The sequence below is a fragment of the Suillus subaureus genome (assembly GCF_016647635.1).
Source record: "Suillus subaureus strain MN1 chromosome Unknown BJ212scaffold_107, whole genome shotgun sequence".
NCBI lineage: Eukaryota > Fungi > Basidiomycota > Agaricomycetes > Boletales > Suillaceae > Suillus > Suillus subaureus.
The window spans coordinates 1-55,194 of NW_024538663.1; the positions used below are offsets into that span (position 1 = coordinate 1).

The window sequence follows — 55,194 nt, forward strand, 5'->3', positions numbered from 1 at the left end:
TGATCCAGGCGACAATCTGAGCAAGCCGCGTCTAAATGGAAGTCTCGGCCGGCGGGAACGGCGGACTGGTTGGGGTACTATCCCTTCCACTGCAATCGGCACCCCACAGAAGTCGGCAGTCACGCAAATGTCGCTATAAGTCACGACATGTCACATAGGCCGATTTCAAAGACCGGCAGTCAAGCAAGAATTCGGCGTGAATATTCGAATATTTGAACGAGTATTAACTAGTAGATATATCTAAGTATGAGGGCAACTGTAGTTATAAAATTGAGTGGATGTGTAGGAAGACCATGTACATTAATATTGTATGGATGCTGCACCAGTCAGCAACAGTTTCCTCCTATGCAGCAGATAATAATTGCTGACTCTCGTGGGCATGCCGACGAGGCTCCTGCACTCCCAAACGTCGATTACTCAGTGTCTGGCATGATACTAGTGTCTGACAAAGCTCGCAGCTTTCCTCTGTCTACCGCTGCTAGATCTGCGAATGCACTGCACCCAACACCAGTCGGCACTTCCAAAGTTGGTGTATGCAGTTTGAAACTCCGTCACGGCACATATCAGCAGGTGACATTTCTGCGTGACTTCGGCACATTCAACTATCTCATTCAATTCTTCTTCAATCATGGTCGTTCGACCTCGTAATTAGTTGTATTAGCAAGAGAATAATAAATGTTGAGAATTTTGTGTTGAAGTAGCTAGAAATACGAGTTTTGTGAAAGTGCCGACTTCTGTGGGGTGCGATTGCAGTGGAAGGGATAGTATGCCTCACAACAGGGCATTCGCGAACTCTGAGGTGCAGCGGGGCATGGGGCCTTTAACTAGATAGTTATACTACATAGAGCAACATACCCTCAATGGACAAGAATGGAACCAAAAAACAAACAAAACGGAAGTCTACGAGGGGTAACGACCCATCCACAGATTTCAAGGTTTCCAGCCAGCGAAGGTGCAGCTCAGTGAAGTCATAACGCACGAAGATTCACAGAAATACATCTGTAGAACTTTGTTGGAAGTTACCTATCCTGTTGGTCATGGCGCGCGCGACACCTGAGGCCTGAGGCCCGAGATCTGTGCCAGAAGTTCAAATCAGCGGATTGGATTGTGCTACAGAGGGCTACAGATGGCTCTGCAATGAATTACGTTTTTTCTGATGCTTTAGAGCATTTGTCGACGCGATCAGACCAGTCAGGACGCCAATTGCCATCAAGCTATTATCCGTCGAAATTCCAAAGAAGTCACATAATAATAGGCGCGAATGGGGTGTAGTAAGTATGGTAAATGATATGCAGTACATGTTTCCAATTAATACGATACACATAACATATCAATGTATAACACGGTAGATTAAAATGGATGCGAACGTGAATAGATACTAGAGTCCGCATCCTACAAGCACTGTATACACGTAACCTAGAGCGGAACAAGTGGCTTGGCGTCGATAGAAGTTTGGATATAATTTCTAGCAGAAGAATTCCTCTAGTGTGCGGCCAAATATCGTAAGGCCATCACGAATCGTTACATCTGTACCAACAAATGTTGCTCTGAAGAAGTTCACTCGCTGCATGTTTTCATGAGTGTGCGTTCGACGCGCATAACGCAAGAACTTACATCATTAATATGGCTTCCCGTTGTCCCCGTGCGATCAACAATGGCAAATGTCGATGCTGGCATCATGACTAAACCGCTATTTAGCAGCTTCCGGAACAGCTCGTCCATGAGGTCCGCGGTGTTCGTCGTCGGACCGCCTGGCACCGTGGGGGTCTGAGATGTTGAGAACCGTACGTGATGCTCAAGGTTGATTTTGATCCAGACAAACATGCCAGATTGTGGTACCTCTGCAGTAGCGAAGCCAGAAATGGCAACCTTCTGCCGGAAGACATCCATGAAGAGATCCCTCCGACGTTGGTACTCGTTGCACAGCGATAAAATCCACTTCATGAAGCCATCGACGCCCCAGCCACCACTGCCAAGCAACTCGGCAACGAAAGCTTGGCCCATGCCATGTGGATGTTGCGAAGACGAGTCCGTCAGCATGTCAAGCTTCTCTGCGAAGAAGCTGTTGCTCGTGACCCAGCCGAGTCGCATTCCAGGGGCAACGATTTTGCTGAAACTGTACTCAAATTAGAGCCGTGGCTCTTGTAAAAAGGAAATAGTCTTACCTATCTAGGCGCATTACGCGTCCGTCGTAATCCATAGATAGAAAAGACCGAGGAAGAACTCCCGCCAAGGCACGCGTGTACCCGTACTGTTGTATCGTACTCTGGTTCACGCCAAGATCGTACTGGAGGAAAAAGTACGGATCATCCTCAAGGATGATGATATCCCAATCGTGTGCGATTTGATAAATATGCTGCCTTCTTTCCAACGAAAGAGTGCTTCCTGTTGGGTTCTGCGAGCACCTGGATAAGAATCGTGAGCTGTATGGGACTGATTGAGAGACGGGGGTAACATACGGGATTGTATAAAGCACATGGGGTCGTTTACCTTGCGTTGCTTCGTCCCAGTTGGATAAAATTCGTTCCAAATCTGAAGGAACAAGTCCATTGTTATCCATCCGGATTGGGACCCATTCAATGCCTAGGGGCAGAGCAGCGTTGGTCATAGCAGAAAAGGTAAATTCTTCGCAAAGGAACGAGTCGCCCGGATCGCCGAGAAGACGGAAACATTTTGTCAGGGCATCTGCATTGCCAAGGCTGAGCGACACGGTGTGATTTGGGGGAGAGTGGACCCTGTCATTGAGGTCTGCGAGAGCATCGCGAACCTCCTTGAGACCAGCACCAGCACCATACGCGAATGCAGTACGGAGGCTCAGAGCGCAAGGGTCGTCCTTATATGAAGCAATAATATTTTGCTCGCCAGTGCCAGACCTCCATGATTGCACAGGGTCATGCTCGTCAATGGAAGGAACGATAAAATTCATCTCGCATATGGGATACAACGTATGGTGCGGGTCACCTGCATCGAATTAGCCAGTGTATTCAATCTCAATGATACACACAAACCATTTCCCATATTGATGGTACCAGGTTTGACCTGAGCAGCTTTCCAGATGGACTTAATTGGGTTAGGGAGCCTGGCACGGGCTTCCGACGATAGGTGGCGATAATAGTCGACATGGCCACGCTTGAGACCGACGTCGACTGCTGAGGTGGTAGAGGTAGTTGGAGATAAGAAGACCATTATGTGCACAAGGCGAGAGATTGAAATTCGAGGGCGGATATACTGCTTTTCCACCTCGTCTCTCATCTGCTTTTGAAGGATCCACGCGTGACGCGCTGGCACCACTGCTTCTCGATCAGGACGAATTCAAGATTACAATGACGGTCGTCAAGTCAAGGCAATTGCAGCGCCCCTGACTTTGGCTAGTCCTCAGCCTCCCTGAGTCAAGTCACATCGTTGGGAATCTAAATGAACGCAGAGCGGGTGGAGATCGGCCTTTATCGAGGAGTATAGCATTTGTAGAAACTATGCGACCGGCGGAAACACTACATAGTTCAGGTTAGCCAATAATTAGCCTCATCAATTTACACTTGGTCTGTAATTGGTGGCTCACTGTCAGTAGTGTTAGGGAACGCAGTGCGCACTATAGTAGCTATGGAGTGCAAACCGAGGCGAGTTTGTGCTTACATGCATATGAACCAGTCCATATTTCAATTTAAACTCCGCAAACATGGCGACGAGATTGGAGTCCGATATGTACTGCCATCATGCCATCGATCGATAAAACAACTAGCTAAATACATCATGGATGATCCACTTACGCCATGGAATCGATGATGGATCGATGGATTACCACGTCAACGCTATGCTTCATCGATCCCATCCCGTGCTCTCGATTCCTCCAAATGTACTAACGGCCTGGGGGGGGTTCCTACAACTCCATAGTCCTCCCGAGAGTAGACGGTCTACGCAGGAAGCGGAACTGCGCTCGTCCGGATGCTTCCGGTAGTCCTAGTAATACGTCGAGACTGACAACCCCGCGGACCTGCGACTAGTTTCGGGGAAGTTGTAACGACAGTCGGGAAGGCTAGGAAACATATCTAAAAGATAGGAAGGAGCAGTGCAATATAGCTAAGGAATGGATAAGATGCTGTCACTAGGGGTATAATGACGGAATGTAATGTCAACACTGGCAGGAGGTCGATGATTCAAAGGAATGTGTTAGAATGATCAGAGTGCGTAACCGTTTCAAAATTTTACATTACTTGTGTCCAAAATTTTCCCTTGTAAAGATTTGCATGCCAAGAGTACCGCAACAAGCACTGATCAGGTCGTTGTTTGGTGTCCGACGTCGTACCTCACGCGCACGTATCGTAATTCACATTTACTAGTACTCCGGCCCATCATCCAAACCAACTGGGCGTCAGAGCATGCAAGGGCAACATCAGCCGGCGGACTTAATCTGAATGTAACTGACACTTAGAAGGTCGACGGCACTTTGGGACCACCGGTTAACGTTTGTCTACACCGAAGACAATTTCCGAAAATCAAATATTTGCAAATTCGTTGCCAACTTGCACATAGGCGGACACCCTCATTTTGGCCCCCGGTGTAGACTCGGCCCTTTCATGTGTGCTCTTGAGTTGTTCGCTGGCTTGGCGTTAAAACTATTTCGCGACATTCATTTGACCATCTCCCGCTATCACATGCATCCCAACTCGTGTACCTTTGCCCATTAATTCAACCGGAACATCGGAAATAAATAACACCTCACCGTTTAGCAATGGCTTGCGGCGCAAGTCATTTATCTATAGCAACATGGTCTTTCAACGGTACAGCTGGCGTGCAAGGTACGCATAGTTCGCTTCGCAATATTGACGAGTACACATCAGCTAGCTAACTCTGCATATCTGATAATCATCTGTCGCATATTCAGCAAATGGGTTCTGTAACTGTCGACGCATGTTTTGGGACCATGCTTCGTGTACAGCAATATATAAATGCCATATCGCCTGCTGGAGCCTTGGATGATGTAGGAATGATTTGTGTTCTTCCACAGGCTGTCCTGTCCCTGTGTGGTTATATCTTTGCATCAAGCTCGATTGAGTATGAGTCACAGACATGCCATGAGAAGGATATCCAGTGACATCAGGAAAACTACTGGTTGCTTATCTCACTTTTTGTCCCTTAATTTTTTGTAAATGAAAATTGGAACATTGCTTTTTGACTTAATAGACTTTCTTACAAGTCCAGACCACTTTAGTCACCCTTCTCAAGGTACCTCTTTTTTTTTTTTTGTATCCAATTTTTTGTCCATTGAGAGTGAGACTCTATGTAGGACAGTACTATCTAGTCTTGGGACCCTGCATCCCAACCCAACTCCAAATTCCCAAATGCAATGATGTAGGGCATGCCCCCATCATTCCACCATTCCCACCGGCCATTTTAGGTGGGCAATTTGTCGAAGAAGGGGTGACTATAAGTAAACTAGCGTGTAAGGAAATAGCTGAAGTGTTGAATAACATGTGCTTGGCCGCTTGCATGGACCTAACAGAAATCAAGTAGGGGGTGCAATAGGTGAAGGTAAGAGTATCCAATTGAGACATGAAGTGGTGTGGATAACACAACTTGGCTAGATAGTTGTTAGAATACCTAGCCAATATACATATATCTACTAATCCTGCCTAGCTGCTACACTTGCAAGCAAGAATGTTTGACCTGAGGGATCTGCTGTCTAGTCAAGTTCGATAGTCAGTACTACGCAAGGGTCAAAAGTCCGAAGGTATGGGATGAAGTCCAATGCACAGGAAATTGGGTCCGCAGGTGTGGAGATGTGGAGATGGCAGGAGAGTAAGGGAAGGGAAGGAAAAGTGTCAGGACTAGCTTGGGGATGTTAGGGAGGGTCAAGTGAATGAGTGACACTTGTGTTGGGTCAAGGAGAGCAGGTAAACAGGTATATTGGCAAGGGTAACTCTAAAGACAGGTATGGGGTGACCAGTATCAGGGATTTCTCCCTCCTACTAAGTAGTGCTTGTAATTCTGGTCACCCAACCATATATAACTAGCTATGTGAAAATCTGGAGTCCATAGGTGAAAGCAGTAGCAAAAATGCAGGTCCAATGATATGTTGGTAAAAGGCCATGAGGTACTGTGGCCAGTGGGAATCCATGTAATAACGCTGTCTACTCAATCAGTAATGGAAAATAACTGACTACATACCAGTGGGGTTAAGCAGGACTGGACTGGACATGGTAGGACAAGTGTGCAGGATCTCTGAGTGGGTCCAATGTGTCGGAGATGTGGAGATGGTGGGAAAGCATTGGAGATGGGCAGGAGATGTGCAGACTGGATGGGGATTGCAGAATGGGGTCCTAGCAGGCCAGCCTGAACATGATCGTCACAGCAGGTCTCCAGCTTTCCACATAAAGTTGTCATATGTGGGTGCTGCTGATGGGGTCACTTTCTCTGGTTGGCTGAGGCCCTAGGGTTGAACCAGTGATTTCATGTTGACAAGCAAGAATAGGTTTGATTTTTATAGAGAGTATAAGAGGTTTGCGGGAGTAATAGGTGGTGTATTATGTTGTGCATAGGGTAGGTGGTGAGGGGGGGGAGTGAGGAGGTTGGTTCATGGAGGCACAGCGTTCTCTGCATGATTGGGTCTACAGGGGGGTCAGGCAGGGTTTGGTTTTGGCATGAGTACTTCATCTAACATGGATTTCAGGCACTGAGTGGCATTCACATAGTGAGTGAGATGAGGGATGGCATCCTCTTCAGCTAACAGATATGGGAGGGGGGTGGATTTTCGGCCTAGAGCACATGCCAGTATGTGGCATTCTCTTTGGTATTGCTGGCATTTGAAGAGGAAATGATGTATGGATTCACTGACTCTTGGACAATGTGGACAGTGCAGGGATTCCACCTTAGCTAGACAAAAGAGATGTTGGTTGAGGGGGGTGTGGTTGGTGTGGAAGCCCAGAATGAGTCCTGTCAGGTGTTTGGAGTAGGAGGAGGTGAGCTTGATGAATGAGCACTGGAGGATATGGGGGTCAATGTGGTGGAGGCATTGAAATCTTGGGGAGGTGAGCCACATTTGGGACCATCTTGTGTGTGTCTGTTTGCTGTGTGCTTGCTTGAGAGTGGAAATACTTAGCAGGAGCATGCCTTTATGAAGATAGTGTGGGAGGGATGCATTAGAGCTATTATTGTGTCTGCCTTCTGCTGCCACCTTAGCAGCATTGTCTGCTTCCTCATTCATTCCCATGGACACCTTCATGTCCTGGGACCCAGCGCAAGGTGGTATCATGGTCAGGGTTGTCACATTGAAGTTTCTGCATCATCCTCTGGAATTTGATTGCAATGTATGATCCTGGGTTCGACTGAAAGCTCCCATCAGATAATATGGCTGCCTGGTTGTCAATAGATATGGAGAGCAGAAAAGGTACCTCTTAGGTACATATATTCTGTCTTAAAATCCCACTTAAGGGGTATGATCTTAGATGGTATTCCCATGCAATACAGGTTGTAACCTGGGCCATTCTAATACTTTCCCTGAGAAACTTGGGTCAACTGGGCCAATGTATTTAGTCTGTCCTGTTATGAACTAGGATAGTTCTAACAATGGATGACTTAATAAGAGTTGGGACCTCTGCTGAGAATCTACATAAGGCAATAAGCCAAATGTTCAGTGTAAGCTAAAACAGAGGGAGTGCCTCTGACTTAAAGTACAGTTCAGATGACTTAGGATTGGGAGTCCTAAGCAAAGGATGTTTCAGGTAAAACCTAGTAAGATTAAAGTAAAGAATTACACAGTTGGGAGTCACATATTTATAGCAAAAAGCTAGGAGAGGTTTAGGGCAGGTGCAAGTGAGTAGAAATATGAGCATATGCCTAATACGGATGTAGTGATGAAGTCAGAGAGACCAGAAAGAAAATGTATACATAAGCAGGACATGTAGATGGCATCTAATGGCAGCAGTAGTAGCACATGATGTAATACAGTAAATGTAAGATGAGTCAGATGGAGACAATATATGACAATGACAAGAGAAAGAGAGAAAAAGTACAGCAGGGCAGGGTGTATCATAACATGTCCCATGACCCATCTGGGGTATCCCAAGCAGCAATTTTTAAGGGTTATCCAAGTATTAGCCAGGGTGTCAGGGATCCATCTCTACAAAAGCACATCTCTACTACTAGGCAATAGCATGGGTAACCTGTGGGTATTCCAGGATGTACCTGTACCCATGCCACACCATACCCATGTGGTGGGTATGGGTCCACAGGTACAAGTGAGTGTCAAGAGTAACAACTGAGTAAGAGTTGAGAGAAATGAGCAAGTGTTGAGAGCAATGAGTGAGGGAGCATTAAGAACATCAGTACCCATACCTGTGACATTGGGCTAGCCTGACTACCCTTCATACACTATCTGGGTGTCATATCCCACAATCCAGACCCACGTTCCATCATATTCCCACGCCTTCCAAGCCTACATCTGGACCCCACATCATATCCAGCTCATTCCAAGATCCCCTTCTGCTGTGCTCCACACCTCAGCAGGATCGACTATGCTCCGGATTTACCCCTGAGCTCCGGACCATCAGATCCTCACTGCTAGCCTGATCCATACAACCCTATCCTGTCTACCCTATGCACACTTCATCCAGCAAGACATCCAGACTTCACCTCATCTCAGATTCCAGAACTATATCCACCTTGTCTTCCGGATCCCCAGATCTCCGGACCTCCGGATATTAGCTCCGGACCTATTCCCACCCTCTGTCCGATATCCTGCGCCTATCCCCATTTAGGCATTCTCTGCCTTCCGGCTTTCAGTTACCTCTTTTTCCATCTTGCTTATTGATCCTTGTATGAGTCCTCATCTCTGAGTTCATTTACTTATGTTCCGACTTACTTACTAATGTGTTTCCACATGCTCGTACATAGCCTTGCTCCTTTGCTTACTGATCCCCTCAGATATTGTTCAGTATATAACCCCTGTAGATACTCCTGTAGTTCCTCAGTTTGAATATCAACTTAGACTTGCCCAATCCTCTCTCAGACTTTGGTCCACCTAAGTCTGTCCTACCCATCAGGCCTAGGGATTGATTCCCTAGGCCAGAGCTCTGCCTTTCCAGCACTTACCCTCTTTCTGGACTTAGGTCCAATCCCTGTCCCTCTGACTCTACCTTAGGGTAGTCTACCCCTGCTTGTTTCTACATTGGACTTCATCCGATGTAGCCCCTATTCCTTCTGGACCTCCGGATGTCCTGTCCTTCGGACATTCCACCCTCCATACCTTTGGACGTTCCATCCTCCTAACCCTCGGACATCCTATCCTCCTGTCCTTCAGACATCCTGCCCTCTGTACCTTCGGACATCCTGTCCTTCGTACCTCCAGACATCCTGTCCTTCTGTCCTCTGTCCTCCTATCCTCCTGCCCTCCTGTCCTCCTGTCCTCCTGTCCTCCTGTCCTCCGGACCTCTGGACCTTCGGACCTCCTATCCTTCCATCCTGTTTCCTGTAGAAGTATCACCTTGCAGTGGGAACTCTCCTGCGCTCCTCCAGACATTTCCCGTGCTCCTCCGGAAGTCCTCTAGTGCTCTCCAGCAGAGTAGCCAGCCTCTGGAAGTCCTCCAGACTTCATCAGACCATCATCGGACCTCATATGAAATGAAGGACACATACTCGGGTAAGGGGCACAGCATACAAGCTGAGGCCAAGCCCCTCTGAGTCAGTCTCTCTCCTTTGAGCAACATGGTTCTTAACACTGGGTTAGCCTCATATATCCTCTGGGATAGTGCATCACATTCAAATATTTATTGGGGCAACCCAACACTATATATCTTGTGATATGGAATATCCCAAATCTCCTATACACATCACCTGGGATGCCACAACAATTTAGTGGGGCAGCCTAGCACTATATTGTGTTGTGAGATAGCCCAGCTCCCCTATATACATTACCTAATTAATTTAGTAGGGCAGCCCAGCACTGTATATATTGCAATGTGGGATAGCCCTATATACTCCCTGGGATAGCACATCACATTCAAATAGTTGTTGGGCCAGCCCAGCACTCTATATATTATGACACAGGATAGCCCAACCACTACAGTGGCTCAAAAAAGTGTCTCAATGTTTGTGACTTTTTGTATAATTGCTGTATTATGAGCTAGGGTGTGAGAATATGACTAAGCCATAGGGAGGTGTGGGAAAGCTTTGCTTCTAAGCTTTATGTTTGATTCCTCTAGCATAAGAAAATTATGTCATCAAGTGAAGATATGTTTAATTTAATTTGGTGACTCATTGAGACACTTTTTGACTTTCAGTTTGACCAATACAATCTCTATAATTCTGGTACTTGGTGTTTCCTCCTGTTGCTCTAATTACTTCTGCCACTCTTCTATGCATACTATCTATCAATTTGAGGCATTCCTCATCAACAATCTTGCCCCACTCTGCTGCAACTCTCTCCACAGTTGAAATAGCCCCTATTGTTATTATCATCAGCTTTTCTAATCTGTATACCAGGCAGATTGCTACTAAAACTGGTCTGAGCAGAGTTGCTATCATTAGGATCATAAAAAAGTCATTCCAGATAAGAAAAATATCAAATCAAATTGTCCTTTCAAGCTTATATCATATAACAAAAAATCTCTTGTTCATAATATTCCAACTAGGCAGGCTGCCAATGCTACTCAAGCCACCAAATTCATTAATTACATCATCTACACTGCTCTCTCCACTCAAATAGTCAGGGGTACTCTTAAGGCAGAAAACCTTTCCTGTCTTTAGCCTATATAGGAAGGAGATTAGCCTTTGCTTTAAAGCCTCAATATTGGACTGTTGAGGACTGGAATAGGGCTACCTGGTCAGATGAGACAAAAATCAATAGGATGGGGCCAGATGGCTAGGAATATATATAATGAAATGCAGAAAAATTACTAGAAGAAAGAAAGGTCAAGAAAACACTAAAGTATGGAGTAGGAAACTTGATGGTATAGTGTTGTATGAAGTGGAATGGAGTAGGAATTCTCTGTGAGGTGGGGGGGAGGATGAATGCAAAGCAGCACATTTCAGTTTTGGAAAAGGATCTGCTCAGAAGCATGCAAGAATCAAGAATTAATGAAGAAAACATTACCTTCTAACAAGATAATGACCCTAAGCATACTTCAAGTTGACCATCAAATGGTTTGAAAACTATGGTATCAGTGTTCTATCATGGCAAGTCTAGTCCTCAGACCTCAACCCTATTAAATAGCCCTGGTAATTACTCAAGATATCACTTGCAGTCTATCAAGATCCTCAATTGGGGTTATTTCAGCTGTGGAGAGAGTTGCAGCAGAGTGGGGCAAGATTGTTGATGAGGAATGCCTCAAATTGATAGATAGTATGCATAGAAGAGTGGCAGAAGTAATTAGAGCAACAGGAGGAAACACCAAGTACCAGAATTATAGAGATTGTATTGGTCAAACTGAAAGTCAAAAAAGTGTCTCAATGAGTCACCAAATTAAATTAAACATATCTTCACTTGATGACATAATTTTCTTATGCTAGAGGGATCAAACATAAAGCTTTCCCACACCTCCCTATGGCTTAGTCATATTCTCACACCCTAGCTCATAATACAGCAATTACACAAAAAGTCACAAACATCGAGACACTTTTTTGAGCCACTGTACCTACCATTGACCACAGAAACCTGAAACCTGAAAGCCTGAATACACCATGTCTGCCATTTACTGAGTACCAAAACCCAACACCTGAAACCTGAAACTTGAACATCAAAACAGACTTTGAAACTCAAAACTCAAAACTTGTACATTTTTATGAGTTTTGAGTCTCAAATCACCAAGTACCAAAACCTGACATCTGAAACTAGAACATCAATCATCAAAACTTGAAACTCATACATTTTTAGAGTTTTGAGTTTCAAGTCTCAAATCACTGAGTACCAAAACCTGAGTACCAACACCTATCATATCCACATATCCAGATCTCAGATCCAATCCTTATCTCATCTCAGATCCTATCCACATCTTATCTCCCTCCAACATCTTGTCATCCAATCTGTCCACTCATCCGGTCTGGTCCACAATTCATCCGAATCCACAACCAGCACTCGTCTCTTTTCAGTAATCCCCTAACTCCAGTATTTTGGTTATCTGTATGTCTGTCCTGCCCCCTGATCTGTTACCTATGCTTCATTTCCATTTCATTATTTGTGATCTGTTTCTACTTACCAATAGACCATCCATATGCTTTGTACATAGCCTTGGACTCTGCTGATTGATCATTCCATTAGATACCTATAGTATATAACCTCCTGTAACTCTCTGTAGTACCTCAGTTCGAATATCATCTTAGTTCTACTCATTCCTGTCCTCTGGACTTGAGTATCTCTACTCTCGTCACCCTCCAAGACTTAGAATTGATTCCTATAGTCTATCTGTATCTGCCTCTGTCTCCGACAGTCCATTACTGTTAGTTTCTAGTCTGGATTAGCCCTACGATACTTATCCCTCATCTGGAAGTCATCTGGATCCGCTACACTACTCATCCGACCTTCTGGACACATTAGTCTTGCCTTCCTGAAATAAGGGGCAATACTTGGGTAAGGGGCACAGTGCATGAGCTGAGGCCAAAGCCCTTCGGATTCAGTTATCCCTTGAGTATGACCTTAACAACACCCAACACTCAAACATTGAAACTCAAAACTCTTCACCAAGTTATTAAGGTCATGTGCTCAAGGGGGTCAGATCACAAGGGCTTGGCCTCAGCTCTTATGCTGTGCCCCTTTCCTGAGTATGTGCTCTTAATTTCCAGGGGTTAGAACAGTCATCCAAAGTTTCTGGGATTTGACTAGGGCAGACAACAGACATCCAGATCTGAAACATGAGATAAATCCAATGGATGTCCAGATGTTACTTGGACAGGTGGATAAGACTAATCTGGACAAAGTCTGGACTAGAAACTAACAGAGGATAGACTACCCTAAGGTAGAGCTGGGAATGTAGTCTAGGATACAATCCTAAGACTTGGAATATGACAAGAGACTTGGCTTGAGGCTGGAGGAACAGGAATGAGCAGGAACTAAGATGATATTTGAACTGAAGTATTTCCAAGAGTTACAGGAGGTTTATATACTGTAGGTATCATATAGGAATCAGTCAGCAAATACAAAGGCTATGTACAAAGCATATGCAAAGTCTATTAGTAAGTAGGACAGATCACAAATAATGAACACTGGAAATGAAATGTATGTAACGGATCAATAATCAGAAGGGAAACATAGTTCACTGGAGTCCAGAGACAGGGGAAGTCTAAATGGGGTTGGGCACTGATATAGGATTTGGATTCTGGAAGGAAGATAAAGATAGATCAGATTATTGAAGATCTGGATATCCAGAGAAGCAGATTTAGAGTTGAGAGTCCAGAATGGCATATGACAGATGATGTCTAACCTCTGTGTCTCAGTAGTTCTCCCAATTCTTCAGACCTCAATGAGCAATGGAATTTGAGCCTCTTCAAATGCCAACCCCATTGATATTCATGTTACCACAGATCTGCAAGCAGGTGCTGCATTACAGACATTACCCTCCTCTAGCAGTCTAAGCTCAATCTCCTTTTTGCTCAGTGCTGAGTACAAAAATTAATTCTGACTTTGATGGAGCCAAAGTCAACTTACCCTTCTTGATATTAATCTCATATATATCCATTGCTGCAGGATCATTTATTCTGTTGGACTGAGTGATCCTCTCACTGGCTAACCATTCTGTCTTTGAATCTGCAGGTGCTGCTTCATCAAGTCTGTTGAAAGCCTTTTCACTTTTGGTGATGCCATTCTTTGCCTGCTTGTATTTATGACAAAGGGTCCTTTTCATGTGGATCATCTTGCAGAAATTGGAATTGTTTATCTGATAATCAAGACATTCCTTTCAATGCAGGAATGACATTCCCCAAGCAGCAGGGGAAATCAGGTTGAGATGTGACAATAGGGTCTCCATGATCTCTCCATTGATCCAACCAATGCCTTTAATAAAATTTAATACATATTGGACATAGCAGCTGTCCTGATGTCCATAGACATGCCACAACCTAATTCTGGGAATGATGGTCAGTTCCAGAACCATTTCAAGAAATCAGCTTTAATCCACCCAAACCCAAAAGTGCTTGTTGTATTGACAGTTGATATCATAGAAGGTGACAGCCCTGGTGATGCCTTCCATGTTGTGCTAGGCAGCCTCACAAAGGGCATAGTCCATGTTCATTTGTCTGGAGGTGATGTAGATATGTATGATTCCTGCCTTGGCAGCCATTACCTGAGGTAGTCATTCTGACTTTGCATTTTTTATGCTTAGCTATCATTTGAATGACAATCCAACATTTTACATGAACTTGCCATGGTTTTTGGGAGTTGCAAAGGCTCAAATGAGCCTTGGTCATGCTCATAAGTATTGTTAGGAAAGTCTTCCTAAGGAGGTGGTACCTCAACAGGCTGAAGTGTTAGTGATTCTGGGGGAGAGTGAGGCATGGACCTGTAGGCATGTCATTTTGTGCTTACAAGTGGGACCTTAACCCAAGTTTTCCTACCTTTGCTGCCCCTTGCTTCTACCCTGTGGAATTTTTGCAGTGGGGTGTATCTACCTATCCTCATCTTATTTTCTGATGTTGCAAGCAAAGCATTAGCTCAGGAAGGTCAAATGAATTGTTGTTCCAATATGATGTTATGCAGTCTTGATGCATCATTACAAATTCATTTCCATTAATGGCATTGCATCCAATATGGGTCAATTAATCAACTGTTAGGCTTTGCTTAAAGTTCAACTTGGAACCATTATTACTTCCACCTTGCTTATCCTCAGCTCATTCTGCAATCTCATTCACCATGGCAAGATTGGGTCATTCCACCCAGTTGACTTCTGGAAGACATAGGGCACATCAACCACAGACACAGAAGCTCATAGAAAACAAAATTTCAGAGTTGAAGAACTACCTTCCTAAGTGGACTTCAGCAAAAAGGAAAGAGAAGCAGGCAGTTTTCACTGCTATAGCTAGGGCTACCAGGTTATTTGCTCCTAAGGTTAACCAAGCACAATGGAAGAAGAGGAAGCAGGTGATTCATCCTTGCTGTGTTGAAAAACTAAAATTTTAATATCTTATTCTTCCATCAATGCTCAGATGTACAAGACTTGGTTGTTCAACAACAAGAAAAAAAAGAAAAGGAAGGACATGATAAAGTATGGGAGGAAATAGACACCTAGGATGGTGATCTACCAGCAGAACCAGGAAGAGGTGCTAAAGAGGATCAAGGACAAGTCCAGGGCAAAGCCAGGAGGTCCTGGTATGTTCAAACATTATCAGGTGGTTGTGAAGAGAGTCATGGCTGAATTGTCCAACAACAAGTTGGAGAAGGCAAAGGAAACAGCTGAAGGATGGTCCAATAACTTTCCTCCTCCCAAGATACAAGCACAAGTCACTTGTAAGAAGGGACTTGCATATATGAAGCACTTTTTGAAGGAGATGTGGAGGCAATGCAGGATGAGAGTGTTTGTGATGTTGGCTTGGAAGAATGAACAGGGAGAGGTGCTGTTCAGGATGTAAGTGAATTTTGTCAATCATCGCAGATCTTCAATCTCAATATATTTCATGCAGGCACAATGATAATGAGGCATTAGGAGATGGGGACAGCTTCATGAAGACAAAGGACTAGAAGGACATCGAGTCAGTTTGGCAGGAGTACACACAGGAACAGTTCAGTGAATGTTTGAACTCTGGCTACTAGAAGGAATTTGTTGATCATCATGATGATAGGTGCTAGGGTACAGGATGGAGGACAATAGATGAAGGGAGGTCAAAGAAGAATCAGAAAGCCTGCTTTCAAACTGGAAACCAACAGGGATGGGATGCTGTTGCTTCCAGACATCACTGAAACAAAACTTGAGGAGAAGAAGGCTGTAGTGAGGGCATTTCTTACATCACACTATTGTGAGTCTATCAACACAACACCCGAGAATTTGTTGAATGCATGGACACAGGGATCTGTTCCAGGATTAACAGGGCAGTCATGCCATAGAGCACCATCATACAAAGTCAGGATGACTTTGTGGCAAGAAAGTAGGTTCCAGTGGATGTGGACTTGAAGGAGCCTTTGAAGTTGTAAAATTGGGACACTACAGCCTTACTCAATTTCTGGCATGCTCAGCAGAAGAAAGGCAAAGGTCTAACATTCCTGTTCAAAGCATAGAAGAACAAAGATAGAGACATGGTAGTATCAGTTGTATCTGGGAATTTGCCTTCTCATCAGACTTGTAAAGTCAGAAAGAAGATGATCTAAAAGCCTTGGAATTCATCAACCAACACTGAGAGTCATCCTAGGAGTAATCCCAAGAGTGACTTTCATCACATGGAGGATGATGCTGATAATGATGTGGCCGATGGTAGATCCCCACAAAAGAGACCCAGGTCCTTCTACAGCACATGAAGGGACAGTAGTCTCATATGCAATTCCAAAGCCTTGCCTGGTCAAGCCAGCAAAAACTGGTGCACTGCTGACATCATGAATGGGTAATCTCTTGGCTGGGTTGACTGACAGAGTTACTGGCAATGTTGAGGAGGATGTTGCAATGGAAGGAGGGCACATGTCTCTGGCACTGAAGAACATGTGGGGAAAAAAAGTAGCAATTGAGTCATCAGTGAGGACAACCTGGAGTAAGTCAATGCAACAGCCATCAGACAGTACCCCTCAAGTGACTAGAGCAAGGGGAAAGAAGTAATGGACTTATACTACACTGCCTGCCTTTATGTACATGTTAATGTTATTCAATCTCAATGGCTCACTGAGTCCTGAGTGTCAAATACCAAAGTTTAATTCTCGCTTTGGCTCACCAAGTCCTGAGTGTTGAACACTGAATTTCAATTCTTGCTTTACTGAGGATCACTGAGTCCTGAGTATTGATTTGATGATTGATACTTGGGACTTGATGATCCTCAGTAAAGGGAGAATTGAGCTTCAGTGTTTGACACTTGGGACTTGGTGAGCCAAACTGAGAATTAAACTTTAGTGTTCAACACTTGGGACTTAGTAAGCCAAAGCAAGAATTAAACTTCTGTGTTTGACACTCAGGAATTCTTGAGCCTTAGGAACTCAATTGGAAATGGAAGAGGAATGTATTGCAAATTTGGTTGTTTACATGATATGGGTATGTTAATGAAAATTTGGAAGTTTACATGTGATTTGACTACTATCAGAAATTCAGTAATTTACATTTAAATTTGATCTTTAAACCAATTGATCAGGGAATCTACTACCTTGAGCATTTTGATGCTCATCCATTGAGCTCTTTGCAACCTCTGGAGGTCTGCATCAGCTCTTCTGAGTTTGTCAGAAGTTTCTGCCCAAGTCATCCAGAAGTGTCACTCAGCCTCAAGTAGTAGTGGAATGGAAGGATCAGGAAGATCCCTAGTACAGTGTTTGTAATCACCAAGTCAATCTTGAACAGATTGCACTTGCAGAAAAATTAGTACAAAGATAAATGATCTACTGTGTCAGATACTCACACCTGGTGTGTTCATATGACCCAAATAGTTGGAACTCCTGGACCATCAAACATAAATCTTCATTAGCAAGCTCTGGCTGTTGTGAATGAAGTTCAGTAGATGTTTCATCTGCTTGGGAGATACATTAAGTATCTATAATCCTCTGGAATGAATGAACTCACATAACATAGACACTTCTGATGCAGCCGGAGCATCAATCTCAGGATTAGCAGAATCTGGCAACTCATCAACATCAATGATATCATCCTCAGGCCCAAGGTACAAGTCTGGATTGATGGGAATACCTGGATGATCAGCTTAAGCCAGAGGAGATTAATCTGCAAAGGTTTAGTGAGCATGCATGGTAATCCTCAATTCTAATGAATGTATAAACTTACTGGGTATTGCAGCCCAGACATCCAGTGATCCAAATGACACAGAATCTTATTCTATGTTATCATCTGGCCCAAGGTATAGATCATCTAAGTGATATCCAATAAACAGATAAGGCATGATAATAATACAACATACCTAGTGATATCTGGGACACAAAGGACTCATCCACATCCATTGAATTGTAGTTGGTTGCTGGAGGGTCATTAAATCAAACAGCTGGCTGTGGGCTCATGTTGTGTGGGGAACTTATTGACTTGTTGACTGATAATTGAAAAAACTTCAAAGTTCAACACAAAACTGGCAATTGCCAAAAGTTAAACCATGACCAAACAAAGACAAACAATCAACAATTTTATAGATTATCCATCAAATGTCTTGTTTCTTTTGAAACTTTATCCTTGTGATAACAGATTTCAATCCAATTTCAAGATCTTTAAATCTCTCAGCTCAATCATCATATCCACTCCAGTTGACACCTCTTTGACCAGTCTCAAGGCATCCACTGCCCAGATTATGGCCATCATTAGTGGCACTAGCAGATTCCCCCAGGTCCCAGCCACTTTGCTCTGACATCACAGGTTAGTTTACTTGTGGTATATAGCATTTTTTTTTTTTTTTTTTCTCTCTAACATCCAGGCAGGCTCATGTAGTCAAGGACTATGGGTCTGGACCCCTGCTGGCATCATGCTTTCATGCTTCAAGGAGTTATTACACATCTGGGGCATGACTTCCCAGGTCTGGCCTAACTGGCACAGCATTGGGTATGACAATCCCTATCTGTTGAAGCATATCTGGCATCCCAAGCTCCTTGCCTGGGAGGTCTTAGATGACCATACCTTTGATCTCCCAGTTGCTGCTTCTCCCTCCACAGGTCCAATTCAAGTCAACCTTCCCTCCCCACCCATCCTCACTGGCAATGTCGCTGGTCCTTCCACTAACACTACTACCAAGTACTGGGACAAGGGGAAAGGTAAGGCTGTTAATGCTGACCTAGAGCCTGAGGCAGAAGGAAGTCAGAAGAGGAAGTCTCCCATGATTTCAGCACTCTCCTCCCAACTGCCAAAGTCTGTGATGAAGACTTGCAAGCATGCAAAGTCATCTCATGTTGTGAAGTCCAAGTCCCTTGTGGAGTTGGAAGATGATGAAGACACAACTATTCAGGTATGTCATCTGGTTTGTCTTTTACTTGTCTCACATTTTCTTGTAGCCATTTTTGGCTGGAGTGCCAGATGTTGTTCTTCCCCAGCTCTCCAATTCACCTCAATCATCCCATGTTCTAACCAAAAAACCCTTTGGCCCTGCTACAGTAAGTCACATTTATGCATCCAGGACTCAGCTGTATACTTACAATGTAGCAGGTGATTGCCAGCAGTCACCCAGCAGTCATTGAGCCCTCCCAGCCAACTCCTGGAACCCCAGTATAGGCACTCCCAGTCATCGATGCAGGTGGTATTCTCATTCCTGGACTGGTGAGTATTTTGATTTATCTGAAGTGTATCCATACACTAACATAACCCACAGAACAACCCATGCTAGGTTTGCACCAAGCTAAACTGGCCCTGCACAACTCAGTTGGACAAGAGGACCAGGAATCTGTATATGTTATCCATCTGCTGCACAACAAAGAAGATCAAGTGCATCCCCACAACTCTGGGTACCCTGCCAAAATGTGTTCATGCTTCCTCTACCACCTGGAACACAAGGTCCAGGACACCCTCCAAGGCTCCTTCCAAAGCTCCTCCCATCTCCTAATCCAAGGCCCAAACTTGCAGTCAGTCTTGTGGCAAGTCTGGAACTCTGGGTATCACTACTGTGACAACTCCCAAGACCCAGATATGTGGTCACAGCAAGACCATCACTGCTGTCAAGGCACCAGCACCTGCACCAGCTCATAAGTCACCTGAGTTTTTTTTCATCACTGTCTGACCTTAATTTTCCCTTGTAGCACTTCTGTCTTTGAGTTTGGCAGTCCCTGCTGCAGCACTTGACCTACCTATGCTAGATCTCCATGCCATGGCAATTGCAATCCAGGATGGTACAGCTCACATTGCTATTCTCAAGGCTCATGTGGCAGAGCAGGATAGTAAGATTGATACCCTGCAATGCCTCCATGAAGGCCTTAGGTGCAAAATTGTCAACTAACACCCCTCATTCCCAATTCCCAAACCTCCTACCAATGCAACATCCTTGTTTTTTGATCAATCCATCCCCATGTCCATGTCACCATCTGAATCTGCACTCCCTCCTCTCATTGATCTCTCAATGGCAGGGATGATGCCCATACCCCTGAAATTCAAGGATGCCTCTGTCATTGAGGGCCTCCTGTTTGAGTACAACCAGGTTGTTCATCCAGAGGTTCCAGATGCATCTGGTGAAATTGTGAACCTGGGTGATCCAAGCAACCTTATCCCAGAATACAATTCTTCCAATGACATGGATGTTGAGGTAGATGTTGAGGTGAAGGTTGAAGTGTCTTCTGAGGAGGTTGACATGGCTACATAATTGCATAGTGATAGATCTATGCGCATTAGTGACTAAGTGTTACTTGTAGGAATGGTGAGTTTGATTAGGTAGGATAACGCCTGATTACAATCAAACTCAATACTACAGGAGAGTTTGTTCATTTGAATCGAACCAGAGTTCAGGGACTTGTTGGGTATTTGGGCAAAAGGCCCATAGGGCTTTTCTGGCCTGAAATAAGGGTCTGAACCTGTGTGTCAAGGTGAGCTATGTTCCCATATGTTAGGAGTGCAGTTACACATACAGCAAAGCTTGATGCCTGGGTTTTAGGAGGTGTACTCACTCTTACTGTTTAGCACACTGCCAGCATCATGTGGCATGTGAATAGTTTGAGGTAGGGCTTTGATTGGATGTATGGCACTAGGATGAGTGCATGGTCTCTCAGGTACAACATGAACACATCTCCTGACCATCTTCCCATAGACTTAATGACATCGAAAGGGACTTCTCTGAGCAAGTACTCTAAGGTGCCACCAATCTACAAGCCATGACCTTTGAGGTCTGGTAAGCCTGCTGCTTGTGCTGTGCTAGTGATTCTTTTGGTGAATTCCTTCAATAGGGGATGGATGCCTTTCACATGTTTCCACATGAAAAGGTGTGCTTCATTGTCTGCTGAGTTGATGTGGAAATGGTTCTACAGGGCCATCTTTGGATCTGATGGCCCATCTTGTGCTGCCCAGTAGGCATCTTCTCCTTTGATTGGAGAGACCTTGGTACTCAGTAAGTGAAACTTCATGACTGGAAGGCTGTTGCAGTCTTCTGATTCCAATACTCTTCCTCTCATAATGTGCTTTCTTGGGCTGAAATCTTTGATAGCACTGATGGTGAACTCTCCCAGTCTGGCAATGAAGTAGAATGTCATGGTGAGGCATGTAAAAACTGCAGCATTGAGCAGTGAGTTAAGGTCCAAATGTGAATGTATCTCTGCAATAAAAACAGGTATGAAAGGAACTCTCTTTGGTTTCTTTGAGGCTTGGGGGGTGAGGTTTGTTGCTCCATTAAGTATGGCTTTGAGTTCAGCGTGGGAAATCTGCCAGTCCCTGCTGTGTAGCAGGTGCCAAGCTTTCAGCCCTACTGCATAGTTCAATAGCACTAATCCTGAGTATGATCCAGCACAGCTCAAGAAGAACTCAAGAAGCAGTGTCTGGTCTATCAGGCACTGCTTCTCTTCTATTATATTCTGCAAGTCACAGTACACATGGAATACAAGGAGTCCTGCTCCATATAGCTCTTTGGTTGATTGTGCCCATGATGACCCCATTACTTCTAGTATCCAATTGAGTTGTGGGTCTGAAATTTGGCAAGTGGGTGATTCTGCTGACAGCTCTGTCAGTCTGGTGCTATTCCCTGCTGGGACCCATAGTCTTAATCAGTCTCATGCTAGACAGTATGGGCAAAGGGTGCATGGGCAAGGGGTAAGGTTCTGTTGATAGGCATGGGGTGTAGGCACTGCAGTGCTTGGGGCTGGCAGCATTGATCCAAAACAGGAGCAATGTTCAGTGTCATTTGTTCCTAAGTGTGCTATTGATGAAGTAGTCTTCTTCAATTCTTGAGGCAAGTGCTCTTTCTGCAGCTTGCTGTCTAATGAGGGCTCTATTGATGAACTTAGTTACTGGAGTGGAGTAGTTCTCATTGTGCAGATGGCAGATTTCTGCAGGGGAGAGAGGTTCAGTGGCATCAATAACAAATGTGCTAAGTTCCTCTGGAATGGGGATTCTGGGAAGAAGTAAGCTGATTGGTCCATAGATACCTCTGGATAGTTTATCAGCTGGGTTAGATGCACTGGCCACATAGGCTGTAGTGATTTTGAGATGGTTGGGCAAGTCATATAAGAACTGGTTGATTCTTCAAAACACACTGTTGACAGCTGTGTTGCAGTGATGCCATTTCCACCATCCTTCCACAATTCCTATGTTGTCTCCATGGACAAGGATGCTGCTGCTAGCGCCAGGGAGAATGGCAAGAGTATATATAAGGAATTTGAATCTGACTGCTTTGGCCCATTCAATGCCTCATTTCCCATTCTGCATCTTCCAACCTGGTATGAGTCTCCAAGCCCTCCAGAACTCTCCAATGATGATTCCAATCCCAATGCCTGAACTAGCATCTAAAAATGTATGAGGGTCTCTGAGCTGTTATGAACTTGGATAGAGCGTTGTTCCAATAAAGGAATCAAGGATCAAGGTCAATCAAGGACTAAGCCTTATCAAGTTAATGCCTCCCTCAGGAGCGATCATCTAGACTCCTGCAGGATCTAGAGTTCAAATGGGACAGTGGCTAGCCTCCTTCCCAAGGAGCTAGAGTTCAAGTATGAAAGAAAACCAAGTAGATTCAAGTTAGAGAAAATACAAGCAGTAACTAAGGTTTATATACATAAGAGAATCATGCACAGACCAAGCTGGGCAAAGGGTAATGACTACTAAGAAAGGAAGGTTCATGGGAAAACAAAGTGTGAGTCAGAGATAAAGGAGACCATGAGGAAACAGCACAGTAAAAAGGAAGCATTAGAAGTACAGCCATAAGGCATCTGCAGTGATGATGGGAAAAAGAGTGGGGTACTGTAACATGAGTGGGGATGATGGGTATATGTTTCTTGTCACTCCACCGGATTGTAATAGTGCTGACCACCATATCAAATCCTTGGCTATACCTTTGTTAGGTCTGTGTGGGAGAAATGGCTTGCTCCCACACAATGCCAGCATGCTTTCAAGTCCCATTAAATATGCCCATCCTTGAGGTACTGTGGCGCAGGTGTGCAATAGCTTGCCATATAGCTTTTGTACATCAAGTAGGATGTGTGCTTTTCTCTTCCTCCATTCACAAATTATTAGGAGGTACTTGTCAGTCTTATCTGAACTTAGTGAGACTGTTCTAAGCTTAATGTCCCAAAGAAAACCTGTATGGATCATCAATGATTGAAACAGCTAATCTTTTATAAGCTTCCATAGGATGCCCATATCCTCTGACACCTTATTGATGTCTTGGAGGCTGCAGTTGAAACATTTGTCATGTTCTGATCTGGGAGAGTGTTCTGATAAGTCTTTCAGTGGATTAGCACAGTTCTTGCTGTGTTCCTCAAGCTGTCCAGTGCTTGGACATATCTCTTCATACCATAAGTGACTTCCTGACTGGTGTATTCCTTCTCTGGCAAAGGCTTCTGACCATGTGGCACACATTTGGTTATACTCCTTGAGGTACTCTCTAAGGATTTTGAAAAAGATATGGTTGTCTACCCACTTGTTGAGGGGGCCAATCACATGGTATCTGAAGATCTCTGCCCCAGCATCTGCAATGTGACTGTAAAAACCTGCTGAAGGGGTAGCCCTGAATGCTGTACATGTGTCCATGCAGAATGAGTTTTCTGCAATTTGTACTACCTTACCTTGCCATTGCAATGGGTGCAGGGGTACTGTCCTGTAGGCATCTGCAATGTCTCTTGTGACTGCCTCTGACCCTCGGGGGACTGTGGCAACTATTTGATATATTACTGAGAATTTTCCCCAAGTTATCGGGAAGTTGTTGGCATTGATGTACAAGTTGATGGATGGGCTTGGGAAAGTGGTTGTGATTTAGTGCAGGAAGGAGAAATTCTGGATGATTCTGAATTTTCCAGGTCTCCCTGGCTTCAGGATGATTGAAAGTGGGGAGGATTGGAAAGGACCAATCAGCTGTTCTAGGGAGTTAGCTGTGAATAGTCCCACATGTCTCCCTGTTTCAAGTTCTTTCTGGATGATGAGATTGAACTCATTCTGATACTTGTAAACTGAATCTTTATTTGGGGGGATCTGTACAGTGAAGATAGGTGGGAAATCTATTCTGAAGCCTGAACAGAAACCTTCTGGTATTTTACTAAAACAATTAATAAGTCCTATGAGCTGTAGTTCATAGTCCCAAGCTTCTGCTCTATACAGCGTCTGAGGGTGCAGCTTTCTGTGCTTAAGGACATTTTTGGGCTCCATGAGTGGTAGCCCTGCACCCTGAACACACATGCTTGGCATTGTGCATCCTTTGTCCTGCTGCCAAGCGGTGCATATCTGTCTCCCATCTTTGGTCCACAAGACTTTAATAATATGCTCTGAGAACGCTTCATGGTTCCCATCTCACATGTGAGTGAGTGCACACTCAATTGTCCTGTACAGGTTCCTCCCGAGGCAAACTGCACAGCATGGAAGTGGCCTAGCATTGATAGGTGCCTGAGTAGTGTGTACCTTTTTGTTGCTTCTGGTTGCTGCTTCTGCTGCTGGAAACAGGTGCTTTGGGGCTGTTCCTGGCTGCTGTTGCACATGGGGATATTCCTGGTTGTTGGGAGTGGCAGCTGTGGCAGCCTGTTATTGGTTGAGGTTCATAGTGGCACCCAGTATGAATTAGTGATGTTCCATGAGGGTAAACCATTGTGAGTAACAGGTAATGGGGTGGTCCAGGTGATGATGGCATGGCCCAGGCATCATTTGATATGACATGGTGCATGCAATTGGCATGACTGGACAGACACATGTTTGTCCCAAATGGAAGGATGGGTGCATCATGATTGATGCAGGGGGGGTTGTGCGTGATTGCAGCAAAAGGTTTTTTGCCAGCATGTGATAGCTGACAAAAGGAATGTACCCAGTGAATGATTACACTAAGTGAAATGAACAAAATGAAAATGATAAAATGAAGGGGAGTTGAGCAGAGCTTGAAGCAAAGTAGGAGGACAAAGCACTGACCTTGATGGCTGTGAACACCTAGTCATGCTGCTCATTAAATAAGTCTTTCCTAGCTTCTAGAAGTAGATCTTGATTGATCTCTTCCAGGCTCCAGTCATGCACTGTTCCCACTGTGAGGTGCCATCTGTGCCTTTGCTGTGACTGGTATAGCAGAAGTGCTCTTTGCTTGAGCATGTCTGGGGTGTGACACCAGCAATGTTCTTGGAGTACAGTCCAGAATTGGATGTGCATCTGGACCCTGTCATTGGGCCAGTCATGGACTCTCATTGACATGATCATTCTTGGTGCTGCCTTGTTGAACTCCTCCCATGTGAGTTGTTCATCCTTGACTACCAGGGCTGCTCTGGGATCTTTGACTGCTGCTGCCAGTACCTAGGAGTGGACTCTGTCATTAGATAGCATCATTACTAGCACATCTGGCTCAGTGATTAGTGTCGAGATTTTGGCATCATTCAGTCCTCTATTGGTGAAGTAGTGGAGCTTGCAATACTCTCTGGCTTTCAACCTCCTTGTTGCATACTGTGCAGGGATTATGGTGGGGTCAGAAGGAACCTTGGCTCTGATGAGGGGTATGTATTTAGTCTTGTTCTTCTTGCACTCCTCACAGCATGCTGCCTCCTCTTCATCTTTGAGGGTCTGCTGATGTTGTTCCTCTTCTTTCTCTTCCTGCCTTCGAACATTATCTATATGCTCTCGTCATTCGGCCCAATGCATTTTGTCCACATTGTTCCTCACAGTCCATAGCACTGTTAACAAACAGACTGCTTATTCATCTGTGAGTCCTTCATGTACTAGCTGCTGTCAGGCTTCATGGTGCTCAATTAGAGTGAAATCTGGTCATATAGCAATGTTAGGATCTCCATTAAACATTTGTAGACTTTACTTTGAAGAATGCAAAAGAACTGAGACTAGCGCCTAGTACTTAGGACAAGAAGATTTGTAGGCTGATGTGGGAAGGAACAAGAGTTCTGCACCACCTTGCCTAATTTTGCATGTAGACTCAATTCTACGCCAGCCTCATGCCTCAGCCTGCTTAGAAAGCCATGTATATATAAGTTTTCCAATGATTGTTACCTCTGCCAGTCCATTTATCAAATCACCAAGTTTCAAGTCCTGAGTACTGAAACCCAAAACTTCAAAACTTGAAACTCAAAACTCATACATTTTTACACCTTTTGAGTTTCAAGTTTTGGGTTTCAATGCTTGGGTTTTGGGTGTTGAGTTTTGGGTTTCAGTACTTGGTAAATGTCAGACATGGTGTATTCAGGCTTTCAGGTTTCAGGTTTCCATGGTTGATGATAGGTATATGCATTCACATAGGGGTATGTACTCCATGTCTTCAATTCTCTGGTGCCTACATCAGCAAACTGATTTGTTTCTTATCCAACTATCTAAGCCCAGTTATGTTTATATGTGATAACAACTACCTTGGCCCACCTGTCAATATACATCAGCAAAACCCTAACCCTATGTGCAGCACTGCACAATGCTGCACAGCAATCACAGTGTCACAGTGAGGTCCCCCCATGTACAGTGCTGTACAGTGCTGCACACTACACAATTTCTCAATGAAATACAATTATTAGCACACCATCTTGTTATATACATGTTTGTGACTACATTACACTCATTTTTACATAGAATCAATACTTGTGTGGTGCTGCAGAGCCTTTACAACAAAATCTATTTGACCTATGACATGCTGTGTGGCTGTGGCACTGTACCCAAATCAGGGTTTTGCTGATGTAATATATATCACTACCTCAGCCTATATGTATGTCCATATGTCCATATAGTATACAAATACCTTGGCCCTTACATCTATGGACCATCTTCTGAGGTATTGCTGGATTATGAGTCAACAGGGCACTTAGCTGTGTTGACTTTGATCAATGTTGACAGAATCTGAGTCTGAATGTCATTGATGACTTGGATCAAAACTAGTGCAACAGCATTGCTCATATGTCCATATAGTATACCAATACCTTGGCCCATACATCTAAATGATATGTATCTGGGCCCACCCATCTATATGACATCCCCCTATGTTGGCCCACCCATCTATGTAAAATACCCCAGGTTGGCCCACCTGTATATATAATAAATATTTCACTGCCCCATCAGCCCACCTGTCTATATAATAATATCTGCCATACATCTCTCTTCAGCCCAGCTATCTATAATATATGTCTATCCTACTCTACATATTGCCCAGATGGGCTCACCCATCTCCATCAGTAATAATACTTCCCCCAGCCCATCCACCATCATCAAGGATATTTATAACATCAGCATAGATGGGCCCACCTGTCAACATTGAGGATATACATAACATCAGTCCATAGTCCACTGGCCCATCTTATACAGGATATTATGTAGGTCAGGTGACCCATATAATATGGAGTTTGTCACTGAAGGGGCTCATATTTCAATAATAATTGCAATATATACAGTGGCTCAAAAAAGTGTCCCAATGTTTGTGGATTTTCATGTAATTGCTTGATTGTGAGTCAGGGTGTGGGAATATGACTAAGCTATAGGGAGATGTCAGAAAGCTCTGTTTCTTTGTGTTATCCTTGTCCACTATAGCATGAAAATCTGATGTTATCATGTGAATATATGGACATCTCAATCTAGTGACTCATTGGGACACTTTCTTGACTTCAAATTTAACCAATCCAATCTCTATAATTACAGTACTTGGTCTTTCTTCCTGATGTTCTAATCACTTCTCCCACTCTTATAAACACACTATCTATCAATTCCTGTCATTACTCATTACCAATCTTCTCCTACTGTGCTGCAGCTCCTCCCAATAGCTGAAATAGCCCCTATGGAGGATCATGACACACTCCAAGTAATCTCCTGAGCAATTTCCAGGGCTGTTCAATAGGGTTGAGGTCTGAGGATTGTGCTGGCCATGATATAATAGCAATATTATAGTTTTCAAACCATTTGGTAGCCAACTGGCAGTATGCTTAAGATTATTATCTTATTAGAAGATAGAGTCTTCTTCATCAGTTTCTGATTCCTGCATGCTTCTATGAAGACACTTCTCCAAAACTGAGATGCACTACTCTGCATTTATTCTCCTCTCCACCTCACATAAAATTCCTACTCTATTCCATCTCATACAGTCCCATATCACAAAGTTTTCTCCTCCAAACTTGAGTGTTTCCTTGACTTCTCTTTGTCCTAGTAGTTTCTTCTGCATTTTTCAATACATATTCCCAGTTATCTGACCCCATCCTATTGAATTTTGTCCTGTTTGACCAGTTAGTCCTATTCCAGTCCTCAAAGTCCAATACTGGTGCTTGAGAGCAAAGGCTGGTCTCCTCCCTCTATAGGATGAAGATATGAGAAGCTTATCTTCTTAGAGCTCTCTGACATCTCCCTATAGCTTAATCATATTCCCACACACTGACTCACAATCAAGCAATTACATGAAAATCCACAAACATTGGGACACTTTTTTAAGCCACTATACCAATGTCACACAATGAAATGCAAAAATTCCACTAAGTCTGACAAGTCCATTCAATTATCACTACAACACTACTATTCCATTTCTCTGATTTCAGCTACATAGAACTATAGAGTAACCTGGTTGCCTATATATCACTACAGTGAATATGTTGTATTTCTGCCATGATTACTTAGAATTACTACTACAGTAATTAATACTTGCTATGGTCACTACAGGGCTACATAGCACTATGTAGACTATTGACTGACTATTGTGACTCCAACCATCTACTGTGGCCCACTGTAGCCCACTGTAGCTTGCTGTAGCCTATTGTAGTTCTATATAGTCTGAGTTACTGCTACATAGCTGTCACCAGGACTACCACAAATTTTGTTTTTTGCTGATGTAAGGCCATTAATATACAGTGGCTCAAAAAACTGTCCGCATGTTTTGATATTTTTCACTATCTATGATATTGTGTGAGAATGAACAAATGCCTTAAGGACATGGTTATACCACATTGTAGTATGGCTTCAGGGCTTTCATTTGAGCCCTACACCGTGGGAATCGGTGGAGATATGGTGGAGATACAAGGCTCACAAAATGGTGACTCATGCGGACAGTTTTTTGACTCAAGTATTTTACAATAATAACCAGGTATTCTAGTATTTTGTATGACCTCCCTTGGCTTTAATTACTGCCTCTATCCTTCTAGGCATACTCTCAATTAATTTCTGGCAATCCTCAGCTGTGATCTTCCCCCATTCCACTGCTACTCTCTCCCAAAGCTCCCATAGTCCTTTAGGGGGGTTTTCATAGGCTTGAAGCTTTTTCTTGAGTGTTCCCCAGAGATGTTCAATGACATTGACATCAGGAGACTGTGCTGGCCAGTCAAGAACATTGATGTTATGTTCTTCAAACTATTCCTTAGCTCTTCTGGATGTGTGCTTGGGATCATTATCCTGTTGGAAAATGATATCTTCTTCATCAATCCCTGATTCTGCCAAGCTAGGCAGCAAGTGGTTATTTAAAATGTCCACATACTGCTCAGCATTCATCTTCCCCTCAACCTCAGCAAGCATTCCCATACCATTCCATCCCATACAGCCCCATACCATTAAAGAACCTCCTCCAAACTTGACAGTCCCATTAACCTCTCTGTCTGTTAGGCCATCTCCCTTCTTTTCCCATACATATACCTTCCCATCTGACCCAATCCTATTGATTTTGGTCTCATCTGACCATATAACATGCTTCCAGTCCTCTACAGTCCAGTGTTGATGAGCTAAGGCAAAGGCTAGTCTTCTCTGCCTATGTTTGATGGAGAGAAAAGGCTTTTTCTTCTTTGTTACTGCCTTGAGATGAGCTGCCTTGAGAACATTCCTCACAGTTTGTGAAGAGACAGGGGTAGTGATGGTGGAATTGATATAATGGGTGGCTTGGACAGCATTATCAGCCTTTCCTGTAGTGATATGTTGGATAATAGCCCTTTTGCCAGTAGAGGTAAGCTTGGATGGATGTCCTCCACAAGAGTTTTCCTTGTCTGGGTGGCTTTCTTTGATAAACTTGGCCACAGTGGACTTGCATACTCCAGTTCTAGAGGAAATTTGGTGAGCAGAGAGGCCAGCATAAGACAGAGAGAGGATATTATCTCTTTGAGCAGAGGAGATGGCTTTCATGGTGATTATGACTATGATACATGAGATATTCTGGTTTATATAGTTAGATATAGTCATAAAATAACATAATAACACCACTTTATAATTTATATAATAGTGGCATGATTTTTGTAGTGTCATAAATAATGATTTATATAGTTTTAATATACACTCAAAAAACTGTCCACATGAGTCATCATTTTATAAGCCTTATGTCTCCACCATATCTCCACTGATTCCCACGGTGTAGGGCTCAAATGAAAGCCCTGAAGCCATACTACAATGTGGTATAACCATGTCCTTGAGGCATTTGTTCGTTCTCACATAATATCATAGATAGTGAAAAATGTCAAAACATGTGGACAGTTTTTTGAGCTACTGTATGAAACACTACTTGTGCTGACTAGTATTCTGTACCCTCAGTACCATGAGCCAAGGCAAGGATATCTTTGGAGATGCCAACATTGAGGTTGTTGCTAGCAAGTTTGAAAAGCAGCATAGTTGTAATTATTATTGTGAGTGGCCAGGTTTCAGCCTATATCCTTTCACAAAGCAGCCAGACAGTAGCATAGATGACACTGAGCCTATGTTAAGAACCATGTTGCTCAAGAGAGAGAGAGACTGACTTAGAGGGGCTTGGCCTCAGCTCATATGCTGTGCCCCTTACCCGAGTATGTGCCCTTTATTTCATATGAGGTCTGATGATGGTCTAATGAAGTCTGGAGGACTTCCAGAGGCTGACTACTCTGGTGGAGTGCTAGAGGACTTCTGAAGGAGCATGGGAAACATCTGGAGGAGCACAGGAGAGTTCCGGAGGAATGCAGGAAGTGCTCAGGAGAGTTCCCACTGCAAGGTAATACTTCTACAGGAAACAGGATGGAAGGATAGGATGTCTGAAGGTCTGGAGGATAGGAGGACAGGAGGATGTCCAGAGGTACAAAGGACAGGACGTCCAAAAGTACAGAGGGCAGGACATTCAAAGGTATGGAGGGCAGGATGTCCAAAGGACAGGATACCCAGAGGTCTGGAAGGAATAGGGGCTACATCAGACAGAGTCTGATATAGAAACAAACAGAGGTAGACTACCCTAAGGTAGAGTCAGAGAGAACAGGGATTGGACCTAAGTCTGGAAAGAGGGTAAGTGCCAGAAAGGCAAAGCTCTGGCCTAGGGAATCAATCCCTAGGCCTGATGGATAGGACAGACTTAGGTGGACCAAAGTCCAAGAGAGGATTGGGCAAGTAGAGCAATGTCTAAGATGATATTCAAACTGAGGAACTACAGGAGTATCTACAGGGATTATATACTGGACAATATCTGAGGGGATCAGTAAGCAAAGGAGCAGGGCTATGTACGAGCATGTGGAAACACATTAGTAAGTAAGACAGAACATAACTAAATGAACTCAGAGATGAAGACTCATACAAGGATCAATCAGCAAGACAGAATGAGAGGTAACTGAAAGCCAGAAAGGCAGAGATGTCTAAATGGGGATAGGCACAGGATATCAGACAGAGGGCAGGAATATATCCAGAGATAATTATGGCTGATATCCAGAGGTCTGGAGATCTGAGGATCTGGAAGGTGAGGTGGATACAGGACTGGGATATGACAAGGTGGATATAGTCCTGAATCTGAGATGAGGTGAAGTTCAGATGTCTTGCTGGATGGAGTGCACATATGGTGGACAGGATAGGGTGGTATGGATCAGGCTAGTAGTGAGGATCCAGAGGTCCAGAGCTCAGGGGTAAATCCAGGATGGAGTCAATCCTACTGAGGTGTGGAGCACACAGTGGAAGGGGATCTGGCAATGAGTCGGATATGGGGTCCAGACATAGGCTCGGAAGGCATGGGAATATTATGGAATGTGAGTCCAGATTGTGGGATATGACAGCCTACTGCTAGTGGTAGCAGCACAGATGATGCTGACATTTCTTGAGTGATACTGTAGAGATATGACACTAACTTCAACCACATCCATCCATGACTAGACCAAAATAGCTTCAGTCAGGTGTGATGAAGTGTACATACTATTGCATTGCCATCATCAATGACAGGTGTCCAAGTCTGTCAGTACTTCACTATTGCTACTCATGGCTTCACCTGTAAGCTGTCAAATAATGCTGGGAATGGTCTTAAATGCTGGAACTGTAAGTCTGAAACTGATGCATTTGTCACCTTGGATTGGCTTGAATGTGGTCGCATTTTTGAGCAGAACCACCTTCTATCATCTGTCAGATGTGAAATCAAACAGTTGTTAACTGTTCCAACATCAATTCAGTCAACCATCCCATTGCAGACCTTATCTGTCACACAGCTGCTTGATACCAATTTCATCACTACACTTGACCACAACCTCAACTCAGTGGTCTTGATGCCAGTGATGTGCCTCTGGACATATTAACTGACTATCTAGCTTCAGAAGGGTTACAGACCTATCCCAGTTGTGTGTTAGATGTCACCAATGGCAGTCCCACCCCTGCAACACAATCCAAAGTCTATGATGTTGGAGAGGGTGACATTGATGGTGAAGTTGACAGTATTTCAAAGGTAGATTGTGGGCATGGAAAGCATAGATGGATTGCAAATAGGATGTACACCAACTTTTAGTCTCATTGAGGCACTCTATATGTTTTTTTATTGAATTTACTGCATGCCACAATCTAGCTTCATCAGCAAAACCCTAACCCTATGTGCAGCACTGCACAGCACTGCACTGCAATCACAGTGTCACAGCAAGGTCCCCCCATGTACAGTGCTGTACAGTGCTGCACACTACACAATTTCTCAATAAAACATAATTATTAGTACACCATCTTGTTATATACATGTTTATGACTACAATACACTCATTTTTACATAGAATCAATACTTGTGTGGTGCTACAGAGCCTTTACAACAAAATCTATGTGACCTGTGACACACTGTGTGGCTGTGGCGCTGTACCCAAATCAGGGTTTTGCTGATGTTCAGTCATGAAAAATCAGTGTGACAGTCACATTGAATAGCTTCAATTCATGGCAGCTTGTGATGCATGACAAAGTTAGTGTTGTATCTCTACAGTAGTTAGTTTGCTGTATTGTATGTTGGGCTGGGGGTTGTACTTGTATATTATTGTGATGTTCTCAATATTTGACTATGATTCTCTGCAACAATCAACCTAGTAGTGAAAACTGGAAAACACCAAATCAGGTCCAGTGCAAACTGGCAACCCAAAGGTGCACAAAGTCCTCTTACCTATTATAACTACATAATGCTGACTAAAGGGGCGCGGAGTCCATGCCAAGTTACTCAAATGTTTGCACTGCGCAGATCCCACTAAGTACAAGTTGTCAATTTAAATTATCCCTGACTCGAGGAAGTGGAGGATTTGTTTAATTTTGTTGGTTACTAAAAGGCCATCAGGAAATTCACACATTCCTTATTTTGCCCTTAAACAGACTTATTTGCACTTAACTGCCTTGTTGAAAATGGATCTACTTGTCCGAAATTTCAACTTGAATGTATTCAGAAAAAAAATGTTGAGGTGTATTAATATATATGTTTTATTGTGTTTAACACTCAAAAAACACAAGATATGCTAGGTGAATGATGTGAGAGAGAGCAAACGAGTTTTGAGATAAGTGTGTTAAGGACATTAAGGAATGTGTGAATTTACTGATGGAGCTCGTCTGTGTTTTCTTTTTTTCGACGCATGACAAGCTTGTATATGTTTGAAATATGGGTCGACGTCCATAATCAAGAAAGAACGACTGTCTTCCTTCTATTTAGTTTGGCTAGAGGAGACTAAGCCTTTGCGCACTAAGTCTCATCTGAAATCTCCGTTTGCAAGTCACGGTATAGCTATAGGTCAAATTCAGAGAAGAGAACATCCGCAACCTTCAACCAGATTTTTAACTTCGAAAGCATAGGACCTTTACTTGGCATCAACCCTGGCTCGAATTTGAAGACCTGACATCTCAGTGAACGCCTGGATTCTCGTCTGTGGTGTACTGTGTTTGTAACAATGTATGCAGTGTGTCTGTAGTTTCAGGCGTTCAATACTACGATAGCCTAATCATCACTGGTACTACCGCTGCGTCATCCTCAGCTCAACCCACCAGTAAATGGAATAGTAAATATGTTATCGTAGCAGCAAACGCAGTACCCCAAGATGTGACCACCGTAGGCCATGTCAATACTGGCGACATAGCTCGGCATTCTGCATTCAATTTACTAGACTCTGAGTGACAACTATCATAGCGAACAGGAACTATCAACCCATCAACTTAACGATATGATGATAAGAGTGATAGAAAGAGTGGTTCTCGACCGACAAAATACTGTGCCGCAGCTGCTGGATACAACTGTCCCCCCGCGCTGCAGAGTGTATAGTTGTATTTTTCTCTCATCTAAGAGGAAACAACGCAAGGAACTGGTTCAAAGTAATATTAACAACAACAAAAAATGAACCGACAGTAACATGTCCGTCCATACCGCCAGCTAATGGGACAATCCGTCTTCTAGACTTGCAGCACGCCCACGCGAGCTGCCCTGATAATCGGCTACCACGGGTATTTGCCCAGAGCCATTGTCTATGACATTACCGGTGGCATAGGCAGCCCTAATGGCACCCCGAATTAATTTCTGGCCGTTAGGTGATATATAAAAGCACATACTTTTTAGGAGCCTCGAATACATATTTTGCGAGCACAACAAGGAGGAGAAATATTCCACAAGATGCTCCAGTCAGGACTTTCACAAACAGTTTGTCCGATGTGAGGCCTGCAATACATATGGCTGAACAGGCTTTGAGAATGGCAATTTAAAATCGGAACTTCCACACACAAACCTGACATTAAAGCCAATGTCGAGACTACCAGAGCTAGCGTAGGAAATGCCATCAGTAAGAGGCAGCATATGAGGCGCCAGCGAGATTCCTTGCACGACTGATAATTGTTATTACTCAAGCCTGAAGACGTATGAAGGCAGGCAAATGACGCACTTCCAGTATGCGTTCGTGTGCATAGCAACTGTCGTAGATGATGAGGACAGAAGTGCCAGTCATCAAACTCATCAACGCAGCTACAAAAGAGATGACTTGGAGGATATAGGATCCTGGACACACGTTACCACGACCCAGTCTCCAGAGAAGGAAGTTTACCATTTACCTTGCTGAATAACCTGTTAGTTTCTACATACGGGCACTATAAGAAACGAAAAATGCTTACGTTTGCATAGGGTATAAGAGATTGGATCGCTGAGAAAAACAGGTAGGTTAAGTTTTTCGTGGTCTTCATACAAGACAAAGAATGAACTTGCGAGGATTGGTGGATATGAAAACAGCACTTGACGTCAAGACCTATTTAATGAAGTCAGCCACAATCCTCGGGCAGCTTTTTATAGTTTGCTTACCAGACCCGCCTGCAAATAAGTTTCAATAACGGAAGGACTATGTTTACCGCCGATGCTTACTGTGATGTTCATGTTCTCAAACCGATTTATCAACATTTTCTTATGCTTTTCTGATTTCTCTTCCGTCGAATTCCGTTTGAGCTCTTCCGAAATCCGTTCGAGCTCTTTCGCATTCCGTTCGAGCTCTTCCGAATCCTGTTCGAGCCCTTCCGATCTCTTTCTGAGCTCTTCCAAATTCTGTTTGAGCTCTGTCAAATTCTTTTTGAGCTCTTCCGAATCCTGTTTGGACTTTGTCGAATTCTTTCTGAGCTCTTCCCAGTGCTTGACCGACGACTTCGATATAGCGATCATACACAACGCCTTAAAGCAGACACACAAACAAGGATCTCTTGGTAGATCACACCATTCGGAGTCATCGGAGGATGATGAGGTGGGAAGGGGGGTGGTGTGTACCGCCGAACTCGTAGGCATGGGGAAAATGCTGAGAGTGATAGTGCACCATAGTGTTGCATGAGCATATATACAGCACTGGCATATGAGCGGTTCTACCCGGAACCGATAGACGCGGAAGGAAGTAAGCTGTGAGCAGAGCAGGAGAGTATACGAAGTGTGTACAATCTTCATCAGCAGCCTCAGGCGCTAGAATGTCACATATATTGTTCATTGAACAGAAGCTCGCCAATGATGTGATACGACAAGTATGGAAGTATCATTAACTTGTCCATCATAAGATAGATCAGCCGGCAGGGTCGCAATCATGAAGTAGAGGGTTCAGATCGCTGGAGAGATGAAAGCAGCGTTTATCTATAGCGCTTCGTCAATGCCAGCTGCGCAGAGGCCACAGCCAATACACTCCAAACATGCTGGTAACACAAGGTAAGGTTGATGTAATAGAAATGGAATAGTCCTGCTTACCGAGGCCACCACAACATGCACACAAGTAGCATGGGCAACACAGGGGATTCTGAAAGGCGCCTGTATCAAACACATGAGGCAATAAGCGCTTTCAAGATTGTTTGATCGAACCTTGACAGCACCAGAAACTGAGCATTATAGCCGCTAAAAGGACGAGGAAAAGGCCAACAAAAACAATAATTAGGTACACTGAAGTGAGTTGTCAGAAAGAACAATGAATGAAGACATTGTTGCACCACATTTTTTGCTCGTGAAGCTTGAGGTGCTACTCGTCGTTTGGCGCTTGTCCAATGCATGACCGTGATTAAGTCTGAGTGCTCCTAACAGATCGCCAACTTCCGAGCAGTAGGAAATGACCAGAAAGGCGCCCACGGAGAGAAGGGAAAGCGCTATAGGCAGGATGATTCGCCGCAGCCTCGATTTGTGGCATGCACGGTGTGATGCTGAAGGGCATTCACATGGGTAACTCAGATCGTGGGCGTTGTGTTGACATGCAGGACTTCTCTTCTTGTCAGTTACGAGAGGACCATACATGTTCATAGTGCTTGTGTTAGGCTGGCTGGAGATAAGAGACATAGTGGTTGAACGTTGAGCTGGCAGAGATGTATCTGATGCGCTGCTGCGGCAATTTGGCACCCATTCTCTGAATCAACCGTACGGACCCGAATTCGGATAGATTACATAAGTTATTTATTCAACCCTGGCAAGCGTCTAGGTGATCGAAGTTCGGACTGAACATTTTGCTAGCCTTTCTGAATTCAGTGCCCGACTCATCAGGACTGTCTGTACACAGCGTAAACCTAGCTACAGACTGACTCAAATGAAATGTCCTAACGAACTATGGAGCATAATAGCAGATCCCATAACGATTTATCAATCCTTACTCCGAAATAACTGCAAAGGCCCAACACCATAACCCCAACTAGAACCCCAACACCAAACTTCCGCAGCCCAATTCTAGCGGTGATTCGCTTTTCGCCCAATGCGCCAGCAGCATCAATCACAGCAATATCTTCCTTTGAAAGCTCTGCCATGTAAACAATGTAAAGTTGCCGTACGTACCAAGTCACTTCTCGAGATAGCACTTACCAATATCGCCTGCATCTTGATAGCCTTCTAAACGTGTTTTCTTGGAACTGGTTCTAGAAAGGCATTGGGAATTGATGATCGACAACGTTGGTAAACGAAGTGGAACCTACGTGACGATAACCGCGCCCTTAGCCCTTGTCCAAGCGAGAAGTACCTGGTCTGTAGTTGCCCCAAGTCGGGTGGCGATCTCGTTTAGCGGAGCATCCAACGGACCACTAGGTTCCTTTGTTAGGGGTCTGCATCCTCACGTCAGTCGCGTGTACGTGATACAATACAAAATTTCCCACTGGAGGGCACTGTATGCCTCGATGATAATGCCATGTTCAGCAGCATACTTCACTATAGGCGCCTGTTGCTGGTAAACATAGGGATGGAGAAGGATCTTTCTTGAAGGTTAGAACCCTGCAAGCAAATCCCATCATGTTGTTCCTTACCTGGTTCGCAGCAGGTTTGATTTTCGCGGACGCCAACAGAATTTCCAAATCTTGTACACCGAAATTACTTACACCAATACTCCTATGTTGGTCAGCGGTGAGCCAAAACAGCAAATAGGGTTGTTGTAACACACTTTGCCAGCCCATCATCCACCACTTTCTCCATTTCTGCCCACGCTGTTGGGATGTCCGGTACCGCGAGGCGTGGGTTATGAATCAGGTATAGGTCTACGTAAGGCGTGCCGATCTGGTACCATTAGCATCTAGATTGACCGGTCGTGGTGGGCCACCCACGTTGTCGATGCTGTTTCTGATCGCAGTAGGGATGTCGAGCCCATCGAAGCCAGAGTATTTAGTCGTAATGAATACATCTCCGCGCGACAGACCGCTTTCGTGAAGAGCGATACCCACCTCACCCTCATTTCCGTACCCCTGAGCGGTGTCTACAAGACCCTCAAATTTCAGACCTTCATATGATTGCAATGCTCAGAGATGCTTGCCGATGTGGTAGTATTTCGTGTCAAAAGCTTGCGCGATCTGGTCGATGGGACCCTGCCCATTCCCAAGGGTCCAGGTACCATAAGCAATACTCGGCATAGCGTAGCCTGATGACGTTGGGTGAATAGGAACTATTCCACCTCATTTGAACTTACCGGAATTCAGCGTGACGAGGTCCCAAGGCATAGTTGTGATACGTCTCTAATCAGGCTTGGGATGGTTGCCAACTAAGTCGTCTGAGAGACGGCTGAATTGCAGAGGCCCAGCTTTCACCGAATGGGAAGAGTATATGAATAGATACACTTGAGGCTAATCTTAGTCTTTCATCGAGCACGTAGCATATGACGGTCATTTGTTTCTTTCCAGCACCTTTGTATACAAATTCTGGGCTGCTTAGATATAACACCTGCAGAGTGCATAGAACAACGCGAAGCACCGATTCAAAGCGACACAAAGTCATCACAAATGAGACATCGACAGTGACATGTCCATCCATACCACCAGCTAATGGCGCAATCCTCCCCCTAGACTTGCTCCCCTACGCGAGGCTGCGCGAAGGGTCTGGTTTTCTGTGATCACTAATACTTGAATTAGTTTTCGAATCAAGCAGGATGAATGGGCACATGCCTGGGACAAACCCCGCTATCGCGGACGACCTTTGGCTCAGAGCTTTGGGGATTGTGACTGTCTGTGGCATGTGATTCAGATTCGCCATCAACGATCCTGATAGCACAAAATAGCACACAAATTAATTTCTGGATGGCGGGTGACATGTATGACCACGCACTCTCTTAAATGAGGACTGAATACACATATTGCAAGTACGCCGAGCAAAATCAGTGTCAAGTAGGTTCCTGCAGTCATAATTTTTACAAAGAGTTTGTCAGATGTGAAACCGGCTATAAAGAAGGCTAAAAGTGTGTTGAGATCAACGACTCGAAACCGGAACGTGCACACAAATTTACCTGTCATCAAAGTCAATGTCGAGACTGCCAGAGCCAGGGATGGATATGCCATCAGTATAAGGCAACATATGCGACGCCAGCGAGAGTGCATTAACGTCTAACGGTCACTGTTACTCAATTCTGAAGTGCGTATGAAGGTGAATGACGCACTTTCATTAACTGATCATTTGTATAGCAAGTGTCATAGATGATGAGAACAGAAGTACCAGTCATCAGACTGATCAACGCAGCTACAAACGCGCACACTTGAAGGATATATGACCCTAATTACACGTTAACATAACGAAGTTTCAAGAGGAGAAAGTGTACCATGCTGAAGAACTTATTAGTTTCCTAGTGAGGGCGGAAGATAAAACAAAAAGGTGCTTACGCTTGCGTAGGGCATAAGAGGTGCAAATGCTGATAACCGACAGATTAGGATTTCGGTAGTTTCCTACAGGACAAAAATGACTTGCGAGGATCAGTGGATATGAAAACGGCGCTTGTCGTCAAGACCTATGCAATGGATGAAGTCAGCCACATTCCTCGAACAACTTTTCAAAATTTTACCAGACCCGCCTGTAGATAAGTTTCAATAATCGAAGAAGCATATTGCCTAAACTTACAGTGACGTTCATGTTTTCAAACCGATTCATCACCATTTCCTTGTGTGCTATCCATTCTTTCTTTATCGGACGCTCTGTGAGGTAACGCCAGTGTTCAGCCGACGACGTCGATACAGCAATCATGCACAATGCCTTGTAGCAGAGACACCAAAATTTATTTTTTGGTAGATCATCATGCCATGGTGCCGGAGGACGAGGTTCACCGGTTGGGGTACCAGATAATGCAGCGGAGATTCTCTTAGGCATAGTCAGAGTGACCGAGAATAGTAGACCAGTGTTGGATGTATATATACTCCAGCACCATATGAGATGGTCCTGCCAGGATCGCGGGAGGGAGAGCAGAACACCAGCAAGGAGAGCGCAACAATTGTAGGCGATCTTCGTTGACAACCTCGGTCGCCGGAATGACACATACACTGGCACATGCAGTGTTCTATGAAATCAAAGCTTACACGTGGATACAAGATGTATGGAAGTACACGCGGTATAATAACTTGTCCATTTTAAGATAGGTACTCAGCTCACAAAACCACAACCACAGTATCCAGTGCTCAGATCACTTGAGACTAGGACACAGATGAAGGTGGCATTCAACTAGGAGGGGCCCCGAGCTTCGTCGATCCCCACTGCGCAGAGGCCGCAACCAGTGCACTCCAAACATGCTGGCAACAGAAGTTAGGGTTGCATCAGACAGAAGTGGTATAATTCTGCTTACCGAAGCCACCACAACATGCACGCAAGTGCATGGGCAACACACGCGGGGGTTCTCGAAGGTGCCTGTGTAAAAAAAACACACGACAATAAGTGATTTCAAGAGTGTTGCCAGCCCTAGATCAAACCTGTCGTTTCCAACACCAGACTCAATCGAGCACCATGGCATGATGACTCATGAGACATGACCGTGACCAAGTGCAAGTGCTCTCGACAAACCACCGACTTGCAAGTGGTGGAAAATGACTAGGAAGCCGCCTATGGAGAGAAGGGAAAGCACTTAGCACTACAGGAAGCGCCACAGTTGCGCTTTGTTGCATGCAGTGCCTGATGCTGGTGGAAAATGTGATTCAAATTATGGTCATCGTGTTGACATAGAAGGCTTCTCTTCTCGTTGCGAGCGGACCATAAATGTACTTGTGTTGAGCTGGCTGGAGATCGATAAAAGACATTGGTTGTGATCTACTAGTAGGACCCCCGGGGACCGGGGCCATTTCCGAGGAATCATTATTGCTGCCACCCAAGCTTCGACCTCGAATTTAACCCTTCAATTTGAATGCGAAGTATCATACTGACATGCAAGCACTTATATGCAGCGTATCGCACTGGAGTATAGCAGTCTATGCCAATCCTGGCAAGCCTGTCTAGCTATATTTTGATGAAATTCACATTCAGATTGAGTTCACAACTTGAATTAGTTGCCGGCCCTTCAAGCTAAGTTTCAGTACCCAACTCATCAGGCCCATTGTCTCTATGTAAACCTAGCTAAAACTTTATTTAGATGAAACATCCTGTGAGCGAAGGAGCATTATAGATCCAATAACAATCTGTCAATCCTTACTCTGAAATAACAGCAAAGGCTCGATAGGTTACAGCGCAAGGATGGAAAAAGATCTTTCTCGAATCTCGAAGGTTAGACTCCGGGCCCCCGCGAGCAAAGTTTATCATATTGATCTCTTACCTGGCTCACCGCAAACTTATACCACTCCTTTATTGATATATTAGCGGGAAGCCAAAGCAGCAAACAAGGATGTCACCATATATTTTAACAGTCAGTCCGTCGGGATGTCTGGTACCGTGGGGCGTGGGTTATGAGTCAGGTGTAGGTCCGCATGAAGTGTGTTGATCTGGTTTCATTGGCATCTAGGCTGACCTATTGTGATGAGTCACACGTTGTTGTTGACGTTGTTTCTGATCGTAGTAGGGATGTTGGCCCCATCATGCGAGGCCAGAGTAATTCATCTCTTCTGTGAAAAGCAATACCTACTTCACCCTCATTTCCGTACCCTTGAGCGTTGTCTACAAGACCCTTAGGCCTCAGAGGTTCATACAATGATCGCTCGCGATGCTAAATGCCGAGGGCTAGCCTTCAACGTATGGGAGAAGAAGACATACTAGTGAGGGTAATCTTACATGGTGTTTCATCGAGCGCGTAGCCTACATGACGGTCAAATTCTCTCCAGCACCTTTGCAACGTTGCTCCGCTTGTTTCGACCTTTGAAATAGCTGCAGGCAACCAAGATCAGGATCCCAAACAAAACGCCCACCCCGAGTTTACGCAGCCCATGTCTGACCGTGATTCCTTTCTCTCCGATAGCGCCCGCAGTATCAATCGTCTTGACGTCCTCTGCAGATAGTTCTGTCGTGATGCATCAGACCTTCAACTTGGTCTGTCATTTGCAACAAGGTGACTCACCAAAATCTCCAGCGGAGAGGTAACTTAGAAGACGCGCTTTTTTAGAGCTGGTGCTGGTGGGTTTCGACATCAACAATGTCACCCCTCAACCGATTAATAAAGACACACGTCACCACGGCTGCACCTTTTGCCTTGATCCATGCGAGGAGCACTTGATCAGCGGTGGCTCCGAGCCTCGTAGCGATTTCGTTTAAAGGGGCATCCACTGGACCTCCTGGTTCGCCTGTGACAGGCCTTCAAATATGGAATATCATGATCAAACTTTCAAGTGAACTCGGAAATTATCGCACGTCAAAGCACTGTATGCCTCGATTACGATGTCATATTTGGCGGCGTACTCCAGAGTCGGAGACTGTTGCTGATGATTGTAAGGATGTAGGTAAATCTACATAGTAGAGCGGCCGCGCTTTGAATTTCGTTAACTGCCCGTAATCGGTCTGTTTACTCACTTGATTAGCAGCGGGCTTGATCTTGGCGGACGACAGCAGAATCTCTAGCTGCTTCTCATTGAAATTGCTCACGCCAATGCTCCTGCAGTCAACGTCAGCTTCCGAATCCGATGAATTACGAGTACTGATAGCTACCTAGCGAGACCTGCTTCTTGGACTTTCTCCATTTGAGCCCAAACAGTTGGTATGTCTGGCACAGCTAGATCCGGGTTATGAATGAGGTACAGATCGACATAAGAAGTGTTCAACTGCGATTGTTAATCGACTTCTATCCGCGCATGCAATATATGACTACTACGCACGTATTCCAAACTATTTCGAATTGAAGTCGGAATATCGAGTCCATTGAGGCCAGAAAATTTGGTTGTGATGAATACGTCGGAACGCTCTAGCCCAAGTTGACCGATGGCGATGCCAACCTCGGCCTCATTCCTGTAAAGCTGAGCGGTATCTGCTTGCTATTGGCTGGGATGCGATGGCCAGTCCCAAGTATACTCACCAATATGATAGAATCCTGTATCGAAGGCCTGTGTGAGCTGATCTATTGGCCACTGTCCACTTCCCAGCGATCCAGTCCCATACGCGAGGCTCGGAATGCTATAGCCTACTCAAATGTTGAGCAACTTGACATCAGCGTCTCTATGCATCAAAACGCACCGGAGTTCAAGGGGATCAAGTCCCAAGGCATTATTGACGTGCTTGTCGACTAACCTTGCGGGATGTAAATCGTTTGTCTAGAAGGTGCTAGGACAAGCCTTGTCCCCGTTGACGACTCAGACATAACGCAAGACATTACTCACACGAACTATTACCATTTAGCTCCACGCGAGGGATCTGAGAAATGGTTCTATTTAGGTCGTTCCGCAGCCTGGAACTTTTTTTGCTGGATTAGCGGTCACAAGGTGAGCCGGCACTTGTGACATTTGACCACTTGTTAAACGGTAACGATAACTGTACATCATGCAGATACCGAGGAATAACACTGCAGGACAACCCTTCTCAACATGGTCTTTACATTGGCTTTTCCTCGCCCAAAGCTCCCGCAGCATCGATAGCAGCAATATCCTCTGGAGACAAAGCTAGAACATCGTTCAGAACTACTTCAAACAGTTGATCGAGTGAAACCTACTTATATCACCTGCCTCGATGTAACCTTGCAGGCGTGCCTTCTTTGAACTCGAGCTAGACGGGACACTGTCAATGGGAAACTTGCAAGATACCACATATAGACTCACGTGACGACGACGGCCCCCTTGGCTTTGGTCCACGCCATAAGGATCTGCTCGGTCGTCGCGCCGAACTTTGCTGCGATTTCGTTCAATGGTTTGTCCAAAGGACCGCCGGGCAACTGTGTGATGGGACTAGGGACGACAATCAGCACAAACACATGTGTCAGGGAATCCGAAGTGAACTAACATCAGCGCGCTATATGCCTCGATAATAATTCCATTCTTCGCAGCATACTCAAGGATAGGTTTCTGTCGCCGATAAACATATGGATGAAGGAGAATCTACGCCAAATTATCGTTAAAGTCAAATTTAACTTTGAATCATTCGGTGTTACACACTTGGTTGACCGCAGGCTTGACTTTCGCAGATGCCAGCAAAGTCTCCATATGCTGGACGCCGAAGTTACTGATACCAATGCTCCTGTGGTCTCAAGTCAGATTGTCATGTAGCCCCACCTCGCAAATAATTCACTTAGCAAGTCCATCTTCATTGACCTTTTCCATTTGCGCCCAACATGTGGGGATGTCAGGTACTGCCAGGCGCGGGGAATGGACTAGATAGAGGTCAACGTCCGATATCCCAAGCTATGTAGCAGTGAACGTCATGAAAACACTGGCTGCAAGCTAGGACAGAACATACGCTGTTCAAACTGTTCTTGATAGAAGTCTGGATATCAAGACCGTTTGTACCGGAGTACTTGGTTGTCACATAGACATCTGAACGAGAAAGTCCGGTCTCTTTCAAAGCATCACCGGTTTCCTTTTCATTCTTGTAGGCCTGCGCCGTGTCTGCACGACGGGATATGTGCGTTAAAAGCTGTCGCTCGGAGATACCAAGGGATTGAGGACTTACCAATGTGGGTGAATCCATTTCCTAGAGCTTGTTTAACCTGATCGATAGGTCCTTGGCCGTTACCTGTCTTCCAAGTACCGAATCCGATGCTTGGAATGTAGTATCCTGACATATTAGCCCCTTAGTCAGTACCGGTTCGGAGATGACGAAAGAAACACCGACCAGAATTGAGCTTGATCGACTCCCAAGGCATTGCGATGGATGATGATAAAGGGATACCTTGAAGGACTGGAAAAGAGGATGGGTTTATGTGGTGAACAAACAGCTGACTACTCAAGTTGGCACCCCATGGACACATGTCTATCATGCACATGAGGCCCGGTGATATGAATAGACCCAGCTTGCTCTGACTTGAGTTGTTGGATCATGGGGCTTACCTATCTTGAACAAATGATTGTGAACAAGCATGGTTCAGAGGTAAGGATGGGAAACTTCTGAGAATGGTTCTATTTGAGTGGTTATGCAGCATGGAACTGGATTGGTGGCATGATGAACAGGTACTAGAGACATTTGAGCATTTATCAAAGGCTAACGATCACTTCACAACATGCTGATGCCGAGGAAGTTGCATGCGCCAAAGACTGCAGTGCAAGCAATTGCACCTACGACAACCCTTTTCAATATAGTCTTCATATTTACTTTCTTCTCGCCCAAAGCGCCCGCAGCGTCAATGGCAGCAATATCCTCTAGAGACAAAGCTAAAGCAAATTGTTCAGAACCAGCGAAAACAGTTGAACCGGTTGAACCCACTTATATCGCCTGCCGCGAGGTAACCTTGCAGGCGCGTCTTCTTTGAACTTGTGCTAGATAGGCTTCTGTCAATGGGAAACTCCAAAATACCACATATAGACTCACGTGACGACGACGGCCCCCTTGGCTTTAGTCCACGCCAGAAGGACTTGATCGGCCGTCACACCGAACTTTGCGGCGATTTCGTTCAATGGCTTGTCCAAAGGACCGCCAGGTAACTTTGTGATAGGGCTAGGGATGTCGATTAGCACGAACGATGTATCAAGGAGCCTGAAGTTTAACTAACATCAGCGCGCTGTATGCCTCGATGACTATTCCATTCTTCGCGGCATACTCAAGGATGGGTTTCTGTTGCCTATAGACGTATGGATGAAGGAGAATCTATGCCAACTTATGAAGAAAAGTCTTGGACAAGTTGATGTTACACACCTGGTTGACCGCAGGCTTGACTTTCGCAGATCCCAACAAAATCTCCATGTCTTGGACGCCGAAGTTGCTGATACCAATGCTCCTGCGGTTTCATGTCAGATTGTCCAACAGGATTATCTCGCAAATCATTCACTTAGCAAGTCCGTCTTCCTTGACCTTTTCCATTTGTGCCCAACATGTAGGAATGTCAGGTACTGCCAGGCGTGGGGAATGGACCAGATAAAGGTCGACATACGATATCCCAAGCTATTTAGCAGTAACCGTTATGAGGATACTGGCTCCAAAGTTAAGACAGAACATACGCTGTTGACACTGTTCCTGATGGAAGTTGGGATGTCAAGACCGTTTGTACCAGAGTACTTGGTGGTCACAAAGACATCTGAGCGAGTAAGCCCGCTTTCTTTCAAAGCGACGCCGGTTTCTCCTTCATTCCTGTAGGATTGCGCAGTATCTATGCGATAGGATTGACGTCAACATAAGTTGTAGCTGTGAGGTGACCGGACTCACCGATATGGTTGTACCCATTTTCCAGAGCTTGTTCAACCTGGTCGATAGGTCCTTGGCCATTACCTAGCGTCCAAGTACCGAATCCAATACTTGGAATGTAATATCCTGACATATGGACCACCTTGTCAGCGCTGGTTCTGAGGTGACGAAAGAAACACCTACCAGAATTCAGCTTGATCGACTCCCAAGGCATTGCGACGAATGATAGAGGGTCACTTTAGACAGCTGGAAAAGAGTGGGTTTATGTGGTGAATGGACTGCTGGCTATTCAAATCGACGTCACATGGGCACACTTCTATTGTGTACATGAGGCCTAGCCAATGATATGAATAAGCCCAGCCCGCCGACGCAGGAATTGGTGGCTCATGTGGTTCACTCGAGGGAATTCAGAAGGAGGGATGGGAAATTTTTGGACTGCCTCCGGTTACCTCACGAGTTCTCATACTTATCATCGCTTATTATAATGAAGGTGATTCCCAGTCCACCTGTTCTTCAGCATAGTTTGTCAGGAGTGGTAATAGATGTACGTCTATAGTGTTATTTGCATCCCACTGGTGTGAACCTGAAGCACATCCGGCCCTATACGCACACGACAAGGATCTACGTTTCCTCAAAATCAAGAATCTCCCGCGACCAATGCACATCCTCCCTCCACCAACGGCATCCTCCCATCTCGACCTCGCACAGTCTCGGATACCTACTATGCAAGCAACGAACGAGTTCCCATTGTTTGATACCTTCCACACATTGCACGTCCTCGTTTTCTGTTGAACTATGTGATAGCCGAAGTGTCACCAGCTTAGGCGGAAGTGGGGCACGACCCTCCGCCAGCCAAACCAGAAGGCCCTGAAAAGAGTTTCGTGAGGGTATGGCCTTAGTTGCGATTCGACGTACCTGCACAGTGTCCACAGTATCAAGTGGTTCACCAGCATGGTTGAGGCCGAACTCAGAACTTGACTCGGAAAGGGTGATAATTTCTTCCTGTGGACATGGAAAAGCATCAACGAAACTGCAGTGTAAAGGTAAATACAGCACTGACGGGTGTTAGTGGCGGGGGCCCCGAGATAAGACCTAAGTCCAGGTGATGAAGATCTGGAAGATGCTTCGCGATGGCGGCGAGGTTATCTAAAGTGGGCAGAAAATACTCGATTGCTAGTTTCCTGACTGAGACTGCGGAAAGTGAGATGTCGCGCACGGTCGAGACCAGCTCGGAATGGATGGCATAACCTGGTTGATCGTCATTTGTGGTGACCATCATGAGCACGAGGCAAACACAATCGACTGGTCGTCCAGGCACAATGTACGAAAGCAGGTTTGGGTAGCCGTCGTAAGACCGAAGGGAAGACAGGGCTGGCAACGGGTGTCGCGGCGTGATGTTTGCAGACCAGGGGAAAATCCTCAATGTTGCTAGGGCAGGTATTGCTGCGAGGAATCTGAAGAAATGGTCGCCACTCGGGGATGTAACAAATATGCTTAGATATGTGAGGTGGGGGAAGGGCGCCATAGACGAAAGAACCGCTAGTACAGTGTGGGTGATAAGAAAATCGATGAGGGTGAGTTTTTCTAGATAGGCTGGGTTACAGAGCACAGGAACCAATGGTTCTTCAATTGAACGGGGACCGAAGCTGTCTCCAGCGATCGCAAGTTCCTTTAGTTTGAGTGGGCGCTCCAAATGAGATGAAGGCGGGAAGAGGCATGAGATGAGTCTGAGAGTCTCTAGTACAGGTAAGGATTCGATGATGATCCATTGTTGCCTTCCAAGATTCATGCGGACAAGTTCGAGAGAGCGAAGGTTACGACTGCATGACACAAACGGAAAGATGACATCGACCGGACTCGGAGCCAGGTTCTTTTCTTGTGAGCGAACAAAGTAGCGGATGTTGCTCCTGATCGCCGGCGCAGCTGCAATCGTCCAATCTTGGACCATGTCCCAGAGTTCACCAGCACCTGGATCTGAATAGAAACTTGTGATTCGGGTAGTAGCACGTTCAAGCATCTTAGGAACTTTGTTCGTTGAGAGACGGACCAGATTCTGGCTGAAGGGGAGGATGTCCGGAGATGGCAGGGTGACAGTGAGCGACTGAAATATCCTAGATCTCGAGGTGTACCAGAATACGCGGGACACGCGGGACACTTGGAGAAGATCCTGTCGTCTCAGATAACCCCAGCAATAATCAAGAATTTCGAAAGGCAGCTTCAGGATAGGAGGGTTATTCTCCAAGTTGGAGTGCTCGGTATCGAAGTGGGACATCGACCAGCGATGATAAAATACAGGTATATCACAAAAGGGAGCGGCGGACTAGTTTGATGGTTGCAAACAACAACCTGTAGGTCCTGCAAGGCAGGGATGTTGTTGTAGTCTGTGTATCGTTGGAATTCAGTCGCGTCATTCTTACCGCAAGGTCAAAAACTCCCACCAGCGAAGACAGGTGGGATCATTAACCCTACTAATGGCTTGTGTTACGTAAGCGATCGTTCGAAGCTTGCTAGACCACTAGAGTCTAGTCTATGCTTATCTTGTGAGAAATGTGTTCAATGGATTAAGACACTACGAGAATGAGAACATGATAAGTTTCGAGTCACGAAAATAGCTAGTAACGAAAGTTCAATAGAGTGAAACAAATTTTAACGAGAGTTTTGGGTAAAACCCGCAGGGTTTTCGACCGAAACAAGTCTTGGGGCCTTTCTTAAAACGGGGAAGAGCAAGCTGAGATACCCTGAATATAAGGAGCGTGACGACGCATCTAGCGTGAGCTCGACCCCAAAAAAAAAGGCGTTACGCAAAACTTACGATGTTGTTACTTCATGGAAGTGCATAGCGCATGAAAGGTTCCAGCACTGGACGATCCTGCAGGTATGGTGCTAGGATTACAGCGTGTCGTCGAAGATAGATGAGGAAAGCATCACTGCTCCAGCGGCCCATGGTTTTGACCGATTCGAAAGGCACGCCTCGTAGTAGATACTCTAAAGTCCCACCAATTCTGATCCCATGCCCTTTCAATGAGTCGCCGCGTAAACGATCACTTGCTGATTGTAGACACTTGAGGAACTGGGTCTTCGTCAAGGGTCATGTGCCTGCATGATGTTTCCAGCTGAAGAGTGCGTCCGTCGAGGACAATTTGTTGATGGCAAGGTGGTTCGCGAGCGCCACTTGAGGATCGACAACACCTGACTGTGCTGCCCAGAACACCTCTTCTCTGGTGATTGCGACTTTAGTATGTGGCAGACAAAAGACTGTCACCTCGAAACCGTTCCGATCTCTCTCATTCCTCATGTCACCTACTTTCACGTGTACCAACGGGTTGAAGCCCCACAGTGTTGGTACCATGAACTCTCCTGTCCTTGCGATGGTGAAGAAGGAGGTAGTGAGACATGCGTAGACCGCTGCATGAAGTGGCGTGTTGAGATCTAGCATGGAGCATAAGTCTTTGATGAGATCCACTGTGAATGGGGTTCGCTTTGGTTGAGTCGAAGTCGCTGGTGCAAGCCGTTTGCTACCCTCCAGCGCTAATGAGACTTGGTTGTGATTGACCAACCAGGGCTGACCGTGCAGCAAATGCCATGCACGTACTGAATATAGATAGTTTTCGAGTGTTCTTCCAGAGTACATCCCTGCGCAAGAAGCGATGAAGGCAAGGATGAGGAGCGAGGGAGCCGGGCACCGCTGTATCTCGGCGATGTTGCGTGAATCACAAAATACATGAAAAACTAACAAACCAGAGCTGTAAGTCTCTCTCATGCTTGGGGCGTGTGAGTGCACAATGACAACAAGTATACGGTCTAGGTTGTCCTCTGAGATTGCAACCACAGCTCCAGTGTGATCTAAGCGTGAACGCGATACTGTGGGTACCCATAACCTTAGTCGATCTCGAGCCAGACAGTGTGGTCTCAGGACTGAAGTTGATGGGGTTAGCATAGGTTTGTAGGGACGCAGCTGTGCTACTGTGGTCGTTGGAACAATTGGTGGAGTGTCGAGGAAATGGGAGGTTCTAGTCCCACCAAGCATCATGGAACTTGCAGAGTTGATCGCCCCAGTTCCAGTTGTCTGCCTCGACAACCAGCTCATCAGAGCTCAGGTTCTGATTGATGATGAGGGTATTAAGGGGTGTGGCTGATAGGTCGGCATCAATGAGGAACTTTGAGAGGTCGCCAGGAAGGATAATGGGTGGAAGGAGGAAACGATGAGGGGGAAAGATGCCTCTAGAGGGGCCATCTGCAGGGTTGTTGGCACTGGCAACATAGGACAGATGGAATGAAGTTCCCCTCCCAACTGAGTCAAGGAGTTGATGGATTCGACATAAGATGAGGTTAGTGGCCCAATTCCTGCTGCGACCGTTCTTCCAGCCATCGACAATTCCCTGATTGTCGCAGAACATGTGATAGTGGTTGGAGGAATGCGCTTCGTGGCTGTTAAGGATGGTGTGGATGAGGAGCTCAAATCCCACGCATTCAGCCCATCCAATGTCTCGCTGGCTGTCAAGTAGTTGACCACCCTGGATGCAGGGTCCAGGCATGCCAGTACCCATCGAGAGTAATTGCAACTCCGACAGATGTGCTGGCATCGGAGAATGCACAAATGTCAATGAGAGAGGAGGGTTGTGAGATTGAGCAATGGACGTGTGATTGTGCGAGCTTGGCTCGCCACCAGTCAAGGTCATCATTGAGGTGGCAAACGGAGTGGTGTGGCATGAAAGGATGATTGGTGCAGATTCCGAGCATGGTTTCCAATGTGGTGAGGTAAGTGCATCCTGCTGGGACCACCAGGCAGGAATGAAGTAGTTTGCCATAGAGCCATTGGACCTCAAGGAGAACATGCATGGGCTTCAATTGCCATTCTGCGATGGCTGCAGAGTACTTATTCTTCTTTGCCAACAATAATTCAACCAAAAGTTTGATGAGGTTCCAGACCAGGCCCAGGTATAACGCCACGAAGGCGAAGACTGAATCCTTGGTCGGTTCCCAAGGGATACCCAATGGTAAGGAGGCGCAATCAATGTCTGCAAAGGCGAATGCAAATTCTGTGTCAATGTCAGCCCGCAAGGAGGATTGTGATAGGTCACGAAGCGGGAACCTACAATCTTCGGCATGGACTTCGAAGCTGTCATCCTCAAACACCTTGCCTTTGTGCCACAACCGCCCTCCCATTTGCGTTCGTCCTCCAATGTCCAGGAGAGTATGTACAGCGCTCCTGTGTGCATTGTAGTTGAGGAGATGTTCTCGTTGAATGCAAAAAAAGATGTGGTTGTCCACCCATTTGGCGAGTGGACCCAGACCTGCAGCTCATAGTAAGTCAACACCAGCATCTGCGATGTGGCCATAGGCACCTGCAGAGGGTCCCATGCCAAAGGTGACACATGTGTCGATGCAAAAGTCTCCATCTGGGAGACAGACCACTGCAGCTGCCCATTGCGAGGCATGCAAAGGAATGGTATAATATGCTTCTGCCACATCGTGTGTGGCCACTTGGGACCCTGGTGGGAGTGATCGTATGATGGTGCAGATGGTGTCAAACATGCCCCAAGTGCATGGGAAATCATCGGAGTTAATGCTTGAGTTGATTGACCTGTTGGGATAGATTGTAGAAGGGACCAGGGGGAAGGAAACATTCTGTATGATGCGAAACTTGCCCAGCTTCCCTGGTTTGGGTATAATGGAGATGGGAGAGGACTGAAAGGGACCCAGAAGATGTAGTAGATCGTCGTGCGTGAAGGGACCAATATAACGTCCTGTGGTAAGTTCATGGTCCAAGATAGTCTCAAAGGCGAACCGAAAGGTGATGAGCGAGGGGCTATTAGGTGGGGATTGAGTATGACGAATGCTGGGGATGTTGATGTTGAAACCTGACTGAAGTCCTGCTGGTAAAGTTGGATAGATGTCGATAAGGTTATGAGCACGAAATTGACTCTCCCATATTGTGTGATTATATGGGGTGACCGGCTGGTGTTGCCTGCACTTGAGAACAAGCTTGGGCTCCATGAGATGTGGCCAAGCATCCTGAACACACATGTTGGTCATTGTGCTGTCGACTGGAGCAGCTTCGTGTGCGCTGCCAGTCGACGCATAGTGGTTTGTCTGAACCTTGCAAAAGGAGAGCTTTGTTGGAGCGAGTGGCAACAGCTGGGAAGTTGTTGTCCCACAGACATTCGGCAGTGCACTCGATGAAACTGTGTCCATGACACCCCAGGCAGACTGCGCACACAGCTGGGGCACGATGGCCATGTACACTGTCTTGAAAACCCGATTGGTGTGCAGGTGCCTGAGAGTTTCTCACTCCACTACTCTTCTTATTGGTTCCAGGAGAAGCTGAGCAACACCGAGGTTGTGGGGACATGGACCGCCTTGAACATCTCGAATGCTTGTGGGAGGGTTGTTCACCCTGCCCACTTCGAGAACTATTGCCTTGGATCTGAATCTGATGGTAAACGGCCATGAGATTAGAATGCAGGTGACTGCAATCGCAAATTGATAAACGCCAACGCAACCACAAGATTTCGAAACAGCACACACAATAATGCATAAGGCAAACGCACGAGACAGAAGGTAACACCAATGTAGAGAATTATCAATGACATTGATAATCGCGATGAGTTAAAATGAAGAAAAACAATCAGTGATGGGTTGCTTCGAAATGGCTACAAATTACATACCTGGGGGTTTGGCCTCGGGTTGTCTGAGCGGATGAGAGATGACTGATAAACTCGCTCAAAGGTGCATGCTAGGGCCATCTTGTCAATGACCAAGATGTCCCATGCTCCTTTGGCCAAAGTGATGGCGCTGTGCCACGCACAATGTTGTTCTTCTTGGAACAAGAGAATGGCCTTCTGAGCCAACATATCGCGGGAGTTCCAATAGCGATGAACCATGATAGCTCCCCAAAACTGCGCTAACATTAAAACTCTTTGCTGAGCCCAATCTCGATCTTCTAGCGCTGCTACTATGTGTGGTACCGCTTGAGAGAAATCAGCTGGTGCTAGGTTACGATCTGGAATGACTCTTGAGGCGGGTTTTGATGACGCCGCGTTGATCCAGACTGTGGAACCATCCTCGCCCTTGGTAGGTACCATACTGTTGTCATCTCGGGTGCAATAATTGATCATTGCATCCTTGAGACCGTGATTGGTCCAATAGTATAGTTCGACATAATGACCCTTGTCCAACTTTCTCAAGGCGAACTTGGAAACTAAAGCTTCTTCGTCATTGACGAGTGGACATGGTCACACTGGAATTGGCAAATGCTTGAAACAATTTTTCTTTCTCTCGTCTGCTCTCATTGTGGCTTCCTCAAGTTCAAGTACAGCCTTCTGCCACTCTGCTTCTTCTTCAGCTAAGCGGCGCCTCTCAGCATTCAAACGTTCATCTTCTACGACTTGTTGATGCCATTGTAGACACAAATCTTCGTTGGTCGTTATCCAGATGTTGCGGAGAGTCTCTGCTGCTTGAGCTTCCGTGACATTGGCATTGACCATGCTGGTGCAGCTGACTCTATACCGTTCGGTCATAAAGTCTGGGCATACTAAAAACTTGGATCAGAATGTAACCTGTCCATGTTATATTACTGAATATTAAGCTTTCCACTTATTGCGGTCTGCTGCTACTGCTTTTAAAGGCAGAATCAACTAGAAGATTGAAACACCAGTTATGACGCTGGAGGCTGGGTGACGGGGAGAAGAAGGAAGGCGTGCACATTTCCTACCCGAAATGGCATAGACTACGTTCTAACCACGTGCTCGTTCCTCGCACTTAGGGAGAACACGACTAGTCTCCCGCCAGTTCAATTTTAAGCAATCAGGCCCAGGCTTAGAACCTGAACTGGTAGCTGCCGGCCTCGAGTAGATAAGGACACTCTCGGCGTTCGACCAGTTCAACACAATCTTCAAAATCTGGAGAAATGTCCGAATCATTATATTCGTCTTGTGCGGAAGTCCTCTCCGTGTGCCAGGCTGCAAAAGATGACCTTGCTGCTCTCCTCGATCCCAATACCGGATTTGCGCCTAGACTACGACAATTGTGTCGCGACCAGTGTGTATCAAATGTCTTCTCAGTGGAGCGCACCTCACCAGTTACCAGAATCACAGAGGCAGAGAATAGCGCGTCTTCTGATGTCTCTCAGGAGGAACTCGACGTCTTACGCATGGAGGCCAACACGTGGGGCCTTCTCCAGGCTGTAATGCCGTGAGTGAACGCGTCTTGCTACTGGTTCTTAACTCAAGTCGACTGCAGTGCCCGCAAAACTGAACCAGAACCACACATCCATCCCCGCACATTACTCGTCAAAAACCCTTACACACCCACATCAACACTAGCACAAGCAATCATGCATTCGTCGGTGCTGCTAACAGAACTCGTCGTAGTGCGAGAATGGCTTCATGAAACTGCACCACAGCCGCAACATCCAGAAGCCACCACGGGATACTGGAAGTTTACGAAACATAATGTTATGCA

General features: G+C 45.3%; 8 protein-coding genes across 8 annotated transcripts; 2 read left to right on the forward strand and 6 right to left on the reverse strand.

Annotated features, from left to right (window-relative positions):
- Positions 1–13,634: 13,634 nt before the first annotated feature.
- Positions 13,635–13,883, reverse strand: BJ212DRAFT_1224673 (uncharacterized protein; the record flags this gene model as incomplete). The annotated part of the gene is made up of 1 exon (XM_041329435.1): positions 13,635–13,883. A coding segment is annotated over one exon (249 nt), but the record flags the coding sequence as incomplete, so codon positions are not given.
- On the reverse strand, positions 13,884–14,078 carry BJ212DRAFT_1287066 (uncharacterized protein; the record flags this gene model as incomplete). The annotated part of the gene is made up of 1 exon (XM_041331968.1): positions 13,884–14,078. One exon carries the CDS (start codon positions 14,076–14,078, stop codon positions 13,884–13,886), a length of 195 nt encoding a protein of 64 aa, XP_041185957.1.
- A 1,132-nt stretch (positions 14,079–15,210) lies between these two features.
- On the forward strand, positions 15,211–15,658 carry BJ212DRAFT_1487869 (uncharacterized protein; the record flags this gene model as incomplete). The annotated part of the gene is made up of 2 exons (XM_041341321.1): positions 15,211–15,545; positions 15,601–15,658. The coding sequence occupies 2 exons, from the start codon at positions 15,211–15,213 to the stop codon at positions 15,656–15,658; spliced, it is 393 nt and encodes a 130-aa protein (XP_041185958.1).
- Positions 15,659–17,361: 1,703 nt separating this feature from the next.
- BJ212DRAFT_1305207 (uncharacterized protein) lies at positions 17,362–18,055 on the reverse strand (the record flags this gene model as incomplete). Its single annotated transcript, XM_041333730.1, has 5 exons — positions 17,362–17,407; positions 17,508–17,613; positions 17,667–17,789; positions 17,883–17,927; positions 18,016–18,055. 5 exons carry the CDS (start codon positions 18,053–18,055, stop codon positions 17,362–17,364), a joined length of 360 nt encoding a protein of 119 aa, XP_041185959.1.
- Positions 18,056–25,124: 7,069 nt separating this feature from the next.
- Positions 25,125–25,472, reverse strand: BJ212DRAFT_1287078 (uncharacterized protein; the record flags this gene model as incomplete). The annotated part of the gene is made up of 1 exon (XM_041331970.1): positions 25,125–25,472. A coding segment is annotated over one exon (348 nt), but the record flags the coding sequence as incomplete, so codon positions are not given.
- Positions 25,473–36,455: 10,983 nt separating this feature from the next.
- Positions 36,456–37,190, reverse strand: BJ212DRAFT_89563 (uncharacterized protein). The gene is made up of 2 exons (XM_041344292.1): positions 36,538–37,190; positions 36,456–36,485 (listed from the first exon to the last, which is right to left on the reverse strand). Exon 1 carries the CDS (start codon positions 37,111–37,113, stop codon positions 36,718–36,720), a length of 396 nt encoding a protein of 131 aa, XP_041185961.1. The 5' UTR covers positions 37,114–37,190; the 3' UTR covers positions 36,456–36,485; positions 36,538–36,717.
- Positions 37,191–40,564: 3,374 nt separating this feature from the next.
- Positions 40,565–41,296, reverse strand: BJ212DRAFT_1400125 (uncharacterized protein; the record flags this gene model as incomplete). The annotated part of the gene is made up of 2 exons (XM_041337306.1): positions 40,844–41,296; positions 40,565–40,790 (listed from the first exon to the last, which is right to left on the reverse strand). Coding segments are annotated over exons 1-2 (233 nt in total), but the record flags the coding sequence as incomplete, so codon positions are not given.
- A 13,344-nt stretch (positions 41,297–54,640) lies between these two features.
- BJ212DRAFT_1287070 (uncharacterized protein) lies at positions 54,641–54,928 on the forward strand (the record flags this gene model as incomplete). The annotated part of the gene is made up of 2 exons (XM_041331969.1): positions 54,641–54,771; positions 54,820–54,928. The coding sequence occupies 2 exons, from the start codon at positions 54,641–54,643 to the stop codon at positions 54,926–54,928; spliced, it is 240 nt and encodes a 79-aa protein (XP_041185963.1).
- Positions 54,929–55,194: the final 266 nt, after the last annotated feature.

Bases quoted from the DNA above. Each gene is read 5' to 3' on its own strand.
- BJ212DRAFT_89563 (XM_041344292.1), bottom strand. From the start codon at position 37,113: ATGTCTCTTATCTCCAGCCAGCCTAACACAAGCACTATGAACATGTAT.